Genomic DNA, 72,089 nt, shown 5'->3' with positions numbered 1-72,089 from the left:
GGAAAGTGCAAGCCAGCTGCTCATTGCTGGCCTGGGTCTTCACCACTGATTAATACAGAAGGTTACGTGGAGAACACTGACTCCAAAGGCGCTTTTCCAATTTTAATCTAACTCAGTAAGAAGCCTTTAAGGAATGGCACAGACAGTTCTCTTGAGAAGATGTTATTGATGCAAAACAAGGCAAAAATATGGACAAAGTGAGGGGCACCGAATTAAAATAAGAACTTGGTAGCATTCTCCCCTGCCTCCCAGCCATGCTTTCCATGCAACCTCCCAGCTTTTAAAGGTCAAATATGTAAACTTAAGAAATGTGTGAGTGTGTTCTAGTTACAATGCTCATTTTTTGTCAGTTCTATGAAGCAATAACCCATGAAATATAGTTGATATCTCCTGGGTACAGTTTTCCATGCCTGCAAACATTTAAAATTGCACTTGTGGTACATAAAAGATTTATAATGATCTCACCCGCAAATATAAATTTTATCTCACGTAGGAAAAAAAAAAGTCCTAAAAGCAGAAGCAGCGAACAGCTGAATGTGAGCCCAGTGTCATAAATTCATAACACTTACAGCTTTTTAACAACCAGTCATAAATGTGACTGATTTCAATTTCATCTATGAAATTTTGTGATAGAACCAGGAATATCCCTTTAAAACCCCATTTTTAGGAACAATGGGCATGATCAAGGCCTTGCTAGTGTTGGGGTGGGAATGGGGGCATGGGAGGTGGAAAGCCAGAGGGTGCCTGAGCCACATGCAGGGAGGATGTCTCAGGGGTAAGTAATGCATTCTACAGAGATCCTGCTCTGCACACATTCTCCCTACTAGCACCAGCTACCATGAACAGCATGTTAACAGGGAAATCTGTTTCTAGCCGTTCCCCCAATCTGGCTAACAACTTCCCTTGGGCTCATGTCATATCCTGCCATGCTCTTGAAAACCTGGGGAAAACATTATGTTAGTGCCATGTTTACTTTTATGTCATTTTATCCATATGATATTTTATTTCAAAAGCTTTCAGATGGTGGGGTTTTTCAGTGAGTGCCATCAAAGAGGAAGAGATTGTTAGATTAAGAAGAAGGGAAGGTAAAGTGTAGACTGGAGAGAGGGGCAAAAATTTGTTAAGTCATTGTTGAAATGGTACATACCTACATCATACAACTGGTCAAAAGTGTTTGCTTTCTAAAGTGTGATGCTATTTCATCTGTGTTGAATGGCTTTGGTGCTGTGCTCCACCAAAAAAAAAACACAACTGATTTTCAGATACTTGCATCTCAAAAAAAAAACAAAAAACCCCAGGATGAGTCCTGAGATCTGGCAAGACAGCAGCCTTGTTTGTTTTCCTGGACATTGAGGTTGGAATTTATTTTGGGTCTGGCAGAAGGAAAACCTTTGAAATACCTTGAAGAATCAGAGTTTGCTTCAGAGCATACAGTCTGCACCTGTCAGAAGTTTGATTTTTTCTCCCCTAGGGTACATAGTGGCAGCTTGGAATCAACAAATAAACAGCCCATGTATTTTTCCTATAAGCTACATAATTAGGACAACCACAGAAGAAGGAAACAGATTTTATTTCTCAGATTGTTTAAAGAGATAAGGGGATCTATGATTTTTTTAAACAAAGACGACAACATTGTTTGGATCTGCTGTATAGATATTATGTATGCACGTTTCCAAAAAAAAAAAATGTGCATGGTGACCTCGAGTTGCACAGGGGTCCCCGAATGCATGATATAAGGCAAATATTTTAGTTCCAATGATTTTTAAAGCTGTGCGGATGATTATGGATTCAGTTCTTCCACTGTTGATGGGCATTATGTCCATTAACAGTCATTAAGAAATCCACATGTACATGGATAGGGCACTAAATGATACGTTTTATTTTCAGTGGGAAGAAAATTACTGTGAAAATCACTTAAAGATTATTGCAAGTGAGGAGAGAATATAGTTAATTGGTTAAGGAAAGCCATGTTTTGAAGACCGAATCGTTCAGGGTAAAGGGATACAGGTCTTTTAGTTCTGGATCACTGACTCCAGATCATCTCACCTCATCAGCTGTGACCAAAGTTACCACCATTTGGCAGCTATTTTGGTAACCTATGTGAAATGGTATGATGGTCTAAGTCCAGTTCCTAGCCCGCAACCTTTTGTCCACATAACTGAACACTGTAAAAATGCAACAACCAACAAAACACAGTTCTCATAGCATTTTTCATCCAATGCTCCCAAAGCATGTTAGAAAGGAAAGGAAGTTAAAGGAGACTTGTTAGTTTGAGGGATTAGTAGTTGCTATATGTGTGTTACCAGTTTTAATCCAGCCAAGCTCCATTGTAAGTGAAAGACATTACCTTTGGCCAATGTGAAATGAATGTGGTGTTCAGTCTAGCTCCCAATGGGAAAGTGACTACATCACAAAACCACAACAATTGACAGTCACAGCAGTGAAGCCAAAGAACTAACAGAGACAGAACTACCTTCTTATACCTAAGGATGCCGCATGAAATAAAAATGAAGTACATTGGCAGGACAGTATGGAGAAACTTCCACTGCCACTGACCACAGAATATGTTTGGGGAATAGTCAGAGGTCTTTGATCTTCAGGTCTGTTGAAGCCAGCAATTTTCGCAGACTTTACGGGCCACATCCAAAGCCCACCAAAGTCAACAGATTCCAGTTGATGTCAGTGGGCACTGGATCATTATTTATTAATATTTATTTATTTATTTGTATTGCAGTAGCACCTAGGAGCTTCAGTCACGGACCAGGACTCCACTGCTTTAGACACTGTACTGCCAGAACACAAAGATGGCCAGAAGATCCCCGAAGAGGATCATGCCATATATTCACACCCAGAGTAAATGGCATTTAAGAGTATAGAATGGGATCCTTTAGCTTAAATGAAATTCTTAACATTATTGCCAGAACGCCTTACCTTAGAGAGAAGCTAGAGATGTACAACTATTCCAAAAAGCCAGTGAGAATCTCAAAGGATGCAATATGCAAAACATTTGCCATCCTTTCGCAAACAAACCTTAGTATGCTTTAAGTGAATTCCTGCCAGGGAAATATTTTTTTAAGTAATATATTGCCTAAAAGATAGTATATCAGTCCTGCCTGCCTTACACACAAATCAGCCCATGTGCTCCATGGGACTATTCACAGAAGCAAGATTTGACACTTTAATAACTTGAATATGTCGTGGGTTTTGAAGGTCTGCTGATTTGTTTGTGAATCTTTTGTGTTGCAAGCTCTCCCTCCAGTTAAAATGAATCTGTTATCAGCTGTGCCCTTACTACCTATGCTAATCTTACCACAGAAAAGCTTCATAATTTGAAAAGGAGAAGTTTTAGCAAGACACGAATCTTATTGTTTGTGTAATCAGCACATCTAATTGAGCTACAGTATTCTAAGCCATGCTTGTGTTCAGACTGCAGAAACAACTTTTCTTTCATTTTTAGTTTTATCAGGAAATTAACCTTTATTTTTAAAAACTGATGCTTGGAACATTTATTACAGTTATGTTTCCTCTGCTGATCATAGAAATTTGAATTTTAAATTTACCCTTTTACTTAAAATGCTGCAGCCTGCAGGATGGTGCAGAGAACAGGTGTCTGTATTCAAATAGACATAAGAACATGATCAATAACTGCACTACTTTTTCAACTATCAACTAAATAAATATGGATTCATGAAGGAGGGGCATATCATGTTCAACGTTTTTCCCCCCAATCTTTGTAATTAGAGGACTAAAAGGAAGTTCTCTCAAACATTCACGCCTTGTTTGTTATTCTCAGATATGTTATTACCGATTGTGCAGTGCAAAACATAAGATGAACTAGCCACTGCTTTGGCAGTAACAGAACATTTTGCAATCTGAAAAAGATTTCTAGACAACCAAAAAAGAGTGCACATGTAGTAAGCTTTCCAGTAAAGAGTTGCAGAGGATTTGTAATACTAAGTTAACCGTTCCTTACGCTTCACATCTCAACTGGAAAATAATATGAAAAGAAAGTGCTTCCTTCCTACCTAGACTCTTCTATTTTATCATTAGTTTCTATGTTGTGCCAGGTATGGTCCACGCACAAAAGGCAGCACTGCATGAGATTTTGAAAGGCATAAAGAAGAGGTAGATGCTCAGTTCTCATTGACTTTCAGAGGGTGTTGGGCACTTAAGTGCCCTTTGTTTCAAAGCGTAAAAGCAATTGTTAAAAATAAATAAATAAAAAGAGAATCTATTCCTGATCAATTACTCATGTTTACAACTTGATCTTCTCTAGCATTCCCCAGTCTAACATAATTTTGAAAATGTAAAAATATCAAATCTAGGATGGCTAATAGTATAGACTATATTGTATTATATAAGCATTATCTAGATTTTGCTCATCCTTCATATCTGCATGTTCTTACTGGGACAGCTGGCTAATAAGTTAGGATACTGAAAGCTTTGTAGCATTGTACCATGCCAAAAATATAGAATTTAATTTGTTTGCTGTTTCCAGATCCACACAGGCAACCACAACAATAGTGTTGCAGCACCTCGATAACAGCAGCAGAAGACATCATCCCTGGTACAGGATTAACATCAAAACACTTGACAAACTCTCCTTTTACCACAGGAGAGCCAGGACCAGCTCTAGGCACCAGCAAAGCAAGCATGTGCTTGCCATCCTTTTTTTTGGGGCGGGGGGCCTTGGGGAGTTGCGCTTGGGGTGGCAAAAAACCTAGAGCCAGCCCTAATGAGAGCAAAGGCATCTGAGTTAGGACTGATGCTACTTCAGCGGTTGGGGCCAAATTTCTTCTTTTTCTTGCTCTGCAGATCTTTGTTAAGTAGTTAGGGCCTTTGAGAGATCTGAGAATGACCATAGACATGATCATCACAATGTAGCCTACTGGACTGAGCACTGGACAAGGACTCAGGAGACCTGGATTCTATTTCTGATCTACCGAGTGACCTTGGACAAGTCACTTCACTGCTCTGCCCTTCAGTTTCCCCATCTGTAAAATGGGGATAATGAAATTGATCTCCTTTGTAAAAGGCTTTGAGACCTACTGATGAAAGTGTGATAAGGAATTAGCAGCACACACTGAGTCACGCATACAAACCTATTGCCAGCAAGTTCCAAAAGCATTTATCCTCCAAGAGGTGACCCAGCACACACTTTGGGATGCCACAGTCTAAGGAGGTACCAGAAGATATCTGTTACAGGGTGAGCATTGCCCCTCTTCATTGTCTGGACAGACTCCAGGCATACATCCCAATTACCAGGTGACACTTCAAGGCCAGAGATGGTCCAAGCCAGGGACCCTTCTGCAACTATGGTCATATTTATTCTCCAGAAACCTCAGTCCTCCTTTCCCCTCCTCCTCTGACATGACAAAGAACTTTCAAAATGGTCTGGAGAATGCTTCTGGTGTGAATTCCCCATTGCCTGAGCAGATATGGGGCTTCTGCTTTTCATGAACATCGTTGACCAAATATTCATTCATAAGAACATAAGAACAGCCATACTGGGTCAGACCAAAAGTCCATCTAGCCCAATATCCTGTCTTCTGACAGTGGCCAATGCCAGGTTCTTCAGAGGGAATGAACAGAAGAGATAATCGTCAAGTGATCCATCCCTGTCACCCATTCCCAGCTTCTGACAAACGGAGGCTAGGGACACCATCCCAGCTAATAGCCATTGATGGACCTATCCTCCATGTATTTATCTAGTTCTGTTTTGAATCCTACTATAGTCTTGGCCTTCACAACATCCTCTGGCAAGGAGTTCCACAGGTTGACTGTGCCTTGTGTGAAAAAAATACTTCCTTTTGTTTGTTTTAAAAATGCTGCCTATTAATTTCATTTGGTGGCCCCTAGTTCTTGTGTCATAAGGAGTAAACAACACTTCCTTATTGACTTTCTCCACCCCGTCATGACTTTATAGACCTCAAACATATCCCCCCTAAGATGTCTCCTTCCTAAGATGAAAAGTCCTAGTCTTATTAATCTCTCCTCATACAGCAGCCATCCCATACCCCTGATTATTTTCATTGCTCTTTTCTGAACCTTTCCCAAGCCCAATATATCTCTTTTGAGATAGGGCAACCACATCTGGACACAGTATTCAAGATGTGGGTGTATGGATTTATATAGAGGCAATATGATATTTTCTGTCTTATTATCTATCCCTTTCTTAATGATTCCCAATATTCTGTTTGCTTTTTTGACTGCCGAAGCACATTGAGTGGATGTTTTCAATGAACTATCCGCAATGACTCCAACATCTCTTTCTTGACCCCATCATTTTATATGTATAGTTGGGATTAGGTTTTCCAATGTGCGTTACTTTGCATTTATCAACATTGAATTTCATCTGCCATTTTGCTGCCAGTTTTGAGAGATCCTTTTGTAGCTCTTCGCAGTCTGCCTTAACTATCTTGAGTAGTTTTGTACCATCTGCAAATTTTGCCACCTCACTGTTTACCCCTTTTTCCAGATCATTTAGGAATATGTTGAATAGGACTGGTCCCAATACTGACCCCTGGGGAACACCACTATTTACCTCTCTCCATTCTGAGAATGGACCATTTAGTCCTACCCTTTGTTTCCTATCTTTTAACCAGTTACCAATCTATTAGAGGACCTTCCCTCTTATCCCATGACTGCTTACTTTGCTTAAGAGCCTTTGGTGAGGGACCTTGTCAAAGGCTTTCTGAAAATCTAAATACACTATATCCACTGGATCCCACTTGTCCACATGCTTGACGACCCCCTCAAGAAATTCTAGTAGATTGGTGAGGCATAATTTCCCTTTACAAAAACCATGTTGACTATTCCCCAACAAATTATGTTCATCTATGTGTCTGACAATTTTGTTCTTTACTATAGTTTCAACCAGTTTGCCCAGTACTGAAGTCAGGCTTACCGGCCTGTAATTGCCAGGGTCACCTCTGGAGCTGTTTTTAAAAATTGGAGTCACAGTTAGCTATCCTCCAGTCATTTGGTACAAAAGCTGATATAAATGATAGGTTACAGACGACAGTTAGTAGACCTGCAATTTCATATTTGAGTTCCTTCAGAACTCTTGGGTGAATACCATCTGGTCCTGGTGACTTATTACTGTTTAGTTTATCAATGTATTCCAAAACCTGCTCTAATGACACTTCAATCTGGGACAGTTCCTCAGATTTGTCACCTAAAAAGAATGGCTCATGTTTGGGAATCTCCCTCACATCCTCAACTGTGAAGACTGATGCAAACAATTAATTTAGTTTCTCTGCAATGGCCTTATCGCCCTTGAGTGCTCCTCTAGCATCTCGATCATCCAGTGGCCACACTGGTTGTTTAGCAGGCTTCCTGCTTCTGATGTACTTTAAAAACATTGTTATTACTTTTGGAGTCTTTGGCTAGCTGTTCTTCAGATTCTATTTTGGCCTTCCTAATTACATTTTTACACTTCATTTGCCAGAGTTTATACTACTTTCTATTTTCCTCATTAGGATTTAACTTCCACTTTTTAAAGGATGCCTTTTTGCCTCTCACTGCTTCTTTTACTTTGTTGTTTAGCCACGGTGGCTCTTTGTTTCTCTTACTATGTTTTTTAATTTGGGGTATACCTTTAAGTTGAGCCTCTATTCTGGTGTCCTTAAAAAGCTTCCATGCAGCTTGCAGGGATTTTACTTTTGGTGCTGTGCCTTTTAATTTCTGTTTAACTAACCTCCTCATTTTTGTGTAAGTTCCCCTTTCTGAAATTAAATGCTACATTGTTGGGTCGCTGTGGTGTTAAATTTAATTATATTATGGTCACTATTACCACACAGTCCAGCTATATTCACCTCTTGGACCAGATCCTGTCTCCACTTAGGAGTAAATCGACTTGTCTCTCCTCTGGTGGGTTCCAGGACTAGCTGTTCCAAGAAGCAGTCATTTAAGGTGTCAACAAACTTTATGTCTGCATTCCATCCTGAGGTGATATGTATCCAGTCAATATGGGGATAGTTGAAATCCCCCATTATTATTGAGTTTTCTATTTTAATAACCTCTCTAATCTCCCTGAGCATTTTACAGTCACTATCACCATCCTGGTCAGGTGGTCTGTAATATGTCCCTACTTCTATGTTCTTATTATTGAAGCATGGAATTACTAACCATAGAGTTTCTATGACACAGTTTGGTTCATTTAAGATTTTTACTTCATTTGATTCTACGCTTTCTTTCACATATAATGCCATTCGCCCACCAGCATGACCTGTTCTGTCCTTCTGATATAGAATCATAGAATATCAGGGTTGGAAGGGACCTCAGGAGGTCATCTAGTCCAACCCCCTGCTCAAAGCAGGACCAATCCCCAATCAAATCATCCCAGCCAGGGCTTTGTCAAGCCTGACCTTAAAAACTTCCAAGGAAGGAGATTCTACCGCCTCCCTGGGTAACGCAAAAGTATATTTTGTACCCTGGTATTACGGTGTCCCACTGATTATCCTCATTCCACCAAGTTTCTGTGATGCCTATTATATCAATATCCTCATTTAATATGAGGCATTCTAGTTCACCCATTTTATTATTTAGACTTCTAGCATTGGTATATAAGCACTTTAATAACTTGTCACTTTTTAAGCTGTCTGCCATTACATGATGTAATAGAATGGGACTTTTTTTCTTTTGACTGTTTCTCATGAGATCATACCTGTATTTTATCATCTTCCATCCTCTCCTCCTTATTAGGACATAGGGAATCTCCATTTATAGATCCTCTCCTAAGGGATGTCTGAACCATGTGCTCCTCCATACCTGTCAACTTTCCCCCAGCCTTAAAATTAAAAAGGTCCTAGAGCAGTTTTTAAACTTAAAGAGCCAGCAATCTGGTTCCATTTTGGTTTAGGTGGAGCCCATCCTTCCTGTATAGGCTCCCCCTTTCCCAAAAGTTCCCCCTGTTCCTAATAAATCTAAACCCCTCCTCCCTACACTCTTGTCTCATCTACGCATTGAGACCCTGCAGTTCTGCCTGGCTAACTGGCCCTGCGCATGGAACTAGAAGCATTTCAGAGAATGCTACCATGGAGGTCCTGGACTTCAATCTCTTCTTACCTAGCAGCCTAAATTTGGCCTCCAGGACCTCTCGCCTATCCTTCCCTATGTCATTGATACCTACATGTACCACAACCATCAGCTCCTACCCAGCACTACACATAAGTCTATCTAGATGTCTCGAGAGATCCGCGACCTTCGCCCCAGGCAGGCAAGTCACCATGCAGTTCTCCCGGTCATTGCAGACCCAGCTATCTATGTTTCTTATGATCCAATTGCCCATTACTAATACCTGTCTCTTCGTAATAACTGGATTTCCCTCCCCTGGAGAGGTATCCTCAGTGTGAGAAGATACCACAACATCATCTGGAAGGAGGGTCCCAACTATGGGATCATTTCCCTCTGCTCCAGTTGGGTGTTCTCTTTCCCTGAGGTTTTCATCCTCCTCAACAGAGGCTGTCAGACTGGGGGTGGAACGGTTCTACTGTGTCCTGCAAAGTCTCATCTATGTACCTTTGTCTCCCTTAGATCCTCCAGCTCAGCCACCCTGGTCTCCAAAGCCCATACATGGTCTCTGAGGGGCAGGAACTCCCTGCAATGAATACAGACACATGCCAACTGCCCACAGGGCAGGTAATCATACATGCTGCATTGGGTGCAATAAACTAGATAGCCCTCACTCTGTTGCTGGACTTTTGCCTGCAGTCTCTTTTTACTCCTGCAGCTCATTCTTTTTTTGTTGTTTTGTTTTTATCAGGGGGTGTTTTTTGGCTTATGTCAAGGTTCCTTCCCCACTCTGAACTCTAGGGTACAGATGTGGGGACCTGCATGAAAAACCCCCAAGCTTATTTTTACCAGCTCAGGTTAAAACTTCCCCAAGGTACAAACTATTTTACCTTTTGCCCTTCGACTTTATTGCTGCCACCACCAAGCGTCTAACAAATATATAACAGGGAAAGAGCCCGCTTGGAAACATCTTTCCCCTCAAAATCCTCCGCAAACCCTACACCCCCTTTACAGGGTAATCAGATTCAAAACAGAGAATCCTTCTAGGCAAAACCTTAACTTACAAAAAGACAAAAACAGAAATATACATTCCATTCAGCACAACTTATTTTATCAGCCATTTAAACAAAACAGAATCTAACGCACATCTAAAGAGATTGCTTATTAGCCCTTTACAGGGGTTCTAACCTGCATTCCTGCTCTGGTCTGGTCAAAAACAAAACACAGGCAAAGAGAACCTTTGTTTCTCCCCCTCCTCCAGCTTTGAAAGTATCTTGTCTCCTCATCAGTCATTTTGGTCAGGTGCCAGCGAGGTTATCCTAGCTTCTTAACTCTTTACAGGAGAAAGGGTTTTTCCTCTGGCCAGGAGGGATTTAAAGGTGTTTACCCTTCCCTTTATATTTATGACAGCTTAAGATTAAAGAAGTGTAAGGAACGTTAAGTGTATCTAGCCCCCCACTCTCCAACTTTCCATCTAACCCAGTTCCCTGGAAATATTCCCTGTACCAACACCACACACTCAGGCTGTGCATAGAGACCCGGATTAGGCCCTAAAAGTATAGTGGACTTAATATATGCATATATTAAATGGTATCCTGCTGCCCAAACCAAGGCAGGAAGTAGAGGATACCCAAAGCCCTCCTTTGATGCATAGTGTCCATGGCCTACCATGCAGTCCTTAGATATAGTGTTAGACAAATCAATCTGCCTAGTCACGGGACATATCCCTGCCCTCTCCCAGTCCGCTCTTGTTCTGCTCCTGCAGCAAAGGCTGTCACAGACCAGTGTGTTGGAGTGCAAAGGAGATGCATAGGCCACCTGCATTGCCTCTGTTCCTGCTCCTTCTTTAAGAGAGGAATTGCACTGATTCCACTATGTTCAAGATCCTCCATGACTTCTACTTGAGCTGAAGAAGGTGTCCCCTGTTGGGCATTTGGAAAGAAGGAGCAAATACTTTATGTGGCAAAAAAAACTCAGTCCAAAAATGGGTTCTCTCTGTCTGGTTATTTCACATTATCCCAATGTATTTTTGGACACTAAGTCTGCAATGAACAGGAAGCTTCTCCTTGATACCTTAAGGAGGAATGCATGTTTATTTCTAATGCGCTGGTATACACTTGAAACAAGACTTTCTGTTACATATGAACTGTGGGTTCAAAAAACAAACAAACAATCTCAGTTCTGTAGTGGAGTACAGGTGCTTTGAGGGAATGTTCTGCACTCCATTTGGTGAGAGCCATGACCTTTCTCAATCAGATGAGTCAGTTCATAGGACATATGCATTGCTCCCTGGATCAAGAGCCTGAAGCTGTTGGTTTGTTGATCAAAGATAACTAGTAATCATAACTCAGATAGATATCTGCAACAAAGATGACTTTGAAGAAGGCAGAGTTATGCTAGCCATGCATTGCAAAATTAACAGTGCTTCAAATCATACCAAGACTGGTATATTTACATTCTGCTAATTATGCTTCAATTAACTATTTCTGGAATGCATCATTCCAATTCCCAGGTACACAACTACAACTTCCCACGTACATCAAAAGCTGCTAGGCCCTCTGACTTTAGATGCCTAAAATAAAAGGGAAGATCAAAATCCAGCCAACAAGCATTACACTAAAGGATGTTTAATGGTGTAGAAGGGTTGACTCACGGTTGGTGCACCCTCTTGTGGCTGGGTATGGCGTAGCAGCTGTTTCCACTTTAGCGACCCTGCCATCATTTGCTCAGGTCTTGTGGTGGTCTCTCATCTTGGCCCTCTGGCCAGGTCAAGCTTAATCCCACCCCTTGTGGGATAACAGAAAGTCCAACGCAACAAATAAAAAATCTAATCTCCTTTTAAAAGGTCTTCAGGCCTCAATTCTGGGCTCTGTGGTCCTTACGCTCCTTCTCTCAGGGCTTTCAATTTATCCCCTTCTCAGCTTCTCACCACCATCCTAGCAGCTAGTATAGGGGAATCCAAGCCAGCCCTTTACACTGGGTCTAGTACAGAAACTCTAGAACTGACAGCCAAAGTTCACTCCACCAGACTCCTTGCTACATGTCCCTGGACTTCTTCCTACCAAACCTGTCAGCAGGCCTCTCACACAGCCTCTCTAAGTTCACTCCTCTTTCAGGGCTAGACTTGCAGGGCTGTCCCTTGGAAACCCCCATTAAATCCCAGAACAACAGTACAATTTAATCCACTTTGCTCTCCGCAAGCCTGACCTTTCATCGCTCCTAAGTTGCCTTTACACACTTCCTCAGTTAAACATCTCCAGGTCTCTCTTCTTGGAAGTCCAGGTCCTCCAGGGCTGGGCTCACCACTGGAGTTTGCTCCACCCTGGTGACTGCTCGGTGTCTCACCTGGCTCTTGCCAGACTTCCCTTCTCACAAGAGGATCCCAGGGGCAACTTTCCCCCTGGACTTCCTCCTAGACCCTCCTGTTTGTTTGATTTTTTTTTTTAACTCTCCAGTACTCAGAGACCAACTACAAGTTCTCCACTTTCTCTCTGTTACCATTTTATAACTAGCACTTCCCTTCTTTGTAGTCCCCCCCAGGTCCTTCCCCAGCTGGACTTCATCTTTAATTAAGCCTGGCCCACCCTCCAGGTGCAGCCAGGTAGCATAATTAGCCTCTCAGGCCCACGTTAACCCTTAAATGCCTGTGTGGGGGGTACACACTCATAGAATCATAGAATCATAGAATATCAGGGTTGGAAGGGACCCCAGAAGGTCATCTAGTCCAACCCCCTGCTCGAAGCAGGACCAATTCCCAGTTAAATCATCCCAGCCAGGGCTTTGTCAAGCCTGACCTTAAAAACCTCTAAGGAAGGAGATTCTACCACCTCCCTAGGTAACGCATTCCAGTGTTTCACCACCCTCTTAGTGAAAAAGTTTTTCCTAATATCCAATCTAAACCTCCCCCATTGCAACTTGAGACCATTACTCCTCGTTCTGTCATCTGCTACCATTGAGAACAGTCTAGAGCCATCCTCTTTGGAACCCCCTTTCAGGTAGTTGAAAGCAGCTATCAAATCCCCCCTCATTCTTCTCTTCTGCAGACTAAACAATCCCAGCTCCCTCAGCCTCTCCTCATAAGTCATGTGCTCTAGACCCCTAATCATTTTTGTTGCCCTTCGCTGGACTCTCTCCAATTTATCCACATCCTTCTTGTAGTGTGGGGCCCAAAACTGGACACAGTACTCCAGATGAGGCCTCACCAGTGTCGAATAGAGGGGAACGATCACATCCCTCGATCTGCTGGCTATGCCCCTACTTATACATCCCAAAATGCCATTGGCCTTCTTGGCAACAAGGGCACACTGTTGACTCATATCCAGCTTCTCGTCCACTGTCACCCCTAGGTCCTTTTCCGCAGAACTGCTGCCTAGCCATTCGGTCCCTAGTCTGTAGCGGTGCATTGGATTCTTCCATCCTAAGTGCAGGACCCTGCACTTATCCTTATTGAACCTCATCAGATTTCTTTTGGCCCAATCCTCCAATTTGTCTAGGTCCTTCTGTATCCTATCCCTCCCCTCCAGCGTATCTACCACTCCTCCCAGTTTAGTATCATCTGCAAATTTGCTGAGAGTGCAATCCACACCATCCTCCAGATCATTTATGAAGATATTGAACAAAACCGGCCCCAGGACCGACCCCTGGGGCACTCCACTTGACACCGGCTGCCAACTAGACATGGAGCCATTTATCACTACCCGTTGAGCCCGACAATCTAGCCAGCTTTCTACCCACCTTATAGTGCATTCATCCAGCCCATACTTCTTTAACTTGCTGACAAGAATACTGTGGGAGACCGTGTCAAAAGCTTTGCTAAAGTCAAGAAACAATACATCCACTGCTTTCCCTTCATCCACAGAACCAGTAATCTCATCATAAAAGGCGATTAGATTAGTCAGGCATGACCTTCCCTTGGTGAATCCATGCTGACTGTTCCTGATCACTTTCCTCTCATGTAAGTGCTTCAGGATTGATTCTTTGAGGACCTGCTCCATGATTTTTCCAGGGACTGAGGTGAGGCTGACCGGCCTGTAGTTCCCAGGATCCTCCTTCTTCCCTTCTTCACAAATGGTTAAGGCATGGGGTTAGGAGCCAGAGATTTGGATTCTATTTCCAATTCTGCCACCTCTTGTATGACCCTGGGCTAATCAGTTAGGGTGAAGTTTCAAAAGCATGTAGGCTCTTATGTGACTTCATTCCCATTGACTTTCAATAGAAATTAGGCACTTAACAGCCTTTGAAAATCTCCCCCACAACCTCTGTGCCTTGATTTCCCCATATTTACCTGCATTCTGATGGGAAGTAGTGAGCATGATAATACTTACTGACATCACAGGTGAGTTGTGCGAGTTAATTCAGTAATACATGTAAAGCGCTCAGAATGATCCAATGGACTACAGAAGTGCAAAGAATTATAATTATATATACACAGGCAACATACAGTTCCTGTATCATTATGAATTATACAGAAAGAAGACCTCCTTAGCCAGTAACAGGACAGAAAAACTATTGAGGAGCCATCAAATAATACTATTCATTTGGAAAACCCTCTTCATTCATCACTTGCTTGAACCATGACCCCAAATCTCTACAAAGGTCCAGGAAAGATATCTGAGAGCTGGGGCAATTTCAACTCTGACAGACAAACTAAAAGCAAAACAGTCACTGAAAAAGGAACACATACAATAAAAAATAATATGGGCAGTTAGGACTTGACCCTGATACATTTAACTCACTCAAATAACATCATTGAAATTCTCATGACTACTTGTGCAAGGACTGAGGCCCAGAGCCTCCAAGATATTTAGGCACCTAACTCCCATTGAAATCAATGGGAGTTAGGCACTTAAATACCCTTGAAGGTCTGGCCCTGAGGCCCCACTTCACCAAAGCATTTAAACACATGCTTTTGAGTTCAGTGGGGCCTACCTACAGGCTTAAAGTTCAGCACAGGTTGCTGTCTTGGAGCTTGATTAGGGGTTGCCAGATCAAGCCCTTAAATTGGTCAAATTAAAACACATTTTAAAGATTCTTCACTCGTGGATTTATATTGCTCAACTTGAAAAACATCACTGTTAAATCTTAACCGTGCCTAACATCCTTTGCAATTACACTACATCGTAAATCCTGAAATTAAATTAATTACAGGTACTGATTATTATTTTGTATAAAACATACGTTGACACAAGGCATATAATAAGTGGTGGCTAGGTCAGGTAAATGATGAAGCATTTGCCTGACCTAAAGCCATTATTGTAATTAGGATATTACAGGGTCAGTTGTATAATCCAGCATGCACAAAACATTCAGCAGGCTCTGACTCACAGTCCCACCCTTACTTACACTGAGTAATACCTTACCATGCAGGTAGGGTGGTAGAATGTAGTCCTCAGTTAGCACAATGGAATTCCCACAATGCAGAGATTGTTATTTCCGGTTACCTTTGTTTTATCTAACCAGGAGCGCACGTGGCATGGGATAACTGATCACCCCAAAATCGCAAACTTCAGACTGCTGTTTCAGCAAATGGTAAACCTCATCACTGCATCAAATTAAAAAAACAAAACAAATTCAAGTCTTGCACAAAACTCAACCCCCCAACAGGATCTTAAATGCCAACTGTATATCCCACTTATTGCCCCAAGTCATAAATATAATGTCTTTTGTGAATTACTGATGTTAATTCAGACAAGGAGAGGGTTTCGTTTAGATGCTGTTTCCAACAGTTCTAAGTTTTTTAGTCAAATGCTGGATCTTTCCAGTTTTCACTATACAACACAAATATGTTATTTTTATAATATGGTGGGGGAGGGAGGGTCAAACAAAGGAACACATGATGTCATGGACAAACAAATAGTGTGTTAGTTTGTTTCTAATAACGGACACATATTTTGAAAGTTAGGATAACAGGATAAAAAACAAGATAAAAGGAAAAAGATGAAGTTAGTGTTGAATGAATTAATAGCAGGCAGGTGGTTGGGTGGGTGTCATGGCAGATAAACAGTGAGATGAAGCCAAGGTAATTATGATTATAATCTGGCCAGTAATGCTTTCATAGGAGGGTGTACAAACCTCTGTACATTAATACTGAGAAATTCTAATCATCTCCTTGCTTGCCCCCAAAACCAAAATACCCGACAGCCAAATTCATTCTTTAGCTTTTCTTTGAACTTCAGACATTCATTTTTAAGGGGGCTATTCCAATGTAATCAGAGTTCAACTTACTTTCCACCCGCCTCTCGGAAACCCTGGAAAAATGAATTGAAAGTAATTTGAGTCTTGCTTGACCTCTGTGTTTTTCTGGATACAATTCACCTCTCTGTCTCTCTCCACTGTGTTATTCACAGGGGTATAAAAAGCTCAGGCAAACAGAAGTCAATGGCAGATGTACCGGCAGCCCTTCTTTCTACTAAATGGATGTAGCCCACAAAAGCAGCCTTAATGAATGAAACCATTTAAAGGCACTTATAATAATCAGGGACAACAAAGGTTGCCAAAAACAAACTTTATTAACAAAATACATTTAGAAATGACTTTCCTGAAGGTGACAGAAGAAGGGTCCTGTATACACAGCTATTGAATCAATCAAATGTTTGTTAAATCTTCCTGCAAATTGTAGAGGGTCTGGGTTTGGAGTTTTGGGGTTTCTGGGGGATATAAGTGGGAGAGGAGAGTTTTCTTGGTTGGTCATTGCCCCAGAGACTGGGAGAAATGCTTCTACTCTGACTCAAGGCTCTTCTATTACTTAAAGGTATGAACCTGAAAAGCACTGAGTACTCTTAGCTCTCATTGACTTCACTGTCATAGAATAGAATATCAGGGTTGGAAGGGACCTCAGGAGGTCATCTGGTCCAACCCCCTGCTCAAAGCAGGGCCAATCCCCAATTTTTGCCCCAGATCCCTAAATGGCCCCCTTAAGGATTGAACTCACAACCCTGGGTTTAGCAGGCCAATACTCAAACCACTGAGCTATCCCTCCCTCACCCAACTCTCCCAGCCCTTCAACCAGTCTACTTCAAATGGGCTCTGTGGATTCTCAGCATCTTGCAGCATATGTTCACCCTGTCAGAGGATCATCTCCTGTACACCTGAACTTGAGAGATGCTAAGGCCCCAATTCAGCCTAGCACTTCAGTGTGTGCTTCATTTTAAGAATGTTTGCTTAACTCCACCCCTATTCATTAGAGCTCTCAAATTCAATGGGACTTGAAAACATGTCACTTAAGCACATGCTTATGCCTATCCCATTTAACAAAGCACATAAATTATGTATTTGCATAGGTGCTTTGGACAATGAGGGCCTACATGCCCAATTCAGCATAGCACTTAAGCACATGCCTAAGTTCATCCCTATTCAAGAAAGCACTTCAATAGGACTTAAACGCATGCTTAAAGTCAAGTATGTCTTAAGTTCTTTCCTGAATAGAAACGGCATCCCTGAATCATGGTCTAAATTGTTATTTTCTAAAGGAGTTTTGACTGCATGTCAATTGATTTTAAATATTTTTCAAACAAATCTTGTTCCTGGTTTCTAACAGTTCCCAGAAAGTTTAAACATTAGACTTGACCCCTCGCCAATTTTTTAAAACCACCACCTCTTTATTTGTGTACACACTTCAAAGCACTTTGTTGTGGTAAGGCTGTTCATGAAGTAACCAAGGAGCAGTTTGTATGTGTCCTTCTGTGCTGAAAAGGATCCATTTATTTAGAAAGAGAACCCACCATTACACAGGCTTTGCAATCAAATATAAGAAGTAAGAACAAAATGTGCCTACCAGCTGTGAGGGTGTCCCTTTAACTCCTTAGAACCCTGCAGTGCAGACATGCAGCTGCTATGGCTGTCCGCGTGTTTCGTTAAATTTGTGTACAGGATTATTTGGTTTGGTTTCTGTTAGAAATGGGATCATTATAAAGAAGTTCTATGTTCCTTTTAATTCCAAACTAATGAAACTCAATGGGATTTAGTGGCACACCATCCTGCTGACTAATGGCTGGCATTGACTAATGGCAATTTTTAAATCAAATCTTATTATTAAATCAGCATTTTTTTAGAAAATGTGAGGCTACAGCTAGAGGTCATTAGTCATGAGCACCAGAAGTAATCAATACAATGATGGTTGTTGAAATTGTAGAGGACAGGCCAGGTGGTGTCCTGTGATAATGTGTTACCCTTTCACCTCTGATGCCGTGCTTAGATCACATATAACAATGAGTCTGGTGGTTTTATCCAAGCCACTAGTGAATGTCTGAGCATGCAGAAACCATTAAAAGTAATTCCACGTAATGGGCCAAATTCAGTTCTCAGTCACGCTGGTGTAAATTTTCAATTGAGTCATGCCAGTCTTACCCTGGTTCAACTGCAATTTGAATTTGGCTTGATCTGTCCTGAAAAGGATCCTGATTGGAACAGCAAGATGTTATATTGCATTACAGCCATTAAATAAAACTGTTTGCATAATAAAAACACTACCCAGCCAAATCTGTTGTCAGTCACACTGCTGCAAATGTGGAGTAACTCAACTAAAGTTATTCCAGGTTTATATCAATGCAAGTCAGAGCAGAATTTGGCTGTTAGTGTTTTTGTTAAGTGAACAGTTTTATTCAATTGTTAGAATGCAGTTATCATGCTGTCTGTGGTGGCTCATGACCATGAGTGTCTACCTCAGGGCAGCCTGTCAAAAACAGGGCAGACACCCCAAACTTGTGGTTGTTCTAAAATTAGATTTCACCGAGCCAGTAACAAATGTGAATGCCTGGATCACTGTAACAATCTTACCATGGAGTCACAGACAATGCCCTTAGATTCTCTGGGCTGTCTTGCCACCCAGACAAACTGGCCTTAGTGCTAACTGGTCATTCATACAAAAAATCACACTGTATTCAGGTTGTTACTTAAATTTTGATAGTCCTCCTGCAATGGTGGGGGAACCATTCCTGTGCCTGGGTTCACAAATTCAGAGCAAACATTTTCAAAGTTATAAAGCAAAACGTACATATTTCCTAAAAGCATGGAATACAGATATTACAAGTGAGATTAATGCATTCAGCAAGCTATAAGCATTTCAGAGAATCTAAACACTAAATTCACTCTTCTAAGACTAATACCTCTTTTGAGCAAAACAAACATACAGGTGAATTGGTCTGGTCTCCAGCTATGAGTTTGTCAGTTCTGAGCTAATGCCTGCAGCCTGAGCAAGAGTTGACATCTGGCCTGCCAGCGTCATAGCAGTTTTGGAGATTGTCAACAGATGGTGCCATATTTTGTTTCCACAAGAATTAAGTTAAAGGAAGGACCCTCTGGGAGGAAAAAAGTGATAAGAAAACCTCAAAAGGAAAGTGATGATTACAGGGTATAGCGACAATCTGAAAAATCTGCAACTAATAAAGCCTGGAAAGCGAATTGTCTGTCTGAGACATCAGTTAATTCAGTGTGGCTACATTAATTCATACCAGCTGAAGAGCTGGACCTGTGTGTCCTATTAAGAAGTCCTTAAATGAAAATAATACCAAGAGCAAATGTTTACGTTCCAAAATACCTTCTTTTATTTATTGATTTGTAACAAAATTTTTGGCTCATGTGCATCATTTGAGAGCAGATTTAAGGACTACAAGCATCTATTGGAATGGACTGTGCTGGAAGAAGAAAGAAACTAATTATGGACTGCCCCAAAGAAGAAACACACATGTTCTCTTCTCTGACTTGAAAAGATTAAGAAGAACCTGGTAGAAATTGATGTTTTGGGCATTTGAATATTGGGCGGGAGGATATTACTTCTTCCATGAGTAACAATTTAAATATTCACCTAAACACAAATATTTGACAGTATCTACTTAATAAAAATCTCCTGTACATTGTGTCCAGGTGTTCCTTGCACTAGTAAGAGTTCACCTAAACTCACCTAAATGAAGGAAATTCCACCACACACAAAACCACCGTCATCATGGAATTAAGATTTCTGACACCCATTCTTAAATAACATAAATACTAGACGTATGGACAATTCTGAGCTAAACTTCTTTCACAACTTTAGGAATCATTCCTCTTTCATACAAAATATTTCATTCTATTCACTCACATGAATAAGTATGAATAAGAAATAAAAATTCATGTAGCAACCGGAACAATGACCATGTATTCATAATTGTTTCTCAAAACATTATACTTTAAGGTACAAGTAAGACATTTTTCATGTCAGATGTATTGTTAGGATATAATCATAACATGATATTTACACCAGATTAATACCATATGCTGTGTAGGAATTATATTATGTTATTATAAACGTGTAATGTCTGAAATTTAGGAGCGAGCCAGATTCTGATTTCTGTTTAACTGCTGTAAAGCTAGAACAAGTCCATGGATTTTAGTGAAGTTACTAGATTTACACCAGTGTACCTGAGCTCAGAATCTGACCTTAGTGATCTTTAAATTTCATGAAATAAATGGAAATAAAAAATATCCATATTTTAAATCTTTACATTTTATGTATATTTGTGAGTACAACCATTAAACCACCATGACATCTATTGTTAACATTGCTTCTTATCCCGAGGATGTTGGAGGATCTGTGCAGAGCAGCAGACCCTCTAGGCTTTTCTTTTGGTGTCTCTTGCTTCTGTTTCAATGTGGAGCTGTAGGCACCTGTCTCCCTTGCATTCTGTCCAAGTAATTTAACAGTGCCAGGGGATGTGGAACTGGGATTTTAGGTGTGAGGAGATGTGAAAGTAGGAGAGGATGAAGGGGTGCAGAGAGATGCAGGGCGTGGTTGGAGATGGTAGAAAAAGAGGGATTGGGTGGAGACAAGTTAAGAATCAGGGCCCTGATCCAAAGCCCATTGAAATCAAGGGGAGATAACATCAATGGGCCTTGCACAAGGCCCCAGGAAAATGAAGATGTGGGGAATGATGCAACAGAGCAGACAGGTGGAATCATTAAAATCGCTGTCGTTGGTGAAATAAAGCAGACAGCTCACATGAAATGTTAATTAACCAAATTTATTACAGTACAAATTTTGAAATGCAGGATTCCTAAAATTAGGCAACTTAGTTGTCATATTTTTGAAACCTTTGCCAACCACCTAAATCTACAAATAGGTGACTCTGAAAATCAGGACACTTACTTAGGTTAGGTTTCAGAGTAGCAGTCGCGTTAGTCTGTATCCGCAAAAAGAAAAGGAGGACTTGTGGCACCTTAGCGACTAACAAATTTATTTGAGCATAAGCATCCGATGAAGTGAGCTGTAGGTCACGAAAGCTTATGCTCAAATAAATTTGTTAGTCTCTTAGTCTTTGGGGGGGAGGGATAGCTCAGTGGTTTGAGCATTGGCCTGCTAAACCCAGGGTTGTGAGTTCAATCCTTGAGGGGGCCATTTAGGGATCTGGGGCAAAAATTGGGGATTGGCCCTGCTTGGGGGTTGGATTAGATGACCTCCTGAGGTCCCTTCCAACCCTGATATTCTATGATTCTAGGTTCTAGAGCATGCACCAAGCATTTGTACAGTACTCTAAAGTTTTCTCCCATGCTGCAGAAAGATTTCCTTTTTATTTGCCATAAAAATTTAGTGTGCATCCACCTTTATCTATTTAAAAATTATCCTAAGTCACAAATTGGTGACAGATTGCCATTTTGATTAAAAGTATAAGGCTGGGCTGTTGATTTGACCCTGGTTTATGTATTGAATAGGACATGAAATCTGGTGTGCTAATGTAGCTCCAAAAAAAACAAAAACAAAAAAAACAGTGTTGCAAGGTTGAACATAGATGAAAACTGTTAAGTCTCTCTTGCACCGTACTGATTAATATGAAAATTAGTGTAATGTGATTACCTGTTCCTCTTAATACCAATGAGAAGGAGCCACGAGAGATTATTTTGCAGAATGATAAAGCTTCCCTATCCAGTCTGTAATGCTAGGGAAAACTGGAAAGTATGGATTTTGATTTGAACAATAATGAAATGGTAAGTGATATAGCTTGCTGTCTTATGACGACTGTATTCATCTGCAGGCTGTAGTGTTAGACCAGAATAAAGGCTCTTGAGGAGATATGCCTGTTATCTAGGCAACAGTTAATACGGTGAAAATGTTATTTAGAAACAGCCCCATGTTGCTATCATGAATATAAGTTTAATTCCTTGAGAATCTCCATAAACTCCCATAAAAATGTAATAAATGCAAAGTAATGTAAAAGAGAAGGTTGTCAGTTATACATAACCTCCATTCTCAATATTAGTTATGGATTCTTCAAACTTTAAAAACACTTTTTGAAAGAGAACCTATCCCTCTCTATACATTCCAATGTATATTAATTCCCCAGTTTAGAAAATAACTTGGTTGTGATAAAGAGATTGAATTTTTACCTTTCACTTGATTTTGCATTAGCAGGATAGACCTTATCTATTAATTTGCCAGTGAGAAGAGCTTGCCAATAGTGCTTTTTTCCTTCCAAAATGAGAAAGTCTTTTCAATTTTAATTTTAATGTTGGAAAGAGGTATTCCACAAGCAAATGAGAAAATGGAACTGTATGATTGAGGTTTTATCACCAGCTTGCAAAGCTCAAAGCTTCTGTGTATGCAATTGTTAGTACTTTGTATAACAAATAATAAATATATATGACTGGACTGAAGGGACCCTGTTACTGACTGGTGAGAGTCCAGTCATGCCAGCCTACAGCGTTTGGGGTTTTTTTATTGAGTTTCCACTATAATTTAGGGGAAAGAGTTACAAACACTGGACAAAATTTTCTATAATAATTGCCTCGCACTAGGCTCCTGGTCTTGAAAATTTTGGTCAGTATGCTTACGGGCTTCTGGGGAGCCAGTCTATTGCCTGACAAAGCAAGGTTTATAATATCTTTATTTACAGAAAGGTCCAACCTAAAATGCCACATTCAAACACCCCCAAACCTCATGGAAATTCAACTCCAGCTTGTAACTTTTCAGCTTATGCCATCTTAATGACTTTTTTGCCAGTTTGCAAAAAAAGGGGTAGAAAAAGTCCTGACTCTCCTTACAGCCCAGCACAGCAAGCTTGGAGCAATGAACATACGCCCTGGTGGCAAGATATCCAAAAGGGCACATGGAGCAGGCAGAATCCTCCTACAACACAGCAGCAAAGCTGGTGAGTGCGCATGGGAAGTATGTTGGTTCACAAGGCCACTACTCTCTCTACACTCCCGAAGATCCACTTCTACATTGATGCCTAAAATAAATGAATGGGCTGGTTCTGGTGTGGTGGGGCCTAACTGAGGCATCGTCTAAATATCTTTATTTTATTCAGCCTGAATTATCAGGGCCTCTCCAATCACCACCTGCCTGCTTTGCTTGTGTGGTGTGCCTGTTTCCCCTACCCTCCATCAGTCTCTTTGTCTTGGTTTGTTAGAGTATCAACTCTTTAAGGCCAGAGGAGGCATATCTAATGTAGGGTATTGTGCATACAGAAATAAATAATAAATATAATGCCTCTCCTGGAACGGGTGTAGGAGTGGGCATACTTCTTTTGTGTGCTGGAGAGCTTCCTCCTTGGGTAGATCAAGTCCACATTGCCTCCAATTGTGCCCAAATGGCATGACTGAGACATATAATTTTAATCACGTTCTCCTTTTCTCATTTAAATCTCTTCATCACTTCTGCAAAGCCCACGATAAGTGAATCATTAATGTTCGCTATGGTCCCACTTCAAGATGGTTCTTATGCATGTGCCTCACTCTAAGTACATGAATAAGCCCATTGAAGCTATTTTGCTGATGAGAGGGTTGTGGTGTGACATTTTATCTATTGTTAAAAGTTACTTCAGTTTGTTGTTTGCAAATTGGGGGTTGCTGATGCAACAGCATGGCCAGTGTGGCTGGATGCTACTTCTTACCCTAGGGGTCCTCCTTGTAGTTTGGAGCAGCTTAGCGTGGTCACGAAGCCAGTAGCTGTCACCCCTTTTACTCTGTGAAGTTTGTTCTGAGGTCTTATGGGAAATATAGTTTACTGACTGGGTACCTGTTACATTGCAGGCAACAAATAAGGTAAAGGATGTCATTTTGCATTGGGAATGTTTGTATGAAAGATGTTGACAATTATCAGGTCCATTTATAGCACACTAGAGTTAACTGAGGATTTCTTGAACAGAGAGAATTTTAATGCTTCTGCATCAGGATGATGTGTAATCTCATCCTGTAAAGAGGTCTGCATGGCATGGTCAAGGATTGCTTCTTCTAGGTGGGTGTAGTACTGCTAAAAGTAGAAAAAGGGGTGCAGGCAAATACGGGCTCTGGCAGTAAGTTCTATGCCAGATGTTTTGATGTTTCTGTGTGCTGTAAATTGTAATTATTATTTATCCATATGATGGTGGCACATAAAATGTGCTGAGGTCTCTACACACATATAGGAAGACACGGTTTCCACTCTGGAGATCTTGCCATGGAACCTGAAAAAAACCAGACAAAGGGTGGGGAATGTGATTCAATATAAAATCTAAGGCCTTTTTATTTTTTTTTAAATAAATAGCTACTATCCCCAGCCACCCATTAATTTAACTGTCATTAGTTGATTTGTTGTCACTTAGGTAGAATTTGTATGAGAGGAGAACTCAGTAACTTTATGGCTGTTTATGGCTTCAGGAAGAGCATTAGCTAACTAGGTAGCAGAGTGGACGCATGTTAATCTGCCCAGTTTAAGGAGTTGCCTTATTTTATATCTATTCCCACTGTGATTTTTCAGTGAGATGTCCCAGCCTCTTGCAGAATGCTGCCACCGATATTCTGCAGTCCTTCCTAGAGGATTACAGCTGCATGAATTGAATCTAAAGAGAAGAAGGAGGAACCCCGCAGGATGATCTTCCCACACTGGTGTCCTTCTACTTTAATGGCTCCTTCACTGTGTTTGGGGAGCTGGAGGAAGCCTATTTTTGTTCAGCTTTGGTGTACGCACAGTCTTAGCCTGAGTTCAGATTACAGGCGGTTGTTTCATTGACTGTGTCAACATCGTCTGAGTGCATTCTTAAAACCTGTAGCTCTGCACAGGTAGAAGTCTGACTGTAGCTGAATGATAAGGGTGTATCTGCTATAAATACAATAACATCAACCACATAACTGTACAGATTGCTACAAAATAGTGATGAGGCATCATGTTTTGCCAAATGGAGAACCCTCTGAAAAATTATGGACTCTAGCTATACAATTAATCTCTGAACTTTCCAAGTTCAAGTTCCACTCTGCTTTGGCAAAGTGTGAGTTTCTGGCTGTTGTGTGTCTTTTGTTATGTTATTTAGTTTTGTTCTCCCAATAGTCCTGGAAGTAGGACAAGAATTCCTTTCAAACAAGAATCAAAGCACAGGTTTCCAGTTAATAGGTAATACTTTCTTTTAATTATGTTTATTCTGGGGGGAAACCAAGGGTTTAAATTAAGGGGGCAAATGCTATACAAATCCCCCAAAAGTTTTAAGAAAACTAAACATTTTCTTTTAAATTTTTAAAGATTTTTTTGAAAGCCAAGCCTTCACCAAGTTCTCCCATCACTGCTGTTTAAAAAAAAAAAGGCAAAGGACCACTATCTTTAGAGTCAGGGAAAAAGCAAAAATAATTCATTATATGGATATACTATCAGTTCCAGTTCAGTAGAACAATGCTGATTTACACCAGCTGAAGATCTGACCCTGTCCTCTATTTGTTCTAATAGAGGAGTAAATGTATGAAATTCTAGTTTTACAGATGGCCAGATTTGCTGATCTAACAGTCCCTCTTCAAGCCTTAAAAATCTATGAATAGAATGAAAATTATGAGTGTGCCTCAAGGGGCAAATATGCCTGTTTATTGCATGGTTTCCTTGTGCCACATTCCACAAGAAAGACAGAGACTTGGCTGTATTTCTCAATACAGTATTTCTTTTCACAGTATTGATAATTATATTACAAACTGTCTTTAGCACATGCAGTTATTACATCTTTTGCATCCCAGTTTACACCAATATCCCAGATTGTATTAGTAACCACACATTAGATAATCAGCAGGTTGAGGAGAAAGCTGCCAAAAGCAGATCTGTGATAGGCAACAGTCAAACAATCATAGCAGGAAACTTTATACTATTGGAGATTAGGATACTCATGAAGACTATGCTGAAATACAACTTCTGGGGGGAAATATTGGGCGATTTACTGCCTTCATGTTATTTATGGTCTCTTTGAAAGCGGGATTCAAGATTTAACAATGCCTAATACATGCACGCGTGCGCACACACACACGCCTTTTGCATGGAACCAACTTGGATACGCATTCAATGCTGGTAAAAGGAAACCTGAATTACCCAGAAATTTGAACTCAGTGCTTGGGGATCCTTTCCCCAGCCAATGTGGTGATTTTGGCAACCTATGTAAACCAAGCATATTTATTTGTCTAAGATACGTAGGTGGCCTACAGTATTGCAGGATCTGAGCACTTCACAATCATTTAATGTACTTATCTTCACAACTCCCCTATGAGGTAGAGAAATGCTATTACCCCCATTTCACAGATAGGGCACTGAGGCACAGAGAAGCTGAGTGGCTTACCCAAGGTGACCCAAGAAGTCTATGGCGGAGCAGGGAACAGAACCCTGAGGTCCCAAGCTAGTGACCCAACCACGGATTCCTTCTCTTTCCTGTACTACAAATGGCTGAGCCTAATGCCTTTTTCTTACAGTACATCATCCTCATGCCAGTAAACTGCCAAATAATGCACCATATGTGTAAACATTTCCCAGTTAGGCTGGAGGCTACTCTGTTCAGTCACCTCCACTCTCCTCACAGAAATAAACATACACTGCACCTTTGCCAACATCATGAAACCGTGGGTGAGGGCAGGCAGCAAATTAGACAGGAGTCCAGCATTAGACGTGGAAGCAAAATTAACCGAGGAATGTTGGGCTGCAAATGCAGAGGCATAGTTTCGCTGATGTCTTGTCCGTCCCAACTTAACTGTTTTTATTCACTCCTGCTATTTCTCACCATATGTTAAGACTGCAAGCAAACTGAGATAGGATCTGTCCTTCTGGGTATGAGCATGGTGTCTAGCACCACAGGGCCCTGATCCACTATCTGGGCCTACAGTACAAAATAAACAAAAACAATACAGAATGACTACTCTTGTGTGGTGTCTGTGTCGTATTAATTCCTGAGCACCTCATTAATGTAAAGATATTGAAAAACTGGAAGGAGTTCATAGAGGTGCATAGAGTTGGAGGGACTGACTTGAAGAAAAGTCAGTGCTTGACATGATTCCAGCTGACTTCAATGGGAGCTGAATCAGATCCTAAAATAGGTAAGTGTGCATAGCTAAGCGATAGAATAATTAAGGGCGGTCCACAAACACTTGAGGGGTAAAAACAGCAAGGATAAGTCATGAGCATATATCTAATGGCGTGACATTATGAAAAGAAAAATGGAGGCTAAATATCAGTAAAGAAATCCCTGACAGTCACATCTATCAGATTGTGGAATAATCTCATAAGGAAAGCACCATTGTTAGGGACTGGATAAAGCAATAGAAATTGAAAGAATGCTCTAGGGAGGACTCTTGTCCTGTATTATCCTCTAATAGTTGTTTTCCATCATTAGTTTCTATGATTCTACAACAAACATAGAATCATGGATTATGGGTCCAAATGTTAGCTTCCCACTAACTTCAATAGGAGTTCAGCCCTTATTAAGAGTTTAGAATAAACAGTTTAATGGAGAATGAATGAACAAATTAAAATGCTCTCTCTTCACTGGGTGTTGTATTACCTGGATTAGACTATGTATGCTCACAGGGGCCTCTGCTTATTTCTGATGTGTCACGAAGAAAAAGAAAAAGCATAGTTAGTTCCAATCCATGGGCCTGACCCTGAGCCCACAGAAACCTATGGGCCTTTTGCCATGGCCTTCAATGGGAGCAGGATCAGACCCCCTGGGGGAAGATCTCCAATGCCATTTGTGAGATGGATTAATATGTTCATTCTCCCAAGGTCATATAGTAACACTGAATGATAGTTTCCCTCTACAAATTTCAAATTTACCATTTAATTATTTGACTTTGGCAGTTGGCACATAACCATTTTTTATAAAACCGAAATGTCAGCCTTGAAGGGAAAAAAATCATATAATAAATTTAATCTAAGTGCCAACCAAAGCACAAATGTTCCCTGTGGACCTGTTACAACACTGGAGGTTCACAATTGATTGCTTGGGAATGAGCAAACTAATGCAGCAAAATATTTACTGGCTACGTATGTGTAGATTAATATATATAGTATGCTCACCAGATATTTACACCTGTATCTGTAAACTACCGAAATCTTGAAGCATGTTAAATTAATTAATTTAATTAAGTTAAATAAACAGAAATACCGGTTTCTGTTTTCCTAAATAAGCTTTTTCACAGACTGAGAATGTTCATTTATGATTTCACAAATTTTTTTTTTTACAAATGTGAGAGACCACAAAAGTTGTTCTCCCTACTTACTACACATACATGTTGTGCACATTATATATAGTCTACTGGATAGTCTTCAGCAACTAACTTCAGGTACCATCTGTACATAGTCTTGGCACTATTCATCTGCAATTAGTAAGTGCCTTATGTTTAGCCCCCTGCAACTTGATGCCTTAAATTCTGGAGGAGGCAAGTTTAGCAGAAGGGAATATTGAGGTGGGTAGCAGGCTTTCTAATAAACAAAATCCACCCCTGCTGGTCCATATTTAAATCATTGGGATTTAGAAAGATTTTGTTCTAACTACTAAAGGTCATTTACTAAAAAGCTGTTTTAATGGCATTGCAACTAGAGAGGAAGGGCTGAATGCTTAAAAGGAGTTGGGTTCTGAACTTCCACTGATTTCACTGGAAGTTAGTAGCCTAAATTGAAGTTAGGAGCCTAATTCCTTTTGAGCATTCAACCTGAAATTATTATTATTGATTTTTAAATGCAATGGGCCAGATCTTGCACTGGTGTAAATCACCACTGAATTCATTAAAATGTAAGGACTTAGGAAATAATGAAGTCAATAGGGCTATGTCAATTCCCACCAGGTGATGATGTGATCCAGTGCACCCAGCAATGTATGCACCACCTCTGGCACATCCTCCCATGTAAATGGTTTTGGCAATGGCATCTCTAGCCTCTCTTGGAGAGTGGGGGTGCAAGTCTTATTGTCCCTTCCTTCCCTCCTCCCGCCCAACCCCAATCCCCAGAAGGGGGTAAGAGAAATTCCATGCACTGAAATGTGCAGGTACCACCTTCCCTGTATGGCTATAGCCCACTCAGAGAAGAATGGAGCCCTATGTTTGTAATCAATGGTATTAAATGAATTGTATTTCATTTACATTCCCATATATCTTTGTATTAATATTTGTCTTTGCTTATCTTTATAGATGAAATACAATATTAAAAAATTTAACAAAGTACTAATAAATCCTCCACGCATAAAAATGCATTCCTTACACCTTTGTGTATTGCTATTGTACTGGATGTATGAGAAGCAACATTCCAGAGGCAGAGCCATAGCAATGAGGAAAGTCAATAATACACATCACTTTCTTTATGACACTGTGATAGGCAAAGAAACACTTTCATCAACATCACTTAGTGGACAAATTACTTCGAAAATACACAAGTGCTTTTCACTATGACACTAAGATGGGAAGACAGCAAGTAGTTCTTGACAACATTGTACACTTCTATGGTTTGTTTCCTCATAGCAATATTTCCAAGAATGACATTTTAATGCTAAGCAACTGGTGCTTTACATTGTTCCCAGAAACACCCATCAGCGGAGGTAGCACTGGTGGAAATGACTCGTGGTTCTGAAAATGTAAGCATTTCCTCCCGGACATTGGTCAAATTCTTCTAAATGGTGTGAAATTCTCTGAAACTTGCTAGCATACGGGTACATTTGTGTGTGTGTATAAAAGACAATGAGTGGGTGGGGAAAATGTGTTGACAGAGAGAAAAACCCCAACCACCTCTTTTTCTGTACAGGGGGAAAGTTTATTATTTGTGTCAGTACAAGAAGCTTTTGAAACAAATAAACAAAAAACATTATGAGAATGAGTGACTGGCCCTCCCTGTCATTCCCCACTATGGATAGTTGAACATTGGCCACGTATCATTCATCTTCATGCAAAAAGGGAGAACGTTGTTACTGGTGAGTTGCACAGTCAGGAAAAAATAAGTAAATATCAGTATAACACAATGAGTCAATAAGATACAACAAGTGAAATTTAACTGCTTGTGTAAATGGTATCAGGGCAATTAAGAAGAAAGTAACCAAACTGTGAACTATTGGTCTTTTATTATCATTTCATGTAAGTATGTTTTCCCATTACCACATATATGTATAAATCCAATACTTGTCTGTACCAATTCAGTTCCCAAAGTGGGAACAGAAGGATCCTGGCATTGTGATACCATAACAAGTATCCGAATTTGGCCCATCGTAATTAAGTGTCTTGGTTAAAAGACAGGCAAAATAGGGCAGGAATAAAGACATTTAACCAGGTGGTCTGTTTATCATGGGGGAGGTTATGCCAATAACTCCTTTCTTGTGGGCAATGCAGAAAGTCTTTAGGAGGGATTTCACTGAAGAGTGGGAGTTGCCATGGCAGATTAGGATGGCCAGGACTCCATGCCTGCAGAGACAGTGTCACACGGAAAACGTACAAACACAAGAGATGATAGGTCTCCATTTCCTAACAAAAAGTCTCGGAGATTCAACTAAACATGATATCTTCAGCTAACATTTTTCTTAGTGCTGTTTATTTCCAGAAGCCAAAATGTACTGTAACCCCACGCCCACAGTGAATTTGAACCAAGCACAGAAATTATCTACAACTAGCAGCATTGCTATTTCTCTTGCTTCTGCTCCACCTCAGTCTCCACATTGCCATCTTCTCTGGTTTCAAAGAAAGTTAAATACACTCATTAGCTGTTAAGAGTGTCATGTGGGGGGAGGTTCATACTCTCTTCTTTTCTGAGTGAAGTGTTTGAACACAGAGGAGTCTTAACATCTGGAACCCATTTGTTATCCATCATTATTATTTCATTTCTAAAATGCCATACGTGTATATGGCATTGTACAATAGGCAAGCTGTTCCAGCAAGTTGGAGGCCCCTGCCACAAGGAGAAATCGAGGTGGACAGATGTACATCAGTCTTTGAATCTGCATTTTAAATATGCAGAGAATATATCCTTCTAGTTCAACAGTGTTTGTTATACAATACACTGACTCCACCTTCATTTTCCAACAAATGCACAAATAGCCACCCTGATCATTCTTGTATTCGAAGTGCCAGAGATTTGGTTCTGCCAATCACTGACATTGTAGAACCTACTTCCTTTGGATCTGCTAAATTCACCTTCTGAAGCACTGCTACTGGTCCTGCTCTTCATACCTTTCCAAGCCTCTGAGGCACAACTCAGTGCAGAGATCACTGTCACCAACTCAAGAGGGAGCACGAAATGGAATGAGATATGGGAGCATATAATGAGAGTCAGAAGTGTGCGCACATCTCAACACCTACACCTTGCTCTTTTCAATCTGCAGCAGAAACACTAGGATCTTATTTTCTTGTTTCATTCTTTTTTACTTACTGACCCTCTTTTTTTCTTTTCTTTTAAGTTGGATATTCTCTCACCCTCCCATGTTTTGCAAACCTCCTAAGTGACCCCCAAAGAGGCAGGAAAACTTGTTTGTTATATAAAACACTGATGTATTTTTAATTAAAACACCTTGGGCTTGTCTACACAGTGGGATAATACACACTACAGGGTGTGTGATTTCTAAAGCACACTAATATGCTGTGCATAATTAGTCCATATAGATCCTGCTGGTGTGCTTTAATGTAAATCACTCTAGGGAACCTTTAGTGCTCACCAGGAGGGTCTACATGGCCCAGTTAATGCGCAGCCCTTTAATGAGCTTTAAAAATCACACCTCCATGTGGACAAGCCCATATACTACCCAGTAGAATTTTCGTTTGCTTGGTTTCTTTGACTATTTGTCCAACACCAGCACAGCAGAGCTGCCCAGAGCCATGGACGCTGGAAGCCCGGGCTCCCCAACAACCTGCCGAACCCTCCCTGTGATTTGATGAAAAGTCCATCCAACCCAGCCTGTTTTCACAAGACATTTCAGGTTCGACAGAGGGGCATTTTCTAATGAAACTCAGTTTTGTTGAAATATTTCTGACCATCTCTAGTTGCAGATGAAAGATTCTAACATACTAACAAGAGTGCTGTTCCCCTGTTGTGTAGCTAATGTAGCATTTTGGTTTGGAGAAACTAACATCGGATTGGGAGTCAGGAGGTCCTGACCTCTAATCCAGGCTCTGCCAGTAGCATGGTCTAGTCTTGAGCAAGTCACTTCATCTCAGCCTCAGTTTGAAAATCTATAAATTTGAGGTAATAATACTTACAGCCTTGCCTGGCAGACAGGGCAGTTGAGAGAATTAATTAGCAACATAGGACTGGAAGGGAACTCCTGAGTTATAGAGCCCAGTTCCCTGTTATCACAGTCAACCCTGTTATATAAACCTGTTCATGAATTTATCAATGAGTTAATGACCATAAAGTGCTTTGAGCACATAAAACACAATGCTTGGTAAATCCATGTATCAAGAAATATAATTTATTTAGTTATTGGAAAAGTCCCTAAGTGTCTTTTTGAAACAACTGTAAGACACCACTTATAAGGAGTGACACATAACGAAGCAGTTGTTAAAACTGAAAATGATACTCATGCTTCTGGACAGAACATTTGCATGTTTGGAAAATGTTCCCATTTCTTTCCAGGATTGGCGTAAGAAGCTGTCAGAGGGCTAAAATATCATTTTTTATTTTAGACGGATTTCCTTTTTCAGGCAAAGCCAACAGAAGTCCATCAGCAGTATTCAAGATCTTGTGCATATTGGGATTTGGGCTAGAAAACGACAAGCAGAGATTTGCTCTTTGGGCCAGCATCATGGAGAAACAAAGAATGTTCATTATAACCATAAAGGAAAGAATTAATAGATTCACCAAAGTTAAGGCCATTATGATTATCTAGTCTGACCTTCTGCCCAAGCCACAGAGTTTCAGCAAGTGGTTCCTACATTAAGCCCCCCTTAGTTGAGCCAGAGTATGTCTTTTAGAAAGATATGCTTTAAAAATTTCAAGTGACTGAGTATCCATCACATCCCTAGGTAAGCTGTTTAAATAGTATCTTACCCTTTCCGTTAAAAAAAATTGCATCTTATTTCTGGTCTGAATTTGTCTAGCTTCAGCTCACAGTTACTGGATATTGTTATGCCTTTCTCTGCTAAACTAAAGATTCCTTTACTACTGGAAATCTTCTCACTATGGAGGTACTAAAAAGACTGTGATTAAATCACCTCTTAACCTTTTCTTGGATAAGCTAAATAGATTGAGATTCTTTCAATGTAAGGCAAGCTTTCCAGACTTGGATTCATTCTTGCAGCTCTTTTCTGAACCCTGTCCAATTTGTCAACATCCTTTTAAAGTGCGGGCATGAAAATTGGACACAGGGCTTCCAGAGTCTGCATCTCCTGGGCAGCCCGCCAAGCAGACTGCCTGTGGGCTGGAGACGGCAGGGCTTCCAGGGTCTGCAGCTCCAGAGCAGCCAGCCAGGTGGACTGCCTTGGAATTGGGAACCCCAGGGCTTTCCCTTTCACAGAGAACTTCAAAATGTTTTGTTTTCCTTTCTAACTTAAATGAAACCAAATTTTGAAATATCAAAATCCTCCATGAAAGGGAATTACCTTTCTCCACACAGCTCTATTCATTATGCTATCATCCTTTAATTCTTTATTGAATGCATCCTGTGTATTTCCAAGATTTGGAAATATCCCATTAAACCTTAAAGATTGTTTTGCTAAATCAAGTAGAAAACGATGTCTTAAAACTGTCCTTAGCTCACAAGCAGCCATTGTCAATTTTATTATAGGCATTATGGCAGAGAGCACTGCCTATCATGCTCACCAAAATGGTCTAATTGTTTCCTTGTACTCCCTTGTCTGTCTGTCTCCGTCTGTTGTCTTGTGTCTTATACTTAAATTGTAAGCTCTTTGGGGCAAGAACTATCTTTTTGTTCTGTGTCTGTACAGCACCTAGCACAATGGGGTCCTGGTCCATGACTAGGGCTCCTAGGTGCTACAGTAATAAAAATGGTAACATCTATGTTACTATAAAATCGCAGCAGACTGGTACCTGATCAGCTGGTTGAGAATTGCTACTTACTGTATAATTATTAATAACCGTCTAGCAGGTTTAATCCAAGGAATTCTAAGTGCTTTAAAAACATTAATTACGCCCCAAAACACCTCCAGGAGGTAGATACCATATGAGCATCATGCCAATTTACAGAAACATATTCTCAAGCACAGAAAGGCTAAGACCTGTCCAAGGATACACAGCGAGAAATGGCAGAATCAGGAATGGGGCCCGGGAGTCTTGTCCTCCTGTGCCCGACTTGCTGCCAGTGGATAAAACCAATATGTGCTCAAGGACAGGAGAAATAAATGACTGTTTAATAATGTTTATCTTCCTACTGCCTTTTGCAGGAGTCTACAAACTACCATTCAGGGCTGATTCATTGCTGCCTTGCCCTGGCGTAGTCATTTCCTCCTGTGCAAAGTGGGCATAAAATGCTACCAAATGAGAATGGTAACATGTCACCCCAATGCAAAGTGAGTGTAAGTGAAGTCACATAACACAGGACAACAGTGAACCGGATCCTGAGAATTCTAAAATCTTATCATTCTTCTCTCTTTTACTCCTCCTCGCCACAGGGACGTATTTGAGTGATCATCATGCCAGCAAAGGAACAAGGAAGTACTGATACTACTTCAGTTGGCCGAACGGGGACAGAGACACTAGAGAGAGTCACAAGATGCTTCCTCCCCTATCTCAATCCCCCTTCCCCTTCCCTCCTAACTCCCCAATGTGCACTTCTAGCTGAGGATCAAGGGAGCAAGTTTGTGTCTCAAACCCAAATCCCATGAGGCAGCATTACCCTTCCATTGCTGGGCTCGCCAATTTCTCTGCACACTGATCCAAAATGACCCAGTATATACCGTATTTAAATGCCTAAATTAGGATTTAGGCACCTACTTTAGAGAACATGGGCCTTTGTGACTTGCCCCAGGGCATCAAACATGCAGGGAGCAAAACCAGGAGTCTCGCAAGCCCAACAAAAATTCAACTCCAAGAGACGACTCTAATTTCAGACTCATTCTCTAAAACCTGTTATGCCTCATGCCTTAAGCAGAGCAAGACAAAGAAAGGGGAAGAAAAACTTCCATTGCCTTTGTTTTTAATGCATTTCTGTTTATCATTTCACTATATCACTTCATGTGGCAGCTACAGAGCTTCATAGGCAGGCTGAATATTAACCATTCCACTGTACTCCACTCAGTCACTCCTGGCACAGGTTAATCCCTGTATCATAGGCTGCCACCCGTTTGCTAAGCAGCTTAAAAGGACATATTATAACTTTGACAATGACCTGCTAATGGTTTTACATTTCTCAGAAGTATTATGAGCTATCTTTGTCACTTTTATCTACTAATGAGATCAATAAATTTAGGAAGCAGACATAGATGGAGCTAACTGCAATGCCACAGCCAAGGACGTGGTGTGTATGACTGCTAAACTATAAATAATAATGTAGAAACTATAATCAGACCTTGACTTCTTCACACAGAAACTGATCTGCAGGTCCCCTGGCATAACAAAATCTCCCCATATGTTAGGAAAATAGCATAACCCAGGGTTTCTTCTTTTTGGCATGGTATGATCTACCTCCTAATGAAAAGCTTCACACAAGGAAATAGGTTTTACTCACGATTTTTTTCTTTCAGGTGGATATAACAGTTTTCGACATTTTATCCTTCTCTGCCAATTTTGGTGCTAAAACATGAAATAAATGTTTAGGTCAGAATCTTTGAGTAACCACAGAGTGTATCTTTATACTCGTTGTTATAGATATACAATTAACTCAGTATAAATCCTTCCAAATGATTAAAGAAAGCCACCTGTCTATTTCAGCTGTTTTTTATAATATATCTCAAACAATGTGAGGGGACGGTGGTCTTCTGCAGAGCTGAAGAAACTAGAAACAGACTGGAACTGAGCTACCTGCTTCCCACCTCTACTCCCAAAATGCACTGCTCGATATGACACTGAGCCTTTGTCCAGTACCACAATACACTTCTGAGTATGTTGTATTTGTGCCAGTTGATCAGTGCTTTTCATAGCATAGTAGCATTTTTACATATGCTGCTTTGCCACACTAGGGAAAACATACATAACAGCAGGGCTGGATCTACCAAACAGGTCCAGTACAGATGGTCTCCTAAGACAGCAACACACTGGGCACATGCTTGCATGGGCAAATGCAGGGCTCGGAGAGGAGCACATTTACCAAAATACCTTCTCTTGCCATATTCCAAGGTAGTTGAGCTTTGCCCTCTTCATTTCCTCTGCAGATACCTAATCTCAAACAGATCTTAAAAAGTGTACATTTGGGAGGAGTATATTCAGAAAGGCTGACACCAAAACTCTCTCATTGCTTCCGCATTTTTGGATCCACATAATGGGCTGTAAGTGCAAAACTGAGTAGTTGCATCGTGCTCAAAATTAAATCCAGGGTGCAAAACTGAGAAAGTTGTTGATTTGCACCCCCCGATTGGGTAGTTAGGGATGCAACTCTTCAGATTTGCACCCTGGATTTACTTTTGAGCACAAAAATGAGAGAGCAAATTGTGAAAATGAAAGGGAGGCCTTCCTTCTGAAGATGTACCCCTTTGAGTATGCAAACATCAGGCATAATATTAGCAGTACCAAGAAACAAAACAAGTAAATATGAACTATTTATCTAGACCCTTAAATGGCACACATCACTGTAGTGCCTAAGCATCTATCACAGGATCGGAGTATAAAAGACAGGAAAAGAAATATTATAATGCAGCATTTGGCTATGTACGTACTTATACATGGCAGGGACTGCCATGCTGGATCAGATCTAATTCAGTATATATTTTGTAACATTGCAGACCTCTTGGTCTCAATGATACCTTGTGGCAATGGGTTCCACATTCCACCTGTGCATTGTGTGAAAAATAAATTCCCTTTCTCAGTTTTGACTTTGACCATTACTCAGATCAAACTCTTACATTTCAAACATTCCATAGATGTATGCCATTTAGAAAGAAAGGAACCAAATGTGTTGATGCGATCCATTAATATCAATTAGGATTTATCCTAATAGTTCACTACCTTTTCCCCTAACATGAGATATTTACGATATTGCCAGATTATAGAACTTTTCTTTGGAGTACAAGTTAAAACAGCAATAGCATTCGATGTAGAAACTGATTAGTAACAGCATCTAGGTGTCTATAAACAAAGGCAGGGCTGGCTACTAATCTGAGGAACCCAGGAAAGCGTGGCTTGGCAAGGATTTTATATTCTAAAATAGCTGCTTCTTTTTCAAAAAACAAATGATAGCAGAATGGGAGACTTAAGAGAATTGAGCACCTTTGTAATGTCAGCTACTGCCTCAGTCCACTGCATTGTTGGGATGTCAGGAAAGGGCCCCAGGAAGGCTTTGTGGCACCGCAGCCATGGGGCGCTACGTGATTGCTGATGACACCAGTGCAGATGATCCTATGCGACATCTGAGCAGAAAAGGCATCTATTATAGAACGTAGCAAAATGAAAAAGGGAGAAAAAAACCCTCACGTAATAAAGAATCTTAACACCTCTATCTATGTGAGCATCTTCCACCCCTAGATGTAGGCCTCAATGTTCCTAGCATCAAAATAATTCCATCCAATGGTCACAGCTATCCTCTTATGGCCCACATTTTCAAAAATGCATGCACAATGCCTGATGACATACAAGTCAAGGTGTTTTTCATGCCTAGGCATGGGTATTTTCAAAGCCCTGAACTGCACTCATGAGCTGGGCCCATGCAAAAGTATGTGACCACTTTTTCTCTTAAATTGGTCTTTATTTCTATAGCAACATCTGCATTCTGCCCTTCATGAATTAAACTACTGACACCATTGCAGTGATGCTTCAAAACTGAAACTCCAGCCCCAATTCTGCTCCCATTGAAGTCAATGGAAAAATCATCACTGACTTCAGTGGAAGTAGGCTCAGGCACACTGTTTATTAATATGCTCATACGGCCTTAATCATGTTCCCATTAAAGTGGATGTACCAGAAAAATGTTTCCCTGAAATGTCTTAATTTACTACAATAATACAACTCTCTGTCACTTGATGCAGGGCCAGAACTTGCCCTTTGGATGAAAAATGTGCAAAGGAAATGTTCTCAGTGTATCTCTGCACATTATTAGGGCAACAAGATTTATACCACATCCTGGGCCTGTTTGTTCATTTTTCAGTTGCTGTCTCTGTACAGGGCCGTTTCCTTTCTTTGCACATGCTCATTTTACACAACTTGGATAATGGTAAAAGTGAAGGAAACTATCTGGCACTCATCACCCCAGTCATTGGACACCTTAGAGAATACATCCCGCTATGTGTTTTCCATATATATATAGAATATCAGGGTTGGAGGGGACCTCAGGAGGTCATCTAGTCCAACCCCCTGCTCAAAGCAGGACCAATCCCTAATTTTTGCCCCAGATCCCTAAATGGCCGCCTCAAGGATGGAACTCACAACTCTGGGGTTAGCAGGCCAATGCTCAAACCACGGAGCTTTCCCTCCCCCTAATGCCTGATGCCTTGCCTTTCACTTGACTTATCAGCCTGGAATCCATGGCTTATTTGACCCTGCACCAGTCTAATCCAGCTCAAAAACTGGAAATACCACTGCAGCAGAGTTATGTTTCTGCATGTAGATATATATACAGCCTCCATGGAACTGGAGCTGCTTAGCTCTAGGGCACAGACAAGATTTGAAATTCTAAGGTAGGAATCACCAGAAGATGACACATAGCTGTTTGGTGACCCCTCAAACATTGCCTCCTTCCCTGGAGACTGAGTCTGTGAGACCACCCCCTCCCTTTTGATATTTTTGACTGTGGGTGCTGAGAAGTGACATCAGGATGGGTGGTGCCTCTGTAGACATCCCAACTCTAAGGCACTTAGGGGACATGATGGCTCCAGCAAAATGACAACCAAGGAGATGGAAAGGGTCAAGAGACATATAGCTATTGCCTTCAGCCACAGCAGGATCGGATCTTAACGTTGCTTCCTGCACTTCATCTCAGGACACATCACACATGTATGGCATTTTCTAATTGGGTTTTCTTGGGTAAGTGCAAATTGTAATCAATTATTTGTTAGCAATGATGTGGTATGACATACATCAGAGGATGCATAATGAGTTAATATTGTTGGAGCATCCTTGATATTCAGAACTTTCTGATTCTGAGCGCTTCAAATTTCAACATTAAGATATCATTAAAGGCAATTATTTGTATTTTATAATGACATTAAATCATATGTGCACACTTACAGCTCTGTGTAAATAATCATAAAATAAATCTAAAGAGTCAAAATAAATACGATGGGTGAAAGCCTGTACCCCGAAAAGCCACTGACCTAAACATATACTTATTGCAATCCATATGTATTGTAGGCCAGATCCTCCCTTGAAATCAAAGGGTTATTATGCCAGTTCAGCTATTTGAGGACCTGGCTTTATATATGTGTATATACACAAACACACACACACATATGTGTGTGTGTATGTGTTTGTGTATATACACGTATATAAAGCCAGATCCTCAAATAGCTGAACTGGCATTATATATATATATATATATATATATATATATACACACACACACACACACACACACACGTACACACACACACACACACAAATGGTATCATTGACGCTGATGAGTGAACATTTCATTTCAGCAATGAGACATGACTGAGCCAGCATCACTAGATTTTGTAGCTAAGTATGCTTCAGAAAGACTAAAGCACAAAGCTCTAATCTAGACCCACGCACTCAGCCTGGACCTGAAAAGACCACTTTTGGTAGTGATTAGATTAGCGATAATCCAATGGAAACATGCACCCCCTGTGTATCATATTAAAGAAATAATTTTGTGATGTGGACAAGCTCCGGATTTTTAGTATCCAAAAACAGTCAGAGGAGCATCTTGCAGTTTGTGCTGGTTTTGTGCACATTCAGGATCAAATGTGCAGAAATTAACTTAACCCAACTTTCAAGCATTTGAAGTTCCATATTTTGAAATGTTATCAAACATTCTAAAGTTTGTGGCTTTATAAATATTTTTCTTCAGGATTGCTTTTCACTTTTTTAAAACTCAGCTTTCCAGAAGATTTACGTAATGCTTTACATGTACAAAGAACAGCATGGACAAACTAATCATGGTAAACCTTACAGGATTTCTGTAAGGGGTGGTAAAAAATTATTGACTCTATTTTACAGATATGGAACCTGGCACAGAGATGAAAAGACTTGCCCAAGGTTACATAGTAAATCACATTTGAAGCTCCAGGTTTAGAAAGTAAGATGTTGTGAAGATCAAGCCTACATTCAGCCCTCCAAATGATGATGTCTCCTGAACTTTCCACTCTCAAATCTGCACACAGCTTTATCTCTATAGGTGCAAGCAACCTTACCTGACATTGTTTTAGACAATGCCTTTCATAAATTTAGGCCCCAATCGTGCAAAACTTAAGGAGCTCCTTAAGTTTACAAATGTGAGTACTCCCATTAAGGCCTATCCATGTTATATGATCCCCAGGGCTGTAGTATCTGAGCACCTCACAACCGTTAATGTATTTATCCTCAACTCTTGCATGAGGCCGAGAAATATTCCTACTCCCATTTTACAGATGAAGAATGGAGAGACTTCCCCAGGATCACACAGGTAATCTGTGGCAGAGCACAGAGTTGACCCTGGGTTCCTGAGGCCCAAGATAACACCCAAGCCACTGGACCAGCCTTCCTCTCCTAATCCTCTTCCTTGCAATGAATAAGAGGGCATGGACCTCTTTCCTGGCACATTCAGATGCAGAATATCATGAAAAGATGCAAAATACACCGCCCTGCTGGAAATTTAGCATTTGTATTCCCTGACTTTTGGTGACTGCAACTGTTAACCTTCAGGCTACATTAATACAGTTATTGGTGTGATATAACAGCAGGGGTCTCAAACACGTGGCCCGCGGGGTTATTTTCTGTGGCCCGCCAGCTCTCCACAGCCCCCCCGTCCCCCCCAGCATTTATCTAGAGTGGCTCCGGCCCAGTGCGCACCAGGGAGAGGGCAGGCTCCCTCCCTGGCTGCCTGCCCTGCCCCCGTGCCTCTCCGGGAAGCGGCCGGGATCTGGGGGAGGAGGGCCACAAGGGTCTGTGCGTTGCACTGGCCGCGCTTCCAGGTACCTCCCCTGAAGGTCACAATTGGCCACGGTTCCCTGTTCCCGGGGAAGGGGTTGGAATGGGGGCAGGGAAGGGGTGGGAAGAGGTGGGGCAGGGGCGGGGCCTCATGGATGGGGTGGAGTGGGGGTGGGGCCAGGGCAGCAGGAGGGGGGTCAGTGGTGTGACCCTCGGGCCAATGTACTAGTCCTCATGTGGCCCTCATGGTCATTTGAGTTTGAGACCCCTGTATAACAGTATAAATTGTGGCATAACGCACTATGAGAAAGTCAATAGAACAATATTTTGTGGTGAGTTGGGGCCAGCAGGTCTGGGTCTCAATGAGCCCATATGATGTAAATGTCATGTAGTTCATTTGTATTTAATCACAGTATTTGGAAGTATTGAACTCCATAAGTAACTCATGAGAGTTTCACATCAATGGGAGCAGGTTTTTCAAAGAGCTCAGCAGCTTCATTTCCTTCATTATCATGAATATTCAAGTTTGATACATTAGTTTCAGATAAACAGCCTCGTAAATGGTTTTGATTTATTTGAAATTTCTATGTCTCCTTTACATGAGTCAAGTCAATTGTCAGGGAGTGTCTCCATCCTCTATGTCTCTAGAGTCAGTTCTTAGGGCCAGATCCTCAGCTGGGGTATCAGAATAGCCTTACTGAAATCCTATTATGCTGCAGTTTTCCTTTAATTGTATTAACAGTCCGTTCTGTTTCGGTGCTAAACTTTATGATAGTGGGTTTGTAGGAGAGTAAATTCTCAGGAAAGAGCTGAGGTCAGTGAAGAAATAACTTCACACATTTTATTACGGAAACAAAGACCAAAACAAAACAAAAAAGCAGTGTCAAATGGGCGTTGATCAGGTACCCTAAAATATCGAGAGTTAAAGAAATACTGCACATAAGCATTCGGACCACCACATTGCCATATAAAAGAGCTACTTTATCAGGCACTTTGACTATAGCTTTATCCCATCTACACAGAGAGCTAATGTGGCCCAGCAGAATGTGCCCAGGAAGTGAAGCTGGGAGTCACTCCGGAATTCTAATCCTAGAACTGCTGCTGACTTTCTTTGCAGCTTTGAGGAAAGCCATTTAACTATTCTGTTGACAAGTTCACTGCTGGTGCAAGCAGGCACAACTGCATTACGATCTGAATAAATTTAGCCATGAGCTTCGGTTAGCTGTAAAAGAGGGATATTTACTTTTCCACCTTAGCGGGGTGTTTTGAGGATTAATTGGTTACTGTTTGTACATTGCTTTGAAGATGTGAGGGGCTAAGTGTTATAACTGCATGCTATTAGTGACCTTAACTCTTTCAGCAAAACTAATGCAATATCATTGTTCTGAGTCATCCATCATTTAACCTCTTTTGTAGAATGTGGATATAAAATGCAACCAGGAAATAATTTACTTAAATCTCAAACCTTTCCTCACATTAGTCAGACCCCATGAGGAAATGGCAAACAGTGTGTTCATTTTAAAGATGGCAACTGTCAACAGAAGAGGCAGGGAAATCCATCAATTTTATTCTCACCCTCTTTAAATTAAGTCTTTTGGTAACTTAGCAAATGTCACCAGTTTACTTGCATTTAAGAAGAGAACCTGTACTCTTTTTATCTGGGGTGCTTGTATGGCCCCCATTACCACAGCATCCAAGTTTTAGTGTATTTATCCTAAAAGCACCCTTGTAAGGTAAGCTGGTGCTACTATCATCCTTTTATGGATGGGAAATTGGGTCACAAAGGGACTAGGTGACTTGCCCAAGGTGTCACAGGATGGCTATGGTGAAGCAGGGAACTGAATTCAAGTCTCCCAAGTCCCAGGCTACCATTTATTCATACAATAAGGATAATAACATTTCATTACCCCATGCATCCAAAACTAAAGTGGATCTTAATTCAAAACAGCTGAAATTGATCATGTCGGCAAAGCAGGCAGGTCTGCTGATTGCCTAAGCAAAGCAGGTGTGTCTACGCAAATATGGTTTGCTCCTGAAGGCTTTTCTCCCATGTGTTTCAGACCACTGCTTACATCAGTTTGGGATCTACCAACTGCATCCCTCTTGTATACCACATAGCAGCAGGCCCAAGAGCAGCACTAATGCCCAGGAGGAGGTGAGCTATTCTATCAGCCGCAATGTTGGTGTGCAGCTGCTGCTGTGAAAACGTAGATATTATGACAATAGGAAGAACGATAAAGGTGGCACGTGGTCTGATATGCCAAGACCCATCCTGAGGAAGGCTAGGTGGCTTCTTTGAATATGGCTTCACCTAAGAGGTTGGGCAAAAGAAAACCCTAAAGTCTTCAGCCAAAAATAGTAATGACAAATAAAAAGAAATCCATGGAGGAGCCAGCACAGAATGGAAGTCTGTGTAGGTGGTATTTAAAAGAAAATAACGAATGGGAACCATGTTGTCGTCACATCACGACAAAACATAACGCTATGTAACGGCTCAAAAATTTAAAAGCAGCAAGGGCCGTTGACTGGATGTGCTCTATCCATAGCCAATAGAAAATATACAGGCTGGAAATTTAAGCAGATTCTTATAAGATCGGGGATTACATGGAGTGTTCAAGATTTGGGTTCATGAATACATGAATGTTCCATCATTGATCCAGAGTGGGAGGAAAGCTGGCTGCAGATCAAATCAGAATTTTATATTCCTCTAAGATAGTGCCAGACACTAAGATTTCATCAATATAACATCTGAGGCACAGAGACAATGCATCATAGTTGGATAATCCTATATTCAATTGATTTTGCTGAAGACAGGACAAATAAACTACGAATCAGAACATTCAATGACTCATATCAAAGATATAAATTGAAAGTCTACTCTTGTACTGCATACTGTCTAGCTGAAGAAGTTTTAGTTTGGAATTTCCCACATTAAACCCTGCTGCTGCTGCTTGCAGATATACTAAATGCTAACTTTAAACACTGCTGCTTCTTTCAAGTTGGGTTTTTTTACTCTCTTTATAGTATCTTTGGGATGCACATCCTTCTCCAGGGAAACAGAGAGGTTTGGAAAAGAAATAAATCACTGAAATGCCTCTTTTGCTTCAAAAAAAACCATGTCATTTAGCTTTTCCTAACCAATGGTTTTTTTAAAAATGGATTGTCCTTTTTCATAATGATGCTTGTGCAATGTTGACTAGTGCCCTAAGAAATCATTTCTGAGAAGAAAGGTAGCCTTTCAAATAGCCCTAGGGACAGGGAAGAACAAAGCAAACACACTTGCTACCTGCTAAAGGCAACAGGGGTCAGCATAGCAGTCTACTAATATTGGAGAGGTAATAATAGAAGGTACCGGAGGCTTTGTTTACATTGACTGAGAGAAGCGTAACAAGGAGAAATAACCCAAACTGTAAAAGGGAAAAGAAGATTAGGATACACTTTAGAAAAAATAAAACCCCTAATTCTGTAAATGACTCTGTGTGGGCTGACCCGTGCAGAGCTCCGTCATGTCTTCATGGAGTCAGTTGCAGGATCAGGGCCTAAGACTGAACTAGATGAGTTCTAATGCTGTTCAGTTTTCCCTAACCCAACCCGTACCACGCTCCTGCTGAATCTGTGTGCACAGCCTACAGTTTTGGATGTGTGCACATAGGTATTCATTAGCTATAGATACATGTGCACACACTTTATTTGTGACCTGTAAAAGTAGTGGCTGCTTTTAGCCAATGGACTGGACATTATGTTTGGGATTGATCTTATTAGCAAACCAAAGACCAAAGTGACTAGATTAAAATAAGTTGGTCTTTAGTGTAGAAACCTGCCTGACATTGCCTTCTGCATACAGGATGCAGGCTCTTTCAGTGATACAGAGCTTTTACATACTTTTTGTCACTGACTGGGGTGTGGGCAGTCAGGCCTAGTGCTCAGAGCTGGAGTCAAAGGCCAGGAACAGCACCAAATGTCAAAGCCAGAGTAAGGAACCAGGCAAGGGGGCAGGACAGGAGCCAGGCTGAGAACAAGACAGGATCAGGACAGGAACAGAAAGGTTGTAGCTGCAGGCATGTGCGTTGAGCAGCCAGAGATCAGTTGCTGTTGGGCTTAGGAGCAGACTTGCTGACCTCCTCAGGCAATCGGGTCGAGTGATCAATCAGGCAGCCCTGCTGTGGCTCAGCTGTGCTTATAGGCTGCCCAGAGACTAGGTAGGCTGCCAGTCCTCATTCCTGATACTGACCTTCCAGAGAGCCCATGTTGCCTGGAATTTAGGGTGAAATTCTGTGCTGTGCCTCTTAAGAAATGTAAGTAGGCCGGAGTGTGCATAAGCTGAAATTCAGCCAGGACTCACGGTTTACAGCACCCTTTCCAATGTGAAAAATGCCACTGGAATCTTTAATGATCATATGTATTCATAGCCTTAATTTTATGTCCCATCTCAAATATTGCACCACAGCAGCTCCAGCAACAAGTTGGGGCATTGGTATGTAAGCGAATGAGTCCTGGACTTGTTCTTAACCTAAAGATGAAACATAAATGAAGATTCCAGAATGAAGATTTTTCAAGAAGACTGTGTACTCCAGGCATTTGAGCATTCTTGTTACTTCAGACCTTATTTGCAGAAATACACTGACCGGTGAACAATTTGAATTGGAGCCGAGTGAGTTCTTGCCCTTTCAGAATAAAGCATGTTCTCCTAGGTCTGCATTTACCTAAGCATTTTCTAACCGGCTGGGGTTTTTTTAAATAATTATTTACAAATTAGAGATCTAGTGAATAAACTTTCAGAGCAGGAGCACTCCATCCCTTTACAAATATACACAATAGAGCTCATTATTTTTCTGTAAAACTACAAACACCCGTCCAAATAATGACAATCATTAGAAAACATTCAGGTCTCTCACTTAAAATCTCTGCCAGCCACTGATAACATTTTATTGCTGCATAGAAGGGTTGATTAAAGCTTGTAATAGATTTAGTGAGGGTGAAAGATTAACAAAAAGGTATTTATGGTAGATACACTAAAACATAATATGTTCTCAGTAAACACTAAGGAAACCCAGCTCTCTACCATTTATAGGAGATGTTGCTCAAGATGTAGTTTTTCATCTGCACAATGAAACCGATAACAGGTTTCAGCATGTTGCAAAGAAGGACAAAAAGGACAAGAGCATTTTCCCTTGGGAGTCATATGACAGGGCAAACCAGAAAGTATGCTTCGCGTTCTCTCTCTCGCTTCCTCACACACATACACACTATGAAAAGATTCCTGTGCATAGTTCTGCCACTTGGGAACCTGGGCCACAGCCCCAGTCCAAATAACTGCAATAGAAAATTAAACCAAAGGCTAGACCATGAGATAATGTTCTGCCCTGTGTAAGGAGCAGAGTGTTATTGTGCTGTCTCTAGAGCAAGACCAGGAAGGACCTTCCTGGTTTCCCTGTTGTTCCTGGGAGGAGTAAACTGCAGTGGGCCTAGACCTTGCACAGCATACATTCTCCAAAGCACTGACACAGCCACGCCACCCTATGCATTGGGCAGCCAGTTCAGAGCTTTGACCTCTCCCCAAACTGCCCCTTGTGCCCATCTGTGCTGGGAGGCCAGCAGCAAAGCAGCAACTCCGCAGAGCCTCCTACAATAGTGTCTATGACGCAAATACCCACAAGAGCATAAGGAGGTCATAGCCAGCCCACAGTTTGTCCCTAAAACATATTTATTTTCGACCCAGTATTATGGACTATTCACAGCAATTAATTTAACAGCATGTGGCTTCCATATTCAAGGAAGGCTACATGAAAGGGCAGCTTGTTCCCGGTACAAACTAGCTAAGCATCTAGCAGCTTCCATGGAGGTCACTAGGAGAGGCTGGACGCTCAGCACTGCTGAAAAGCAGGTGATTTATTTAGGTGCCTAAAACAAAGCAAAAACATAGGCACCTATTTTTGAAAATCTTGCTCAATATTTCTTGTGCAGGCTAGAGACAGCACTCCCCAACACAGAAGGGCCGAGGCCATGAAAACCGCTTATCAGGAAAAAGTGATCAGCTTCTTCACTGCAAAAAAAACAAAAAACAACCAACGAAGTGTGAATATAAACAACTCCACAGTACGTGTTTGTCAACAGATCTATAGACGGATACACACATACACGGTCTATAAACACTCTTTAACATGTGCCTTGTCAGAGAGGTCAAACTGTGGTGAAGCAGAACTAGGCTGTGGTTAAGCCAAGCAGAGAACCACCGTCTGCATTCTGTGAACATGTTTGTAAGTTACAGCCCTATGAAGTGGATGACAGATTACAGAACTGGTGAATGTGAATCAGCCTGACCCGCCCGGTTCCTCAAGTGCACTACGTGGGCGACGCTCACTTTGAAGATGACTGTTAGCTTCATGGCGAAAAGTGGATTTTTTTTTAAATGTCAAGTAATGGTCATCTGGAGAGTGAGGGTTTAATAACTAAGGTTGTTGATTACTCCAGACTGAAACCCTGTTCTCTCTTGGGTTTAACCATCATACTGGTGTCATATCCGCTAGGTGAGGCCAGTCCCATCTTCCGAGGTGAAACTTTACAGTGATTTCTCTCTCTCCTCTATCTTTCATACCAGCAGAATTAATGAAGCATTGAGAAAAAAAATCAAAATATTTCCAGATTGTTTAAAGACACACAAGCCCGAACAGACGTAAACAAAAGCTTCATATTTATTTGCTGCTGTAGTGAGTCAGAATAAACAAAACAGCTTTACCTGAGAAGCTGGCATCTGAAAACAAACACTGGGTGTTTGACAACAGGCAGAGCAGGTTTTTAAGTGAGAAATACAGTATTGAGAATCAACACAATGAGCCAACAACCTTTACTCAGACAAGTAAGCCTTACTTACCCAAGTAGTCCCACTAAAGTCAAGAAAATGGGGAGTAACATAATGCAAGTTGCCTGCTGCACGTATCCCACTGAACTGCCAGCTGAATCCTGCTTCTACAACAGTTAAATGCCCTCTAACAGCAATATTTTACTTGGAAACAATAACAAATTAGAAGTCCAGCAAATGTTGGCATAACAGGCTAAATCAGAAAAGCAACATGAGGAGAGAAAAAAACTGGCGCAGACATGGATCTATACCTATCCAGTTCCAATACCCCAGCCATCACCTGGGTATCTGAACACCTTCAGTGAGACCCAAGATGAAGACTTTGCCACAGGTACAGCAGAGAGGATAAATGGGATCATGAAAGAGACTACCAAAAACCTGGCTGTTATTATGGAGCCCAAATCACTCAACAACAGGCTATGGACAAGTTTTCTCTCTGAGTGGATACTTTCACACACCAGCTATGGGAAGCAGAGAAGCAATCTCAGCTGTGGAAGGGATCTAAAGCATATGAAAAAATAGATGACTTCTCCGAGAAAACAATTATTCTGAAGGACAGAGGAATGCGGCAGAGAATTAGCTCCACCACAACAACTTCCAAGCTTTAGATTTCCTACAAAAACCCTGACTGCGCCTTTTAACCCGACTCTTGCAGCCATCACAACTGTGAAAGTTAGAGTACCAGGGAAATCTAGCTGTAAAAAAGTCAATGTGAATTTTGCCATTGCCTTCAACAGGGCCAGGATTTCCCCCTGTGCCTTTTAAATTAGAAGCTAACATGACACAGGCTGCAGGCCACAAGCAGGGATCACATCCACATCACCTGGATTCAGCTGAACAGTTTCTGAAACAAGGATTTCCTTTGTTTGCTGCAATGAAAATAAAAGATTCGCAAATCAGAGATAAAACAATTACTTTATAGCAGAACGAAAAGGAGTACTTGTTGCTCAAAAAAATTGGTTAGTCTCTAAGGTGCCACAAGTCCTCCTGTTCTTTTTGCGAATACAGACTAACGCGGCTGCTACTCTGAAACCTTTATATCAGAATGTCACTCCTGAGCTTCATAGTTGCTCTTAGTCCAGCCTGGAAACTGCAGCGTGGTAAGAGCTGTGGCAATGCAACCTTTTACCCAGCCATCTTCAAAGCAGAGGAGCAAGTGGCAATCCCAGTTGAAAACAATAATCTAAAAACTGCAGTAAAGAATGCTAAAGATCTCACTGCTAAAACAAAAGGATCTGATCAGCAGAACAATAGCTCTGCACAAAACCCAAGGAGATGCTGTAAACTGTGTTTCCTCTCGCTCAAGTGTAGCAACTTTTCTTACACCTCTTGGTATCAGAGCTTCCCCCTTGTGCATTTTGGGGTTGGGCACGTGAGGGGACAAAACTGGGTCCTCTGTATTCATTAGAACGTGATGCAGCTTTTAAAAAAAGATTTGGGGTGAGATCTAGGCTCCCTCTATGTCAATGCAAAATTCTACTGATTTCAACTGAGCCAGGATTTCACAATTTCACCTCTGGAGTCTAATCCAACGTCCACTGAAGGCAATGGGAGTCTTTCCACGGGGCTCTGGAACAAGCCCTAAATGAGGAAATGATTACTCTTGCTATGTAACCAGGACTTCCACCATTTTCTCTAGAAACCTGCAGACATCTGAAGAGTTTTCTTTTCTTATGAATCAGTTTGGTGTTCTACAGAGTGATGTTCATGCCATGTAACCAAATCCGTAAGCCACTCTTTTTTCGTTAGAGGCCAGGGGTCATTTTACAGCAGAGCTTTTAACTCACTGTCTATATTCTCGAGGAAAAGTGGTAGACTTTGGTAATTTTTACACCTAACTAGCCTGCAAGAAGAAACAAATACCGTACAGGGAGTTATTACTAGTACCAGATTTTCAGTATCACCAGCCTCAAGAGATCTAAAATCATGAGTCAGACCCCCCCCAAAATCATGAGATTGTCCCTCCGCTCCCCAAAAAACCATGAAATTTTAAAAAATACTCTATTGTGCAGTTTTTTGGTCTTTTTATTTTTGAAATCCCCCTGCCCATCGAGTGTGTGTATGTAAGAGAGAGAAAATGAGTGTTGCCCACTCTCCCAAATGTATTGGATAAGATGGTTTTGGCCCCTGCTAATGGGAGCTTTTCACCGCCACATCTGCCCATCCCCTGTCCAGCAATTAATTCTAATGGAAGTGGGAGCTGAGTGGGGACAGTTCAACCCCCATCCATTCATTCTCCCTCAACTCCAATCCTCAGTACCCATCCCCATCAGTTCAGCTCCCCTCAGTTCATTCCTCTAGCCCCCCAACCCTTCTGTTCTGCCCCCCATCAGTTCAAACTCCACTCGCTCCAGGACAGTCCTCCTAGCCTCATCTCTACTCCTCCTGGGGTTCTTCACACACCCCCTTCCAAGCCAAGCAGTGGGGGCAGCTCCAGGGGTCTTCTCCCCTCATGGCCCTTCCCAGGCTTGGGAGGAGAGCACCAGCCTGCCCCCATTGCTCCCAGGAGGAAGGGGGGAGCAGAGACACCCTGAGCAGCTGGGCTCTTTAATACCCTCCTCACCCATCCCTCCTGTGAGAAAGGCTTTGGTTTGCAATGGGGAGGGGCAGAGGGAGAAAGCTCTGCCTGCAGCAGCTCTGATTAGTTATTCTGCCCCAGGAGGTGGGCAAATGGCTCAGGCAGCCAATCAGAGGGCTCAAATTTACTAGCTCGCTAGAGCTTCTCCTGTCATTGGAGGGGCTCCCTCCTCAGCCAAAATCATGTCACTTGCAAAAAAAAAAAATGGAGAGAATTGGCAACACTGGATAATTGTTTTCAGTGTATCCACAATATGCTCAGCCCATTCACTAGGGGCAAACATATATATGGCCAAGGTGTTATCTGGCCACATTAGTGGTACTATAACATTTTTAAAACATCAGAAGCCCCTGGATGACAATGGAGATTGCACAGGACTCCATGAAGCCTAATGTGAAGATGATGAGAACGTAATTTAAAGGCAGTCGGATTGCACAGGTCTCACTGGGGATCTAATTTGACCATTCAACTCTTAATGGCTGGTGATAATGTGTGAGAAGGAAGATTCCAGCTGGGCTCTCAGAGTTTTCTGGACTGACCCCTCTTTATCTGCCAGCTAAGCACCTTCAAGATGGAATCAGTGAGACTCAATAACCATGGAAACCCACAATGTCACTTTTTCAGCACACTTTCTGAGATGTGCTGAACTTCAAACTTCTAGAAACCCTGCTTCAGATTTTAAAAGCTGACTTACTTATACACACACACACACACACACACCATCTTTAATGAGGAGAGAGAATTTAGTTTAAAAGAATATTCTTTCTTGATTATTCCATTGTCTCGGGGTCTTTCCCATTCCATTACTCAGCTGGTGCAAGGAGGAAATAGACTGAATAATCTGAGGCTTTTCCCTGACATAAAAGGAAATCCCTTATTATCCTTCTGCAAATCAGAAGCCCAAAATCTTAATCTCTCCATTTGGAAATTCCACAGGTGGGTAGCTCTGGCGTGATATGTCTGGGACTGAGCACATTTCAAAGTGAACCACAGAAACAACTTGACCGAGAAGCACTAGAAGCATCCATATGTGCATTTTGCATGATGTGCATTTGGATCTAATGCATCCAAGGGTGCTGAGCTGGCTAACGTGATTGCAGAGCCATTGGCCTTTATCTTTGAAAATTCGTGGCGATCGGGGGAGGTCCCGGATGATTGGAAAAAGGAAAATATAGTCCCCAAGAAAAAAGGGAAGAAAGAGAACCCCCGGGAACTACAGACTGGTCAGCCTCACTTCAGTCCCCAGCAAAATCATGGAGCAGGTCCTCAAGGAATCCATTTTGAAGCACTTGGAGGAGAGGAAGGTGATCAGGAACAGTCAACATAGATTCACCAAGGGCAAGTCATGCCTGACCAATCTGATTGCCTTCTATGATGAGATAACTGGCTCTGTGGATATGGGGAAAGTGGTGGACGTGATATATTTTGACTTTAGCAAAGCTTTTGATACGGTCTCCCACAATATTCTTGCCAGCAAGTTAAAGAAGTACGGATTGGATGAATGGACAATAAGGTGGATAGAAAGCTGGCTAGATTGTCGGGCTCAACAGGTAGTGATCAACAGCTCGATGTCTAATAGGAAGCTGGTATCAAGAGGAGTGCCCCAAGGGTTGGTCCTGGAGCCGGTTTTGTTCAACATCTTTATTAATGATCTGGATGATGGGATGGATTGCACCCTCAGCAAATTTGCGGACAACACTAAGCTGGGGGGAGAGGTAGATATGCTGGAAGGTAGGGATAGGGTCCAGAGTGACCTAGACACATTGGAGGATTGGGCCAAAAGAAATCTGATGAAGTTCAACAAGTACAAGTGCAGAGTCCTGCACTTAGGAAGGAAGAATCCCATGCACCACTACAGGCTGGGGACTGACTGGCTAAGCAGCAGTTCTGCAGAAAAGGACCTGGGGATTAAAGTGGCTGAGAAGCTGGATAGGAGTCAACAGTGTGCCCTTGTGGCCAAGAAGGCCAATGGCATATTGGGCTGTATTAGTAGGAGTATTGCCAGGAGATCAAGGGAAGTGATTATTCCCCTCTATTTGGCACTGGTGAGGCCACACCTGGAGTATTGTGTGCAGTTTTGGTCCCCCCACTACAGAAGGGATGTGGATAGGGTGACCAGATATCCCAATTTTATAGGGACAGTCCTGATTTTTTGGGTCTTTTTCTTATATAGGCTTCTATTGCCCCCCACCCCCTGTCCCGATTTTTCACACTTGCTGTCTGGTCACCCTAGATGTGGACAAATTGGAGAGAGTCCAATGGAGGGCAATGAAAATGATTAGGGTCTGGGTCACATGACTTATGAGGAGAGGCTGAGGGAACTGGGGTTATTTAGTCTGCAGAAGAGAAGAGTGTGTGGGGGGGATTTGATAGCAGCCTTCAACTACCTGAAGGGGGGTTCCAAAGAGGATGGAGAGAGGCTGTTCTCAGTGGTGGCAGATGACAGAACAAGAAGCAACGGTCTCAAGTTACAGTGGAGGCGATCTAAGTTGGACATTAGGAAACACTCTTTCACTAGGAGGGTGGTGAAGCACTGGAATGGGTTACCTAGGAAGGTGGTGGAATTTCCATCCTTAGAGAATTTTAAGGCCCGGTTTGACAGAGCCCTGGCTGGGATGATTTAGTTGATGTTGGACCTGCTTTGATCTGGGGGTTGGACTAGATGACCTCCTGAGGTCTCTTCCAACCCTAATCTTCTATGATTCTGGAAGTTATTTCATATGATCTCTACTTAGCAATTCCTTTACCCCTTTCAGTACAGAACAGTCTAATAATCAGGAGAACCACAGAAATAAAAGGAAAAGAGACCTTCAAACTAAAGCAAATTACATAATGTACAATGCCCACCTAAGAGAACATCCGGGAATCAAGCAAGAGTGAGGAAGTTCCCAGTTATAAGATGTGGAAGAACAGAGGTTTCATCTCTCTGAGATGCTTTATCCCATAGTAATCTGTGGCAACTTTTGCAGAAAACCAAAACAATGCTACCCTTCCATCTGCAGTGTATTTACAAACCTAACATTTTAATCGCTACTAAAAACAGGGGAAAGTAATTGAGCTTCAAGAAAATCTAAGTTGAAGAACCTCTGTTAAAACTGCTAAATCCAAGACACTTCTTTTTAAAATATGCCACTTGATTGTCAGATATCCTGCTAACTTAGACACCACATATAATGCATCCTGAGAATGCAACTTCTAGATGAAGCTGAATGATGAATAATTGGCAGGTGCATTCATATCAGAAAGAAACTCCACTCTGTTATACCAGCAAACAGCTTGAGCTCTTTCACCCGCATGGCTCATCTCATTCCCCTCTCATGATCAGTCATCTGAAACCAGATACCTCCCTGAATGGTGTTAAAAGTGGAATTGCCGACAGTGACTCACTGTATTTGGGGCTGCCCCCACATATAAAAACACTTTGGTTATTGATCTAAAGGTTTATGAGTCACAGGCTAAATATAGCCCAAAGCTTAAATCCTGCTTGCTTTATTCTTGGAATTAACACAGGGGTTCTCCACCAGGGCAGCTGCACTCTTCTTTGTCCTCTGGTTTTTCAGAATGGGCTCCAGTAAAAGTCAGAGGAGTAGAATCATAGGACTGGAAAGGACCTTGAGAGGACATCTTGTCCAGTGCCCAGCGCTCAAGGCAGGACTAAGTATTATCTAGACCATCCCTGACAGGTGTTTATCTAATCTGCTCTTAAAAATCTCCAGTGACAGAAAAAACGAGAAGTCCTTGTGGCACCTTAGAGACTAACAAATTTATTTGGGCATAAGCTTTCGTGGGCTATATAAATTTGTTAGTCTCTAAGGTGCCACAAGGACTCCTAGTTGTTTTTGCTGATACAGACTAACATGGCTACCACTCTGAATCCAGTGATAGAGATTCCACAACCTCCCTAGACTATCCTGCTCTTCCTCCCTCTCTTCCCCTGGCACTCAAGTCAACCCTGGAAGCTGATCCAGGAACACCAGGTCCTGGAGGTCTGTCCCCTCCTCCCCACCTCTCCAGACATGAACTCCACCTTAGTGACAGCAACATACTTCCAGAAGAAACCTATGAAAGGCTCCAGCACACAAAAAGGAATTTCCAATAACAACCAGCCAGAGTGTAGGAAGATGGGCCTTCCCACCTCTGATCTTTGTCACTCCCCCTCTGACATTTTCTGCTGATAGGACCAAGGCTCAGAGATAGCCATGCCTCTTGCCTCTGTCAACCAGATTCACTTTACAAAAATCGTCCCTCAACATAGTTTAATGCTACCATCAGATGCCTGGAAAGGAAGCTGAAAAGGGAGGTTAACCTTGCAACCTCCAGACCACAGACACTCCATTTGGGCTGTTGACTCCAGCTCAGTACCACTCCAGCACCAGCTCAATCTATTTTGTTTATCCAAGAGAAGATTCAGAGGTGCCTTGATCATAGTCTGTAAATACCTACATGGGGAGAAGATTTTTCAGATAGTAGACTGCTCTTTAATCTCGAGGGAAAAAAGACCTAACAAGATCTAATTGCTGCAAACTGAAGCTAGATTAATAGAGACTAGAGGTACAATTTTTTACCAGTGAGGGTAATCAATCATTGGAACTACTTAGGGATATAGTGGTTTCTTCATTACTTAATCTTTAAATTAAGATTGGATGTCTTTCTGAAAGATATGCTGTAACTCAAAAGTTATTGGCAAAAATTCCTAGGTGATGTTCAGTAATCTGTGTTGCAGGAAGTCAGACTAGGTTATCATAAGGGTTAGAATCTCGGACATCCAAGGACTCTGGAGAAATACCTTCACTGCTGCTTAATGGTCTTGGACCAACAGGAAGTTTTGAACTCAGAAATATCATTCCTAAAATCACATCTGCACTACTTGAGCTAGAGAACTAACTCCCTTAGCTAGCAACTGTAAGTGCCTCATTGACCTTTTATGTGGATTAGTCATTAGCATGGAAAAAGGCCCATACTCTCCTAGTGTGGGTTACATGCTTCTCTTGCTGGTGAAAGCTCATTCAAAGTCTGAGGCTTTTCCTGAGTTAAGCCCACATGCGGGGCATCACTTTTGTCACCAACCCCCTTTTATTCAACAGGGAGTGAAGCACCTCCTTTCGTTAGCTACGCCTAAACCAGGGATGAAGTTGGCCAACTAGGCTATAAAAGAATATGCATGTTATAATGCATACACCCTTTTTATATAAAAATTACGTATATAATCACATAATGTGCAAAAAATTCCTAAGATTACATACACACTGAAATTACACACATACAGCCCTATTTAAATAACTGATATATTCCATAACTTCTGACAAAAAAGATGAAGTTACAATAATTGTCACTTTCCATTTTATATAATTTTACAAATAAAAATGAGAGATTTGCCATTAACTAGTATTGACACTATGCACACAGTACACACATTTGTCAATTTCATTAACCTTCCAAATTAGGTATTCATAGTGTGGTAATGGCAGCATAACACATCATTACAATATTCAATGCAATTTCATGGATATTATGTATAGGGAGAAATTTTAGACTCTCTTGTCCTTACAGCTGTTAGAAAACATTTTACTTTGCAAATAACCCATTAGGGATAGACAAATGCTAAATAGCTGAATCTGAATAGCATGAATTATGGACCCCTGCATTCAGCCCTGCACCCCCAACTCCCAGAAAGGAACAGGGTGCTATTCTGTTTTTATTTATTAATTGGCTTTATGGAAGGAATAAATAATTTGTATTGAACACCAGAGCTGATTATAATACTCTACACTCGGAGTATCTTCAAGGTTAAACAGGTGGTCTAGTAGCTAGGATGCGGGATTAGGACTCAGGAGACCTGAATTAGATTCTTGTCATGGCCACAAACTCCTCTTATGGTCTTGGGCAAGTCACTCCATTTCTTAGGTCCCCACAATACTTCCCTACCTCACAGGGACATTGGGAGGATAAAATCCATTAATGATCGTGAAATAATCAGATGCTATAGTGACCTGGTGCCCATGTCCATGAAAGGTCCCAAACCTACATTCTTCTCTATATCTCCCACCAACTACTGCCTCATACCTGGGATGCACACATTATGTCTTGGCTATCTTCACTCACTACCCTGGCTTCCCATAGAACCTTAGATGAAGTTTAAGGTCTCACTCCTTATTTTCAAAGCACTCTATGGCCTGACCCCAGGTATCTAAAAGATCATCTAAAGCTCCAGGACAAAGTCTGTCATCAACACATATGCTTCTCTTGCACAATGGAACTCCCAACAATAATAGTAAAGTTCACCAGTGCAGGAGACAAATCGTTCTCTGGGGGGCAGTCTGAGACCCATGGAATGAACTCTCCCAAGAACTCACGGCCATCACAAACCTCACCAACTTCCACTCCATTTCATTGGCCTTGCCTTCTTCAACATAAACAGCATAGCAACAGATATATTAAAAACAAAAACAACACACACTACTCAGCCAGGACACTCCATCGCACATGCTTCTTCCATTGGGAAGAGGATGAGAGAACAAACACCACATGATGGATGTGTAGTCACATGGCTTAATGAACTACTGGAAGATGCTCAGATGCTAGGATGAGGAGTGTAATATAAAAACCTGAATAGAATAGAATGTCTGGGGTTCTTCCCTCCTTCCCCCAAGTCTTAGGGTTGGGCGGGTGTCTCTTTCACTTCTTTGGTGAAGATCAACTATTACTTCAGACAACTGCTACTGCAACAGCCCCCCTCAGTTTGCTTAGCAGAGAAAACAACCATTTCTGCAGGTGGTATAACAGCTAGCCCTGTTAGCTCCTTCTCTTCTGTTTTTTTAAACAGTTGGACTTGGAGTACCTTATGGAATTCTAGACTTTCTATTCATGGTACATGCTTTGGATGGTCCAGCTAAACAACAGTCAGCTTGTGTTAAGTTGAATCACTCTAGTTTGCTTTTCTCACTGTTGTTTTCATCGCCAAGGGCTGTCAAAACACATTGTCCTGCTTTCAGAGCACAGCCACATACTGAGCCACGGAGAGATACAAAATGCAGCTGATAAAACTACATAGAAAAGTTCAGCTATCTTCCTAATCTAGGAATTTTAAAAGTATTTTTATACAGTAAAAGCCAAGTTACCCAATGTCTAACGTTCAGTGTAAATGTGTGGTATCAGAGCTGGACTACTTTTTGTCCATATTTTGAACTGAAGCGGTTTTTATATTAAGTTAATTTGTCTTTTTTCCCCTTTTCATGTAACATCTGCCTCACTTTTGCCAGCTATATTTGGTTCTTCCAGTCTTTATTTCTTTCCCATTTGTATACTTCATAACATCCGGAATATGAGAAGATTGATCTTTTAGTGATCTCCCTTTAGGATCCATTGAGCTATCCAAGTTCTTTGCAAAAATCAGATTTTTTTTTTTTTGGGTAGGATATAAAGAAGAGATAGCAATCAAAGACTACAAATAAAGCTGTCAGTCTTGCTATCATAACACAGATGTATTAAAAAATGAATGACTGTTCTCAGATAATAGGTGGTGGAAACTGATGTAATGTTCCGAACTGTTCAACTCTGGCCAGTATAGAACTATTTAATAACCAGGAAAAGAAACCCACTGTAAAATTAAAAAAAAAAATTTACTTGTTATGACTGCACCTCATTTGCATGTCACCAAAAGAGAACTAATAATCTTTGACACTAGAGGAATGGAATATTTTTGAATACTCTGTTGTGCCAATTTGGCTTATTCGCATACATAAAGAATCTTGGTGTCCTTTGAAAAAAAAAAAAGAAAAAGTTCAACCCCATCAGCAAGTGCCAGCAAATGCTATAAAGCAGTGGATAGTTGGTGGGTGGTGTGAAAAGGTTTCATAACCGCTAACAGCAACCTTGTTGTGAACCAAACAGCTATGAGCAAAACACAGGTGTGCTAACACAACAAGAGCTATTCATGTCTTCCCACAGTGCGCTGGCCAGGTTTGAAGAGCCACAGCTGACCACATAAAGCATCAGAGATGGGAAGGGCTGCTAGTGAAATGTCCACTAGAAGTGTAAACACCAGACACCACACAGACACACATTTTTAGCACATTCTCCTCCCTGCTGAAATTGAAAAGAAACGAAAGCAAATGAAATGAAAAGAAAAAAGTCATGAAAACAAATTCTATTGTGCCAAGCACAGAATATCATATTTGCAATGCTCCTTGGCTTGAAAAGTTAAGAAAAAAATTCCGTGCATGGAAAAATATGCAGATAAAGTATATTGGAATATGACATACCTCAAACATTCTGTGTTTATGCATAGTTTATACTGACATTTCCATTACCATTTTCTATCCAAGACAATTGTAATTGAAGGAAATTAAAAACAAATGTCTGAATCAGGTGTGACACTTGCAGACCAGGTGCTAGCTCATGCCCAAGTCCCCAGGTCTCAACTGAACACTGACAAATAAATAGCTGGAATCAGTCTGGCTCATCTATGTGTTAGTATTGCTAAGATAGGAATTCAAATTATAAGAATATATTTAGAGTTTAGACTTTACTGAATGCTTGTGAGCTGCTGCATGCATTATTTTCACTGATAACGTCTGTATCCAATATAGGCAACATTTCAGCAGTTGTATTGTGAGCATCTGTGGCTGTGTAGATCACCAGATAGGAGAGAGACATTAGCTAGTGAAAAGGGATCAGTAGCAACAGAAGGTGTTGTGTCCTTCCCAACAGAAAAGCTCCATCAACCCCAAATGGACTATTATGGGTCGTTAAGAGAACAAAAGATGGTTATTGTTCTGCTTCTCACCCATCCCCATGAAGATGAGTCATGTAAGTGGATTCCTCCCATCAGATGAGTTTGCAGTTCACATGGCAAGAGAGAGAGAATTAAAAACCCCTAACAAGAAGGAACTGATTATCTATATGCTGCTTCTTGCACTCTGGAGGCAAAGGGTTTCTAGGCATAAGCAAGAGATCCCAAGCTGCATAGCCTGGGTTAGTCCTAAAGAACGTATAGAGATTGCTAAGAGGCTTCTATTGTCTTTTGAAATTTAGGATTGTAACTCATTTTTGTACATATGTTTATCTGTTTTAACCTTATAAATACCTCTTGGGTTTCCTTTTCCTATTTAATAAATCTTTATATAGTTTATTATAGGATTGGCTACAAGCGTTGTCTTTGGTGTGAGATCTAATGTGCAACTGACCTGCAGTAAATGGCTGGTCCTTTGGAAGTGGGAGTACCCTGAATATTGCTGCGATTCTTGGTCTAAAGGACCATCTGTCAAAAAAGGAACATTCACCTGCATGGCCAGACAGACCGGAGTATCGAAGGGGACTGTCCGTGACTCCATATTAAAGCTCTTCTAGAGCCTGAGGCGTTTACACTTGATAATTGGTTGGTGAAATCAAAGTACAGAATTCACCACCAGTTTGGTGGATGTGCCCTGCTTCCTACCAGACTGCCCTGAGGTTGGTACTCAAACTCTTGAGTCACTGAAGGCAGCATTGCATAAGACATGCAGAAGGATAACAGATTATTGCTCCTCCTGGGAAACTTCCCTGATAATAAATGAGACATATTTCAATAAAGTATGTTTAAAAATTAAATTAGTTACCTTTAATATACTCTATATTAAGTGCCTCTTTTTTCAGCAAAAAACTGTTTGATGCAGCAAAAGTGTTTTAAAAAGCTGTTTTAAAGGGTGATTCAGAGAAAGCAATCTGAAAAAGGAATGGGAGACAAGGAGCCCTGAGTTCCAATCCTGACTATGGAAATCCTGTTGGAGACATTTAAAACCGAACTCACTAGGCAAATACTGATGCAGACACTGCAGGAAAGAACAATCTTTCATTGGGAAAGGACTAGATGACCTAAGAGAGCTTTTTCATCTATAATTTCTATTATAAAAAAGCCAGTTATTCATTTAAAAAGTGCCCTTACATATTATTTTAATACCAGGGGCTTCATACTGATAACACATCAGAAATTAATACTAATATGTATTTAAATTAGTAGAAATGTAAAAGCAAGCTTTTATACAAGAAAAAATAGTAATGAAAATTAAACATATGGTAATCATGATCCTGACCCAGAGCTGAACATTTAAAATCACACAAATTATTAAAAGATGAAATCTCACATGACTCTATCTTTGACACACTAAAGCTCTGACTGACCCTAAGGATTTTGGTATCCCTTGTATTCATTTCTGCTTTTAAGCCAAAACCTTAATAAGCAAAAGTAGTGAAGCTGAAGTTTGACATTAAGCTGTTGTGTTACTAGTAAAATTAATGATGAAATTACTCTTTCCAGATAAAAGAAAAGAAGTACTTGTGGCACCTTAGCGACTAATGCATTTCTTTAAAGACTGTTTGCCTAAGCAAAGCTGATAATCCTCTTTTTTTGAGCACCCAATTTCAAAGGTGTTTAAATATCGAACCACAAAGCTGCAGAACTTTGTTTTCAGCAGATGTAGGGCCCCAGTGAAACAGTTACTAATGTGAAACAGCAGCGATAAAGACACCCAGATGAGTTACTGCATACATTCTTTGTCTCCCAGCAGTGGAGACCTAGATGTGTATCTGTCCAACGTTCTGAGTGTGGCTGTTCCGCTCCTTATAGCAAGCAGCTAGTGGTCAGCATCACAGAACCACACTTAAGAAAATATCATGCACAGGGCTTGCTGTTTTTGTATTATGGCTAGTATCTGGGTCAAACTGAACATCCTCATCTCCCCACTCTACAAAAATAGATTAGATACTTTTATCACTGTTGTTATCACTCTTCACTAAGACAGCCTGAGCTGTCACAACAAAAAATAGCTCTAAGATCAACAATTTACATTTGTGTTTCTGATGCAGCTAATTCAAGTAAAATCCTATCTTTATTAAATTTAATGCAGCTGAAAAGTGACAGACAGCTCTCTGTACATCCACAGAACAAATATAATAGTGTGACAGTGAAAGCTTCCACACATAGCCCCATCAACATACCATGACCCTGGTCTGGAGGAAACACCTCTGGAGGCGAGCGGACAAATCAATCACCATGTCCATTCACTCCTTGGCCTCTCGCCTGAGATTCCCAACAATTAGTTGTCAAGTAGTGCCAGATGTGTTACAGTTTGGACTGAGGCCTCCAACTCATTGCACATAGTCCAACAGTCATCATGTAAAGTCATTCTCACCAAATAAAATTCTCCGGTTGGAAAATATTAAAGAATTAATTTTGTTTTTACCTAGCTGCTATTCTTAAATTGGTCTGGTCCAGTCATAGGTATTTGTTTAATGACACTCTCTTGTTTTATGAAGTAGATTTTAATTTAATCATTAGCAATTCAAGGCATACTCAAGCAAAATCGGAGTATAAAATGGCTAACAGTTTATCATTAAAAATGTCTTCCTTGTCACAGCTTAATTGATTAAAGGTGTTTTACAACTGGCTCAAAACTCCAAGAATCCCGGACCAAATTCCGATAAAACTCACTAATTTCCTTAGAGCAACTCCCTCTACCCAACAAACCACCCTTCTTTCCAACAAACCCCAGTATCTGATACTTTAAGTAGCTTTGAAAAAGAGTGCTCCCCCTTCTGCCTTGTAACAGTCCTTTACCACCTGAATTATAGCCATGCAGCCCTGTCTAATATTTTGCATTCTCCAAAGGGGGCCACCTGGTCACATGACAATTCGGGTGAAAATAATTCTGAAGTGATAGATTTCAGGATTCTAAGGAAAGGAAGGAGTGAGAGCAACAGAAAAAGGGCAATAGATTTCAAAGAACAGATTTTAACAAACTCAGAGAATCGCTTGATAAGATCCTATGGGAAGAAAATCTAAGGGATGAAGGAGTTCAGGAGAGCTGCCAGTTTCTCAAAGCAACAATATTAAGAGCACTACAGCAAACTATCCTGATCTGAAGGAAAGATAGGAAGAATAGTAAGAGGCAATATCGCTCCATCAGGAGCTCTTTAATGACCTGAAAATCAAAAAGGAATCCTAAAAAAGTAGAAACATCTACAAATTGTTTAGGACAAATACAAAAAAAATAGCACAAGGGACAAAGTCCAAAAGCTTATGGCACAAAATGAGTTACACCTAGCAAGGGACATAAAAGGCAACAAGAAGAGGTTTTATAAATACATTTGGGCACGAGACAGATGAAGGAAAATGCAGGGAAGGGAAGGAGAGCTAATAGCAAATGACATCAAGAAGGCCCAAGTGTTTGATGCCTATTTTGCTTTAGTCTTCACTAAAAAAAAGTTAAGCGTGACCAAATGCTTAATATAATTAATATTAACAAGGGGGAAGGAACAAAAGCCAGAATAGGGAGAGAACAGGTTAAAGAATATTTACTAAGTTAGATGTATTCAAGTCAGCAGGGCCTGACAAAGTTCACCTAGAATACTTAAAAAGCTAACTGAAGCAATCTCAGAACAGTTAGCAATTATCTTTGAGAACTTATGGAGGGCTAGAGAAGGGCAAACATAGTATCTATCTTTTAAACTAAGAACAAAGAGGATTCAGAGAATTATAGACCAGTCAGCCTAACTTTGATACCTGGAAAGATACTGGAACAAATTATTAAACAATCAACTTATAAGCACCTAGAGGCTAATAAGGTAATAAGTAATAGCCTACATGGATTTGTCAAGAACAAATCATGCCAAACGAACCTAATTTCCTTCTTTTACAGGATTCCTGGCCTACTGGGTGTGGGAAGCAGTAGAGGTAATATGTCTTGATTTTAGTAATGCTTTTGATACAATATCACATGACATTTTCATAAGCAAAATGGGGGAAATGTACTTTAGATCAGTGCTACCCAAAGTGGTGGTCCGCGGACCGGTGCCGGTCCGCGAGCCATCAGTTGCCGGTCTGCACACACATTGGGGGGAAAAAATTGCCGGTCCCCCACACCAAATAGTTTGAGAAGCACTGGTCTAGATGACATTAGGATGAGGAGGGTGCATAGCTGGTTGAAAGACAGTACTCAAAAAGAGTAGCTATACTGTCAAACTGGGATGTTATATCCAGTGGGGTCACACAGAGGTCTTTTTTCATTAATAATTTGGATAATGGAGTGAAGAGTAGGCTTATAAAATGTATGGATGACAGCAACCGGAGGTTGTGGGGGAGGGAGATTTGCAAACACTTTGGAATTCAGGATTAGATTTCACAATGATGTTGATGAACTGGAGAATTGGACTGAAATCAGTAAGATAAAATTCAATAAAGACAAGTGCAAAATACAACACAAGAAAAAAAAATCAAATGCACAACTACAAAATGGGGAATAACTGGCTGACAAGAATGTAGGGGTTATAGTGGATCACCAATTGGAGATAAGTGAACAATGTGATGAAGTTGCAAAAAAAGCTAATATTCTGAGGTGTCTGAACAGGAGTATTGTGTATAAAACATGGGAGGTGATTGACCCACTCTACTCGGCACTGGTGAGGCCTCAGCTGGAATAATGTGTCCCGTTTTGGGCACCACACTTTAAGATGTCGACAAACTGAAGAGAGTCCAGAGGAGAGCAGCAAAAATGAGAAAAGGTTGAGAAAACCAGACATACAAGGAAACGTTTACAAACTAGGCATGTTTAGTCTTGAAAAAAGAAGACTAAGAGGGACCTGATAACAGTCTTTAAATATGTTCAAGGTGGTTACAGAGGGAACAGCGATTAGTTGTTCTCTATGTCCGCTGAAGATAGGATCATCAGCTTAATCTGCTGCAAGGGAGATTTAGGTCAGATATGGAGGCAAAACTTTCTAACTATAAAGTATATGTAAGTACTAGAACAGGTTCCCAAATAAGGTTTTAGAATCCCCATCATTGGAGGTTTTTAGGAACAGGTTGGACAAACATTTGTCAGGGAGGGTCTAGGTATACTTGGTCCTGCCTCACTATGGGGGGCTGGACTAGATGATCTCTCAAGGTCCCTTCCAGCCCTTCATTGCTATGATTCTACAATGCACAGCCCATTTATCCAATACCCGACTCCTGAAAGGCTCATCTGGGAGTAGAGGGGGTTGCTGAGTCAATCTGGCATTAGGGACAGAATGAGTGACTACTCTCACTGATGTCTCCTCTTCATTGAGCCTGCAGACTGAAACATCCCAGACTGTGCAGGCAGTTTGCAGGGGAATGTGATGTAAATGCTCAGTTGAACCCTATGCTGATGTTGGTACCTAAACTTTTGGCTGCCCTAGCTTATCAAAAACATACCCATCCACCCAGACAAAGACAGCAGATCCTTACCTCATATAAATCTATACAGCTCCATTGAAGTCAGTGAAGCACTTCCTGTTTACCCCAGCTAAGGATCTGACCCAAAATGTTTGTGACTAGATCTGTTAAACCATTGGGCCAAATTTTCCCTTTACACTAATGTTATAATTTCAGTGTAGTTATACTGACAGAAAACTGGTGTAAATGGGGTGGAGAATCAGGCCCCAAAAGCTCATGTACCTTTAGGCACAAACTTTAATGCTAACCTTCTGATCATTAATCTTCCAATCAGTCTTTCAGAAATCCTATTTTTGTGCTTTTTCATGTGGAAATGAATGACTTGCTGTTCTTTTGTGTGATAATTTAGCTGAGTGACAATTATTACTTTGTGTCCTCAGCTTTGGAAAGGGTAAAGTTGAGTTACTTCAGTTCATTCCTTTGTTCCTCACTTCTGATTTATAAATTAGATGTTTTTGTCCTTACAAACAGAGTGAAAGAAAAAAGATAAGATCATTAACCTCATCTAAATATTAATATAATCAATTCAGTACCAATCTCCAGCAAAGATAAAAACTTGCAACTATTATTATTTCTTCAAAATGGTTTGGTTCTTTCCTGATTTTGTATCATAGTCAAATTCTATCTTTTAACTTTTTTTGCCATTTGTCAGTGGGATTTGCATATGGGGATCAAGGAGAGAAACTGGACATAGTGACTTCTCCAACAGAAGTAAAGATTACATTGCATAGAAATAGAAATCTCTAGTCTACAAGCAAAATTTCTTTTTATTCCAGAACTGTAATTTTAAGAATTCTTTAAAGAATTCCTTCAAATAGGGTAGACCATCGATTAATATAAATCATATGAAAGTCAATTTATGATTATTATAGTGCCTTTAACAGCAAAGTAGTATATTAATTGTCCTCATATGTTACACTTCCATAATTTATTACGCTCAGTGCCATAGGAAGAGTATAGCTAATGCTATTGCAAAAACCTAAAGCCCAGTTAACACTAACATGCACAATCATGCTAATTGTTTCTTAGATGCGGATTAGCTTCAAATGAGAAAAAATGAAGAAATAACACCAACTGTAGAAAACAAGAAAAGTTATTTAAAGTTAATTGTATATAGCGATATTGCCAAAATTCTGTAGGGCCTTCGTCACAGTGAGACGTGAATGGCTGCTGTATTAAACCTGCGCAATTCGCTTTTCAGATTCAGATTCCCACTGCCCACATGTTCAGTTTTACTCAACAACAAGCCCTATTGTACCTTATTTTCCTTTTGAAGTAAAGCCCATATTGGTGAGAACAATCACTAAGGTAACACTTAGAAAAAAGCAACATGATTTAAACAGCTGTAGACAGTCAGTTATTTTTCAGAAATGTTAACAAAGGCCAAATGGAAAAATGGCAATTCAGTAAAGAACTAGATAGCAAGTACTGCCCTAGCACAACTGTTACACTAGATGAGAGAGTTACAGAATGAGAAAGTAAACATTCCACTGTATTCTAGAACAGATTTGAGAAGATACTTTCTTCCCCCACCCCAACACTTGAAAGTGGCAAACTCAGCTCCACTTAAATACAAAAAATCATCTTTGAAACAATGTTGCAGTTGTGAATCTAAATATACAAGTTCATCTTCTCAGCATGCCAGTAACTTGCCCAGATTGTACAGACGGTGTAAAGTTATACATATTGCACCAGATCCTCAACAGCTGTAAATCAGCATTGCTCCATTGACTTCAAAATTACTGGTGGGGTTGCATTGTCAGAATGCTCAGGAGAGCCTGAAAGCTGATACAGTGATTCACAAATTTGGGGGGAAACCATGCAACAAAACTATTCCTTAAACAAAGAGATTTGGGGAAAACTCACAAGGGGCATCCTCATGGAGTGTTCCTAGCCATCCTTCTTGATCCCGTCCTATGGGAATTTCTTCAGAAAGGATCCTCTATTATTCAATAAGGGACAATTTGCCATAGTCAGCTGAACAGACTATGGATTATACCATATCTCTGAGATCCAAAGCACAGCCCCAAAGAAATAAACACACAAGCATACATGGTGGATATGTTTCTAAGCTTTTAGTTAGAACACCATATGCAATAAAAAAAAATCCATAGTTCTAGCTGTTAATACAAAAATTATAAACTATCGAAGGAGGAATTTTCAACCATTTCATTCCCACATTTATCTTTTCTTTTGAAAAAATTCACATTTTCAGGAATCACAGAGTGCTGCAGCTATAAAACAGAACACTCTTTTTTGCTGCATCTAGTAAAGGATAAGAAAAACATGATGGACTAACCAACAACAACAACCAAAAAAAAGAAGCTGTGTAAAAAAAGCTTGAAGCTCTGTATTTGTGAAGACCGTCAAGTATAACTGAAACTGGTTTTGAAATTCAGCTATCAATAATTCTCCTTCTCACTGGAGCATCTCAGCATGTGAACACACACCCAAATAATACAAAATTCATATATTAAATATTAGTTTAAATCCCACAAGTTTTTCACCAAATTTGATTAGAATTGAACCTTCAAAAACCAATCTCCAAAACTCCAAAGTGTTGTTATTGCAGCAGATTTGTATATATTTTATCTGTTTCAATCCAATTCCACCATAATTTCTTATTAAGAGAAAAGGATTAGCATATATGATGTGGCCAGGTGGTTACAGAACTTGACTGTATGAAATGTGATAGGCTAAATCCCATTTACACTAATTACATCCACAGCAGCATTGGCACATATAACTTCACGTGTGTTTTAGCTCCGAGCTTTAAAGCATATTAGATGTTAACTTAGGACATCAGTGTCTTTATCTGGAATAAGCCAAAGCACTTTTTTCCCAAGCTATCTGTTCTTACCCATCAGCAGCTCATTAGAGACTTCAACATGTGTTTTCATGTGCAAAGCTAGCGCTAGTTGACAAATGTAGGCTGCAAAACAGAAGAGAAATAAGATATGAAAGGTCTGATTATTGGTCAAACAACATGTACAGTTACATAATACAATTTGCAAGTAATTATTTCACTCCCAAATATTTCATAATAAATGCTACCCAAGAAATGTTAACACCAACGACATAAATTTGAAAGAGCTTTACAAATTTGATTAGGTCATTGGTGTTAAAATTAATGAATTTATTGAAGCACGGTCTGTTTTTTCTACCATAGTGGCTTCTGAGCAGTCTTGATGGGGCCTTACTGCTGGGTGGACAGTTCTACCATATTTTTATGTTCATGTTCCTGCCATGACAGAAAAACATTTTGAGTTAAGCTATTCACCCTCATCAAAAATACTGAGCAAGTTCTTGGAGAGTGTTTTTGCTAATATCTATTATTTGATAAGGTCCAAAAGGAGAAATAGTGCATGCCCCTAAGAGCTACCAATCTATATTTTAAGCATGACACACAAGTGGAGGTGACAAAGAGTTAGGAGAACAGTGAGGCAAAAAAAGACTAGAGTTGTAGTAATACCATTATGTGACTGCTCATATTAGGTACAGAAATATAATGGTTCTTCAGCTGAGATGTTTTAATTAAATGTATTAAAAATTAAGAAAAATGGAATTTCAAGCAAATCCCACTGAAGTCCATGGAAAGAGTCCAGTTGACTACAATGCTTTTTGGATCAGGCCTATAGTTAATATTCTTGGCTCACATAAACCCTAATTCACAAAGCACTTAAGTCCATGCTTCAATCCCATTGAAGTCAATGGGCCTTAAGCATCTGTTCAAGTGCCTTGCTGTATTGGGCCATAATATTGGCATCATGGAAGAGATGAATTTTTGGGAAGTATATAGGTGGAAGCTTTGAACACTGGAAAACACTTACTGCAACACTGGAAGACGCACTCTTTCTTGGGTAGCATTTATTAACACTCTGAAAATAAATCTCTTACCAAAACTCCATATCCGCCCCCCTCCCAACTACAGTATTATCTGTCACCACTCCACAGATTTTATTTTGAAAACATCTTCACCCGATTAAGACAAGAGTCAGATGATCAGCCATATCTGACTGCAATAATGTAAGGAAGCAAATGGCTTAGCCCTTGATTGTTTCTATTATCTTGCAGCCCAATGTTGATCTTAGAAGTAGTAAGTCATTTTACCTATCTAAGGCATGAGATGTGCAATGTTGGTACCACCATGGTAGGCATCAGGTAACAAATATCAAAAGGAGAAAATAATTTTCATAATCTTGAAAAGATTTGAAAAAGTAGCACGATTGGCACTGACAGAATATATTTTTTCTTAACACCAGCATCATGGCTGTCCCCCTTTATGGAGCAGAGTCATGGAAATCTACAAAATAAATCAGTTAGAAGATTAATTCATTCCAAAGTAAATGCCCATGGAAGATCTTCAGCATCCATTGTAAAGAATTTCTGATGCTGCAAGAAACTCTAAGAAGAACAACCCAATCTAAAGCATCAAACAGTGTAAGAAGGTGCTCATGAACATGTTTAGGACACACTTTAAGGATGCCACCCACATGACTTCCATGGCAAGTGAGAATATGGACACTACCTGGAAAGAGAAGAAGAGGGCCACCTAGAGAAACATTACACAGAACAACAGAGAAAGAAACCAGATACATCAACATGATACTCAGAAACCTGAGCAGACCAGCACAAGACCAAATAAATTATGGAAACTGATGGACAACCTATGACCCATAGGTATGGGAACTACGGGTGCAGGGGGTGCTGCACCCAGCTCCAGCTGTGGCCCCAGCCTCAGCCCCCTTACCTCTGTCTGGGTCCTCCCGTCCCGGAGACACGTCCCTGCTCCCGGCCCCAGGTCTAGGTGGCAGGGGCACAGACAGAGGTAAGGGGGCTAGCTTTCAGCATCCCCACTATTAAAAGTGTTCCAGTGCCACTGTTATGCCCTTGAGTATGTGGGAGGATAAAGAAGAATGTTGCTTTTCTCCTGACCACCTCATGAGCAGACTGGGCCCTAACTCCCCATAAAGAGCAGCTGCTGCGTTACAATCCCGTATAGTAATTGCATCAGAGTGGTGAGATCTACATATGTCTTCATAGGAGAGATAGTCTAATGAGGTTTGGGAGGAGTTTATCATGGAGATGATTGGTTTGAAAATGGACACAAACAAGTTCTCTAGTGTTTGGCTTTGTTCATGACTTATGCTACAAAGAACATTGCTCTTCCTAACTTCTAATCATAGAGTTAAGAAGAGGAAAAGAATAGGCCCCTCCTTGCTAATTTTGCCCACCTTAGCTGCTGGTTTTGTGTTGTTTCTTAAATACTAATCGTTTACAATATCTTTGTAAACAGCTGAAACAGCTGAAACCTCAAAATTTAGATCTGGATCCAAATCTAGATTTTGAATACATCAAAGTTCAGATATGTTTGGATGTAGGATCTGCACTGTACTGACATAAGAAGGAGTAAAAATATTTTTAAAAAACCATAATGTGTATTTAAAGATCACTTTAATCTACTCTTGAACCACTATACGCCTTAATCACTGTCATACCGTTATTGTGTGGGGTCACTGCAGGGCAGAGTTAAGGTTGTTTGGATGTCTTCATTGTGCCTTTCCATGACTTAACATGTTTTGATTTCTTTTAAGTGTAACCTGAACTCTGAACGTCCAGGTCTTGAGGATAATTGCAACATACCTGTAATGTATTTTACACTTAGGTTACCAATATGTTCAGTCAATCAACTCCAATGTAACATCGTTTTTTGACTTGGAATGCATACATTTAATGCATATACTGCTGCTGGACTACTCCCCCTTTCTAGGCCTCCCCAGGCAGCCTAATGTTGACAGTTTTCAAGATTTGTGTGTCCCACTGTGACAGGGTGCTGAGCAGCAAGACTGCAGAATCAATCCCCTGCCACGCCAGCCCCATTTAAGTGAATAAAGTGGTGCTGGCTGGAAAGAACCTGCCCTAATTGGGGAAAGAGAGCCAACTGCCAGCTCACTTAGCCCAGGGCTATATAAGAGGCTGGGAAGAAGGAAGAGGGAGGGGTGGGACAGAGGAGAGTGAGGGAGTGAAGGCAGGGAGAAAACCGCTGGGTTCAGACACAAGGAACCCAGAGGTGTGTTTACTGTAGGGTGAGAAGATGGTGGGAACACAGACTTGTAAATAAAAGCACCAGTGGTTTCAGAACCAGAGGGTCTCTGAGTGACTTTATCTGGGCCTAGCAGACGCAGGAGCCAGGAGGGCCAGCTGTGCTCGGTTCCACCCACCAACAAACAAAAATCCGCAAAGATCAAAGTCATCTGTGCATGTGTACTCTTCACTCCATCTGAATTCATTCCATTGTCTTGTAACATACATACTGAGACATACTCACCCATGACAGTGTGTGGTAGCTGGGGCAAAAGTTGGCTCTGGTATGGTAACTACTGTTATATGCCCACTGTTAACACAGAACAATCATAGCTCGAGTTATTTGCCCTAAAATGGGGAAATAAAGGTTATTTGGGTTACAAAACAAAGCCTGTAACTCTTAACTTTTTTTGCTATATTTCTCTGACTTCACTTTTCACCACAACCCCATTTTTTAAGACTTACCATAATAAAGCAACAGCCACATAACTCATGCTTCTAAGAAACATGCTGTTGAGAGCAACCCATTTTACAAATTGCCAATTAGTCATGTTTGAGTAGCTACCACTACAAATTAGCTGGAGTAAAAAACAAAATGTAACAGCTTTGATTTGTTCATTTTTAATCTTTAGGAACTTGATCCTGGGGAAACTGAGATTTTAAAAATACTTTGCATACTGATTTTAAATATGGAATCTGCCCAAAAAATTATACCCTCGTAAAAAGGCAGGATGGTCACATGTGTTTGTGCATAGCATAGATGGACACGCTTTAAAGATCCATGTGCTGAGAGAGTCTCACACTGAAATGGCTTTATAGGTCACATACATACTGTGCCATAGTTGAACCCCAAGGGATACTGCAGCTAGGCATAAAAGTTTTTCAGACACTACAATTAGGTTTAAATGGGCATATGGCAGAAGAAATCTGTTCACATGGTGGGCGGGTGGGGAGGGGGAAGAGAAGTTTATATCACAAGCAAAAT

The 72,089-nt window shown here is 40.8% G+C and overlaps 1 long non-coding RNA gene across 1 annotated transcript; it reads right to left on the bottom strand.

Annotated features, from left to right (window-relative positions):
* Positions 1–24,174: 24,174 nt before the first annotated feature.
* On the bottom strand, positions 24,175–69,232 carry LOC141983809 (uncharacterized). Its single transcript, XR_012638518.1, has 5 exons — positions 69,131–69,232; positions 67,881–67,952; positions 37,541–37,680; positions 35,847–35,911; positions 24,175–24,425 (listed from the first exon to the last, which is right to left on the bottom strand). It is a non-coding gene; the product is annotated as an uncharacterized LOC141983809 (long non-coding RNA).
* Positions 69,233–72,089: the final 2,857 nt, after the last annotated feature.

The sequence above is a fragment of the Natator depressus genome, chromosome 3 (genome assembly GCF_965152275.1).
Source record: "Natator depressus isolate rNatDep1 chromosome 3, rNatDep2.hap1, whole genome shotgun sequence".
Classification (NCBI taxonomy): Eukaryota; Metazoa; Chordata; order Testudines; family Cheloniidae; genus Natator; species Natator depressus.
This window is presented reverse-complemented; position numbering and strand designations above follow the sequence as displayed.